This window comes from Nomascus leucogenys, chromosome 12 (genome assembly GCF_006542625.1).
Source record: "Nomascus leucogenys isolate Asia chromosome 12, Asia_NLE_v1, whole genome shotgun sequence".
Classification (NCBI taxonomy): Eukaryota; Metazoa; Chordata; class Mammalia; order Primates; family Hylobatidae; genus Nomascus; species Nomascus leucogenys.
The window spans coordinates 44,749,696-44,819,029 of record NC_044392.1 but is presented as its reverse complement, the minus strand read 5'-3'; the positions used below and the strand labels follow the sequence as shown (position 1 = coordinate 44,819,029).

Below are 69,334 nucleotides of genomic sequence, written 5' to 3'. Positions count from 1 at the left end.
TTTCCTCCTGGGAGATTCCCGATGCCTGGAAGCCCCTGCACTCTCAGGCAGGGATAAGGAGAGGAAGGGTCTTGGGTCACCCCAGGGACCCATAGGAGCTAGGAGCTCCTGCTGCTGCTGCTTCTTTTTTTTTTTTTTTTTTTTTTTGAGACTTTGAGACGGAGTCTTGCTCTGTTGCCTAGGCTGGAGTGCAGTGGTGCGATCTCAGCTCACCACAACCTCTGCCTCCTGGGTTCAAGCAATTCTCCTGCCTCATCCTCCCGAGTAGCTGGGATTACAGGCGCGTGCCACCACACCCAGCTAATTTTTTATATTTTTGGTAGAGACAGGGTTTCACCATGTTGGCCAGGCTGGTCTCGAACTCCTGACCTCAGGTGATCCACCCACCTCGGCCTCCCAAAGTGCTGGGATTACAGGCGTGAGCCACTACGCCCCGCCACCACCACCTGCTTCTAAGCATGTGCCTCCACCTTGGCTTCTGTTCCTCTATTTTCATAACTGCAGACAGAAGGCAAATCCGTATTTTTAATTTTTTTCATAGAAGGTATTGAATAGGGACTGAAGTACCTATTCCTATATGAAAGAGAGAGGCTGGCTTAGGATTGTTCAGCACTGCTGGGTCAGATTACAAAGAACCCCAGGACAGCTGAGGCCTCCTTGCCCTTTGAGACCCAGATAAGTTTGCCTTGAATTCCAAAGGCTTCCCCAAGTTTTCCAGGCGTTCCCAGGAGACTTACATTCTCAGCTGTCTGCCTCCCAGCTCCTGGATTTTAGTGTCACCCAGACAGGAATGAGGCCCCTTCCTGGATTCTCCCACAAATGCTCCACCTACAGGATGCAAATGTGAGTGTGGGAGATTTTACTCAAGATTGCCGGGCTGCTGGGAGAAGACACACCCAACAGACTACTCAGGACACAGTGGTCCCTAAGCCTCCCAACTTGCTGGCTTACACCACAGGGTCCCCAGCCTTCTCCTTCACCTTGTCCTTCGGGTCCTTCTCTCTCTCCCTCCAGGATGGACCTGGCAACCTCATGCAGGAAGGCAGGGTACATGGACTCCCAGTTCTTTCCCAAAATGCACAGGCCCAGCCCATTCAGTACTCAGCAAACAGAGGCCTCTCTCAAACACTGACGGGTCCACCCTCACTAGGAGAGATTGAGGTTATCATTGTTTTCCTGATATGTGTATCAAGTACCCAGCATAGTCCCCGACATGTAGTGGCCTTTGCCTTTTTTCCTTTCCTTTCCTTTCTTTTTCTTTTTTTTTTTTTTTTGAGATGGAGTCTTGCTCTGTCTCCCAGGCTGGAGTGCAGTGGCGTGATCTCGGCTCACTGCAACCTCCACCTTCCAGGTTCAAGCAATTCTCCTGCCTCAGCCTCCTGAGGAGCTGGGATTACAGGAGTGCGCCACCATGCCTGGCTAATTTTAGTAGAGACAGGGTTTCACCATGTTGGTTAGGCTGGTCTCGAACCCTGGACCTTGTGATCCGCCTGCCTCGAGCCTCCCAAAGTGCTGGGATTATAGGTGTGAGCCACTGTGCCCGGCCTTCTTTTCCTTTTTTGATACTTAAAAAATGCCAGTGTTCTGGCCAGATGCAGTGGCTTACACCTGTAATCTCAGCACTTTGGGAGGCTGAGGTGGGTGGATCACCTGAGGTCAGGAGTTCGAGACCAAACTGGCCAACATGGTGAAACCCCCCATCTCTACTAAAAATACAAAAATTACCTGGGTGTGGTGGTGGGCGCCTGAAGTCCCAGCTATTCGGGAGGCTGAGGCAGGAGAATCACTTGAATCTGGGAGGCGGAGGTTGCAGTGAGCTGGGATCATGCCACTGCACTCCAGCCTGGGCGGTAGAGTGAGACCTTGTCTCAAAAAAAAAAAAAAAAAAAAAAAATTCAACATTCCATGGTTTTCAACCAAGTAGTTTCTTTTAGTGCCAGTGCCCTTCAATAGCGGCCATTTGCTGGGCGTTTTGTGCCTGCTAGGCCATGGGCTATGCATTTATGTGCATTGCCTCATTTAATTGCCACTTGATGAGGTGGTGGTATTATTATTGTTATTATTATTATTGAGATAGGGTCTGGCTCTGCAGCCCAGGCTGGAATATAGTGGCACAATCTCAGCTCACTGCAACCTCTGCCTCCCAGTCTCAAGCGATCCTCTTGCCTCAGCCCCCCAAGTACCTGGAACTACAGGCATGTGCTACCATGCCCAGCTAATTCTTTTGTATTTTTGGTAGAGATGGGATTTCACTATGTTGTCCAGGTTGGTCTCAAACTCCTGAGCTCAAGTGATCTGCCTGCCTCAGCCTCCCAAAGTGCTGGGATTACAGGCATGAGCCATCGTGCCTAGCCCAAGGTGGTATTATTATCAATCCCACTGAACAGATGAGGAAACTGAGGCTGCTGAGGGTAGGTGACTTGCCTGCAGTTATACAACTTGTACCTTGCGTGGCAGCCACTTCCTTCTTCTCACTCCGCCTGCCTGTCCACCATCTAGGGACCATCTTCCTGTGGATTTTCTGGCCTAGCTTCAATGCTGCACTCACAGCGCTGGGGGCTGGGCAGCATCGGACGGCCCTCAACACATACTACTCCCTGGCTGCCAGCACCCTCGGCACCTTTGCCTTGTCAGCCCTTGTAGGGGAAGATGGGAGGCTTGACATGGTATGGGGAAGAGGACTTCAGAGAGGCAGAGGGGGTGGCCTGGGCAGGGGAGGAGAGGTCTGAGACCCTCAAGAAAGATTCTCCCGGGGAACAGATAAGGGCACAGGCATAGGAGCTCCATCTGTGCTGGTGGCTATGGGGTCAGAATGGGAGCTGATATGGTAGCAGGACCATGAGAGGTTAGATGGCAGAGGGACTTCCAGAAGCAGTAGGTGTCACTGTGGTGGGTAGGGTTGGGTTGCTGTGGGTGTGATGATCTGAAAGGGCCTCCAACACCTTGCTCTTCCCTTAGGTCCACATCCAAAATGCAGCGCTGGCCAGAGGGGTTGTGGTGGGGACCTCAAGTGAAACGATGCTGACACCCTTTGGGGCTCTGGCAGCTGGCTTCTTGGCTGGGACTGTCTCCACGCTGGGGTACAAGTTCTTCATGGTATAGATGCCTCTTGGGGCCTGGGCAGAACATGGAGTCTTCGGTCCCACCTCTCCAACAGGACGAGGTGGTCGGTAGTGGGCACAGGAGACTCATGATCTGTCCTGCCCTCCAGCCCGTCCTTGAATCGAAATTCAAAGTCCAAGACACATGTGGAGTCCACAACCTCCATGGGATGCCGGGGGTCCTGGGGGCCCTCCTGGGGGTCCTTGTGGCTGGGCTTGCCACCCATGAAGCTTATGGAGATGGGTGAGTTTCCTCCCAACCCGCATTGCAGTCATCATCCCTCTGGAATGACCTCGGTCATTCTCTTTCACTGTGTGTGACCAAGAAAAAAGAATGAATTCATTCATTCATCCATATTCTGGGAGCAAAGGAAATTGGAGTTAACAAAACCAACCCAGAAACTGCCCTCCTGGTCCTCAGTCAAGTGCAGCAGAAGGTCATGGAACAAATGACTTCAAGAGTGTTACTTGTTACTGAAGGGTCAGTAAGAGATAATGACCCTTAGAATCTATTTTTGCACATCAAGGGTGGGCAAAAGCAATCCACAAATGGAGTCTTGAAAGGTGCCTAGGTGTCTGCTGGCCTACGAGGGTGGGAAGGTGTTCCAGGCTGTGGGCCTGGCTTGAGCAGCGGCCTGGAGGTGAGACTCAGCCTGGCATGCACCCTTGAGACCCTCTTGGCCACTTCCTGTCCCCCAGTGTGAGTTCCAGTGCCATGAGCAGCCCTGGCCCCGGGCTGCATCCCTCTCTCCCCCTACCCCTGCCTTTCCGCCATCTGGTCTCCCTGCAGCCTGGAGAGTGTGTTTCCACTCATAGCCGAGGGCCAGCACAGTGCCACATCACAGGCCATGCACCAGCTCTTTGGGCTGTTTGTCACACTGATGTTTGCCTCTGTGGGTGGGGGCCTCGGAGGTGAGTAACCTTGGATTTTCTAGAGGAAGGGGCATGGGATCCTATAAGCCTGACATGAATTCATCCACTCATAGATATTTATGGAGCATCTACTTTGTGCCATAAAGTAGGGATTGGGTTGTGGGTTAAGGGGTAACCAACCTCCTGCAGTCACAGAGATGCATGCAGGTGCTTGCTCCTTTCTGGTGCTGAGGGCAGCTGGGGGGTCTGTGAGGGGTTAGCAAGGCCCTCTCTTACGGGTCTATGCTTGCCTGTGCTGCTCCCTCTGCCCACTAGAGGGAAGCCCAACCTCAGGCTGAGGCCTAGGAGGGGATGGCTGCGCCATGTGGGGCAGGGACACGGAGGGCAGGAGACGGCCTGCCACCTCCAGACCCCAGTGCGAAAACCTTCCACAGAGGCACACTGTCCATGGCCCTGGGTCAGGCAGTCGCTCTTCATGTTTGGCCTTAGTCTTTTTGGCCTTCAAAATAAAACCTGATTCAGCATCCCCTCCCTTCTGCTCTCACCTGGAGATTTCCTTTCTTCCTTCCATCCCTCTCTCCCTCCCTCCCTCCCTTCCTTCCTTCCTTCCTTTTTCTTCTTTCCTTTCTTTTTTTTTTTTTTTTTTTTTTTTTTTTGATGGAACCTTGCTCTGTAACCTAGGCTGAAGTGCAGTGGTACGATCTCGGCTCACTGCAACTTCTGTCTCCCGGGTTCAAGCCATTCTCCTGCCTCAGCCTCCGAGTAGCTGGGACTACAGGTGCCTGCCACCATACTCAGCTAATTTTTTGTATTTTTAGTAGAGACAGGGTTTCACCATGTTGGCCAGGCTGGTCTCAGACTCCTGACCTTAGGTGATCTGCCTGCCTCGGCCTCTCAAAGTGCTGGGAATAGATGTGAGCCACCGCGCCCGGCCTAGAATCTACAATCTTTTAAAAAGAGATTCCCAGGTGATTTGATTGCACGTTAACGTCTGCGAAGCACTAGGTTAGGTGTGAATACAGGCGCCTGCCACCATGCTGGGCTTATTATTTTTATTTTTGTATTTTTGGTAGAGGTGGGGATTTACTGTGTTAGCCAGGATGGTCTCGATCTCCTGACCTTGTAATCCACCCGCCTCGGCCTCCCAAAGTGCTGGGATTACAGGTGTGAGCCACTGCGCCCGGCCTTTTTTTTTGTTTTTTTTTTTTTTGAGACGGAGTTTCGCTCTTGTAGTCCAGGCTGGAGTGCAATGTGATCTCAGCTCACTTCAACCTCCGCCTCCCGGTTTCAAGCAATTCTCCTGCCTCAGCCTCCCAAGTATCTGGGATTACAGGCGCCCCCCACCACACCCAGCTAATTTTTGTATTTTTAGTAGAGATGGGGTTTCACCATGTTGGCCAGACTGGTCTCGAACTCCTGACCTCAGGTGATCCACCTGCCTTGGCCTCCCAAAGTGCTGGGATTACAGGCATGAGCCACCAAATCCTGCCTAATTTTTGTATTTTTCGTAGAGATGGGCTTGCTTTCACCATATTGGCCAGGCTGGTCTTGAACTCCTGACCTTAAGTGATCCATCTGCCTTAGCCTCCCAAAGTGCTGGGATTATAGCTGTGAGCCACTGCGCCCAGCCACAATAAGCATTTTCTGTGCCCCTCCTGTGTGGGAAGCCACAGAAAGCTCAGCAGCTGTGGTTCATGATGGAATCAGGAACTGGTCTATTACCAACTGCACACACTTGAGCAAATTATTTAACTTCTCTGAGTCTTGTTTCTTTGTTTGTAATACAGGAATAATACTGGCCTTGCACGGTTGTTGTGATTACTGAGGAAAGCAAAACTAGTCAAGCACTTTGCACAGGGCCTGGCACATAGTAGATGCTCAACAAATACCGCTGTGTTTTGCCTGCACAGGCATCATATTGGTCTTATGCCTCCTAGACCCCTGTGCCCTGTGGCACTGGGCGGCACCCTCCTCCATGGTGGGGGGCAGAGAAGCCTCACAGATCCTCCCCTACCACCACCAGGGCTCCTGCTGAAGCTACCCTTTCTGGACTGCCCCCCAGACTCCCAGTGCTATGAGGACCAAGTTCACTGGCAGGTGAGACATTGCTGGGCCCTCACAGCCTCTGAGTCTCCCTTCCCTGCCTCGCCTCCTGTGGCCCAAGTTGCCTTCTTCCTTCCTTGCTGCTCCTTCTCCTCTGGGGTACACCCCTGAGCTGTGGCTTCCAGGCTCCTGGAGCTACCCTTTCGCCTCTACCCACTCCTGCCTTCCAGGTGCCTGGTGAGCATGAGGATAAAGCCCAGAGACCTCTGAGAGTGGAGGAGGCAGACACTCAGGCCTAACCCACTGCCGGCCCCTGAGAGGACACACTCCTTTTTGAAGATGCTGACTGGCTGCTACTAGGAAGTTCTTTTTGAGCTCCCATTTCTCCAGCTGCAAGAAGGGAGCCATGAGCCAGAAGGAGGCCCCTTTCCACAGGCAGCGTCTCCACAGGGAGAGGGGCAGCAGGAGGCTGGGAGATGGTGGGGAGTGGGGCCATAACTGGGTACGGTAGGGGGAACCTCACCAGATGCCTGACCTGACTGCCCTACCAGCCTGCACATGGGTAGAAGAGGCCAAATTGAGGCACCCAAGTGATCCACTGGCCCCACGTCACACAGTTACAGTGAAGCCCAAGCCAGGCCTGGTTGAGGGTGATAAACACCACCGTCTCTAAAGGTTCTGATTCCTTATCTTTGTACCTTGGGAACATAAGAAGTTTCTCTTACCTTCTAACTCGCAATGGTAGAACCTCCTGGAGGTTCCTGGAGAGGCAGGAAAGGGCTTTAGTGCTGACAAATTCCTGATTCCTGATCTGTGGAAGTCCCTCTCGAGTGCCACGTCCTGCCAGTGCCCCGCCTAGGCTTGCCTGTCTCCAGGCACAGGGAGTTCATTCTCTCCCAGGAAACAGGATTTTTTGTTACAGGATGTCTTGGGCTGCAGGAGAGAGTTCTTCCCATTCCAGAACTGCTGCTACTCTGACCTTCAACTTGGGCAGCCTCTGAGCAGAGAAGGAAGAGGGTGCCCACAGGGCCCAAGGGAGACATAAGCTGTTTGCCACCAACCCTAATAAGCTAGAAGCAGCCAGCACCTAGTTGCCACTTATGTCCCTGTCCCGAGACTGAGGAGTGGGGAATAGCAAGGGCATCATTGTGTGGATTAGGCCTGTGGCAGAGAAGGTTGAAGACCACCCCCCGCCGCGACCCCCACCCAAAGGCCTCTGTTGTCCTGAAGTCATTTGACCACCAGAGGGCGTGCCAAACCCAGAAGAGGAAGATGCCGCCTTCATGCCCCTCCTTGGTCCTCTATGAAGAATGAAACTCCTTCCTGCAGCCTAACCCCCTTTCTGTCTGCGTCAGCTCTGGTCCTCATGCATTCATGCCACAAGCCTGTTTTGGGCTCCTATCCACCACCACATGTCAGGCGGATGCCAGGGGTTTCAGATCTCTCATCCAGCAGAAATCCATCCCTCCAAGTAGACTGGAGCACCCTTTCCAACACTGAAGGACTGGGACCCCCTCCGCCTTCTCCTGCCCTTCCCCTAGGCTGCTGACTACAGCTATCTCTCCCCTAAAACCAAGACCAATCAGACTTAGGAACCCAAGGAGGAAGTGGAAAGATTCCTGGGACCTAGCCCTGCAATGAGGACAAAAGGTGACCCCATCAGGCTCCACGCTCACCGTAGCTGGAGGGACTGAGCTGGGCTGGTTGCAGAGGCCAAGCACTGAGGTGAGGAGAAGCAGGTTGAGGGACAAGGCTTCCGTGGAGCCATCCCAGCTCATGTGGCCCAGTTGTGCCGCTGTCTCTTCAGTTCCCCTCCTTCCTCCACAGCCCTCCATGCCCATTGTTGGCTGTGGTAGGTGTATTGGGAGGAGACCCTTGTGTGGAGGGAGCAGGATGACTGCTGGGATCACAAAATGGTTCCTGGTCACTGTCAGCCCTTGCTAAGAGGAAGGGAGGAAGTTTGGGAGAGCTGAGGCTCCACCCCCTATTCTATCTACGGGGCCTCAGTTCCCAGCTCTGTTCTGCGTGGGCCCAGATACAGCCAGCTGGCCTGTTCTCCCCGAGAGTCCTCAGAGATCTGAAAGAAGACTTTCAGGAAAGGGGGATTCAAGGATAGGGTGAGACCTCTCCCTGCCCCAGCCCATTCTGGGTGAGGAAAGCTACAAATCTTCATTTATTCATGGTACCCGCTGGATGAGGTGGCTCACACCTGTAATTCCAGCACTTTGAGAGGCTGAGGCAGGAGGATTGCTTGAGCCCAGGAGTTTGAGACCATCGTGGGCAACATAGTGGGACCCCATCTCTACAAAAAATTAGCCAGGTGTGGCGGTCTGCACCTGTAGTCCCCACTAATCAGGAGGCTGAGGCAGAAGGATTGCTTGAGCCCAGCAGTTCATTGTAGTGAGCCATGATCGCTCTACTGTACTCCAGCCTAGGTGAGAGAGACCCTAGCTCAAAAAACAAACAAAAATTCATGGCACTAACATTTTACAACCGACCCTTTCCCTCTGCTGGTTGATTCCTTCCTGACTACAACCAAATCTTCTCCAGGGCTGGAAAAATGGGCAGCTCTAGCCCAGACTGGTCATTGCTGGGGGGAGCGGCCCACCTCAATCCAGAGAGGCTTCCTGGAGAAGGGACAACTGAGCCCTCTTTAGGAGAAGGCAGTTGTCCAGCCAGGTTCCACAGGACAAAAGGGTATAGGTCTCATCATAGCCTGCCAAGATGTCCTGAGAAAGGGGCAGGGAGAGAGCTAACCCATAAGAGGTGGACCTGTGTGCCCTGTAGACAGATAGTTCCAAGCTCTATCACCTCTGTGAAGCCTCCCATGGCCCAGGCAATGATGCTGATCCCTGCCTCAAGCCCCTGCACCCTGATGCCATTCTCATTCAGGGGACTGTCTGCCCAGGACTGAACTTTCCTAAACTAGGCCCTTGGTTTTTCACTCTATTTCCTCCTCTCCCTCCCACTACTTTACCTTGAGTGCTGGGATCGTCTCATCATGGGCCCTCCAGACCTTGTTCCACTTCACAGGACTGAGCCATTCTTTGTGGTCTGGGTGTGGGTGATTATCCCGCCACTGATTTCAGTCAGGGAGCGCAGAGGGCAGGAAAGACAGGTACCCTTAGCGCCCCTGCTCAAATGCGACCAAGCCCTTCCCTCCCCTGGAGTCCCTGCCTCAGCAGCATTGTCCCCCACATGGTGGCCCATCTATTCAGGCTGGGTCAACAGGGGGACAACTAGCAGGTCAAGGAGGTGGCAGGGACAGGGGCCAAGGGGGCTCCTTCCTCACCCCTTCAGGACAATGAGGCCTCTGCCCCTTAGGGACAGCCCCTCTGATCAGCACCATTATTCCTCTCAGTGCAGGACAATCGGACACTTGCCCGCACATGAACTCTGTCTATCCAACCCCAATGCCTGATCTCTGGGGACAGTGATGGGCGAGGACACGGCCCCTGCCTGCCTCCCAGAGAAGACTGTTGCGGGGAGACAGGCTGCGCTGGGGTCAGGGTGGAAGCCCCCGGGGCCAGCGGCGTTGAGGGAAGGTTCTCCGGTAGCAGCCGCTGTTCTGGCTTGGCGCAAGTGTGTGTGGACGGCAGCAGGATTTCCTGCCCGGGGACATCTGGATAGGAGGCTCAAGGTCCCCAGGAGCCCCCAGGTGCTTCTGCCTTGTGTGGCCAGAGCCCCCTCGGCCAGGAGATAGAAGCTGCTCCTCTGACCTCTGGAGGACCCGGCACTCCGAACCCCGCGCAGCCTGGGAAAGGCCTGAGATCTCCCCTATTGGGATTCACATCACGACGCGGCGGCCCCAACTCGGGGAGGAATTAGACACGGCGTGGGTGTCCCAAGTGCGGGGCGGTGGCCGTCCCGGGGCAGACGAGCGCGGCTGCCGCGTCCCCCCACCTCACCCCGATATTCCGCTCCCACCGTCGGGATCTCCCCCACCGCCGCCTCCGGCCCTGCGGCCCCTTCTCCTTTGTCTGGCCCGCCCACTCCCAGCCGGTCGGCCGCGCCGCCCCACGCGCCCCGGCCCGTGCGCCCGCCGCCGCCGCCGCTGCTGCCGCCGCCGCCGCCCAGGAACAATGCGGGCCAATGTCTCCGGGCGGGCGAGCCGGCTATGCAAATGCCCAACGGCCTGTGAGAATCCCCTTCGCCGCCGCCTGGGCTTCCACGGCCTGAAAAGGGCTGGCGGCCGGGCCTGGGTGGGGGGAGGCGGCCACTGCATAGGGATGAGCTGTTGTCCTGGAGCGCCCGGGACAGAGCGCCATTGTCTGTGCTGCCGTCGTCTGATCGCCAGTGGAGTCAGCCAGCCCGGGAGGAAGGCGGAGGGTGACCGGAACTAGGCCTTGGGGCGCAGAGAGGTGGTCATCTGTCCCCTCCACCCATACCTACTCCTCTCCCCCAAGAGCCTTGACTTTGGGACCTGGCCATGGCGGCCTCCATCTTGGCTGCCCCATCACTAGCTTGCGGGCCTGCACAGGTCTGAGCCTGAGTCTCTTGGGGTTTAAAGCTGGTCACCATTGGTGCTCCTCTTACCTTCCCTCCCTCTTAACCCCCTTCCGGCAAACTACATCCATTTATAAGCATCATATTGACCCAAAAGATTTTGACAGGTGTCTCTGAGGCCAATTCTTTCCAGAGCCCTGAGAGAAATACTTGTGGTGTCCCCAAAGCAAAAGAGATTACTGGGCAGAGATGCCCCAAGGCCCAGTCCAGGCCTTCTTTCTTTCTTTTCTCTGCCATCCACCACCAGGTAAGGAGCCCCAACTTTTTACTGGGAGAAAGGCCAGCTATGGCAGGATGAAAATAACTTCTCCAATGACGCAGAGGTGGGGGCTTGTCACACAAAGTCCCTCCCACAAGCAAAAGAAGTGCATCCCTCTACCCCAGCACAGGAGACTGTACCCATCTAACAGAAGGCACCAATCAAACGCTTGAGAATACCCGGGCAGCAGGCAGGGGAGCTCTCTGCTCAGGGCAAAGCCTGTTCCGGCTGGGAACTTGGCACTATGGACTTGAGCGCTTCCAGGCTGAGCTCCAGTGAATGGGCTGGAGTCTTTGCAAGGCACAGGACCTGAGTTCACCTTTTCTAAACCCACACTGAGACTCAGGAGCAAGGGCTTCTGCCACTCAAGTGAGATGCTGTTTTTGAGATGGTGCTTGGGCCCTTGAAGCAGTGATGTGAATCCCAATAGGGGGATCTCAGGCCTTTCCCAGGCTGCGCGGGGTTCGGAGTGCTGGGTCCTCCAGAGGTCAGAGGAGCAGCAGGGCCCCACCGCTGGGCTCAGAGGCCTGTTCTTTTGTGCTCTGGCCCAGCCTTCCACCTGAGATGCAGCTCTTCCCCTCTGTCCCCCTGCCCTCTATAAAGATCCAGGTGCAGCATGCATGCCAGCCATTCTGGGGTGAGGCAGTGGGGCCTGGCTTCTGGAATAGTATTTGGAAGACTATTAGATAAGAGGAAGGTTGGGAGCAGGGACCAGGCCTAGAAGCTGAGGCATTTCATGGTGCCGAGGAGGCAGCCAGAGCTCTGTTCACCTCTATTTGGGGTAGTGGGCCCTCCTGCAACTCCTCATCCAGCCACTCTCCTATCCAGGGCACTGCTGGTCCAACTTGGAATCCCTGCACAGCATTCTGACCTGGGTCTGCACAGCCTCATGGAAACTCCTCCAGAGCCCTCAAAAGCCACCTCTGAAAGAAGGTGACCCAGCATCCCCCACCCCTCTCCTCTGCCGACCCGAGCACCAGAGCACATGTGTCCCTTCCATTGCCCTCCCTCTCCAAGGCATTAGCAGATGGTCACTCTTGCTTTAGGCAGGCCCCAGAGCTCCCTGCCTCAAAGTGTCCCTTTCCCTTTTGCCTGGATTTCCAGGGCTCTCTGGGCTGGTCTGTGGGGCCCCAGGCAAGCACCAAGCAGGCCCATCTTGGCTCTGAGGCTGAGAGAGGAAGTGGGCTTTGTTGTGCCTGGGCATCGTCTGGATTTTCCCACCCTGCTCTTCTTGGCAGGAGAGCCCTCAGCTGGAGAAGTTGCCCCCGCCCCACACCAGCATCCCCTCCTTCCCAGCTCAGCACCATCCATCTCCGTCTCTCTAGAGCAAGGAATGTGCTCCAGGACACTGTGGGGCTTGTTCCCAATCCCCTTCTAGCTCATTTCACTCGGGCTTTTATAGATTCACCTCCATCGCATGGGCTGCTGTCTGGGTTCTGGCTCTGAAGACACAGACAGAGGTTTCCCCCTCCTCCCTGCAATTCCTCACACTTCATTTTGTCCCAACAGCATCTGAGGAGGCTGCACTGTGGGGAGTCAAGGCACCCTGGTGTGGGAGGCGATGTGGGGTGGGAGATGGAGGGTGGGTCCCCTTCCCCATCTTTCCAGCCCCTGGCCCTGCTGGCCTCGGCTCTGGCACTGCCCACAGCGGTTGCATTATTCCCCGTGCTGCAGCCATCCATCCCCTCACCCGCCCTTCCTGTCCACACCCCACAAGCCTCGATTATTGGTGAAATTAGTACCGGGCTTCTTGTTGGCAGTTGCTAATTAAGACCATTAATAAACGTGATTATTAATGCTGTAGCAGGCAGCAGCCCAGGCATCTAATCACTGCACCGCTGGCAAGCGCTGGGCCACTGGCTTCCACCCGGCTCCATCTTGGGAAGGACCTGCTCCTTTTCCCGGGCCCACTCACCTCAGGCCCTGCCAGGGGAAGATGGATGGAGCCAAAGGCACCACGGGGTGGGGGGGGGGGGGGTTCACTGAGCCTTGCAGAGAAACTGCAGAGAAACGGAGGGACAACCTGCACTCCAGGGAGCCCCCAAACTGGGCAGGCTGAGGCCAGGATGTGTGCCTGTGAAAGGCCTGTGAACCCACCTGATGCCAGCATGCGGGATGGGCCGGGTGGTGAGTTCGAAGGCTCTGGAGAGAGCGTGGGTGGGCGCCTGCACCAGCAGCCCTGCCCTCCGGCAGCCCACAGCTCACGTGCCCTCTGGAGCCCCCCTTTGCCCGCCGCCCTGCAAACCAGGCTGTGGAGTGTGGCCTCTCCTGCGGGGTTTTCACCGTGGTTAGGGGCCATCTCAGCGAGACAGTGAGGCGCTCTCTGTGAGAAGGTAGAAGACACCTCTGACCAGAATGTTCCCCTCAGTTACTGGGCGCCCACCATGCACCAGGCCCGAGGGTACTGTCATAAACAAAAGGCAGTCTCCTCCTGGGAACTGCCCCATCACCTCAGACTGCATGAGGTCTGTCCCTGAATGTCTCCCTCACCCTTTCCCTCATCCCTTTACATGGCGTCCCACCTCACACTGCCTGTAATGAGCTGTTTAACTGTTCACACCAACGGGGCTGTGCTGTGCGGGAGGACAGCGGCTGTGTGTCCCTGAGGACAGTGGAAGCCCACTCTGGCTTTGGTGATGAAGCCTTTCCTGCCCCTGTCTCCGGGCCACCCTCCTTCCACTCCCTTCCCTGCTTTGCTGTCCCCTGCCTGACCTCCAGCCTCGGGCTACCAGAGCAGGAGGGGTGGCAAGGAGCCCTCTGGTCCAGTTTGCCCCACTTGGACCCTGTCAGGGTAGGAGAGCCTGCCTGCTCTCAGCTGGGACTCAGGAGGCAGGATGTGGCCTGCCAGGCAGGGCGGGCCCTGGGGGCCTTTCCAGGAGCTGTCTGCTGCCCAGGCTTCCCCTCTAGCCCAGCCTGGCCTCTGCACCCCCTTCTGCCATCCACTTACACCCCAAGAAGTGATCCACGGCAGCTGAGGAGAGCTTGGGAAGGAACCTCCCCCATACATCTGCTTCCCCCATTCTTCTCCACCCCAACTTCAGTGTCTTGACTTTTTCCTACAGTTTTTGAAGGAAGAATCCACCAAGACTTTAGTCTCTCCCAACCCAGGGAATAAGAAGAGAAAAAAAGTCCTGAAAACAAAACCCCGACAACAACCTTAAAGTAGGAGAGATTGGTTGGAAGGCTTTTAATCCCTTAATCCCTCTCAGATGGGCCTTGAGACGCTAATGATTTTCCTAATTATTCCCTCCGATTTTCCCATCGCTCTGTAAGGACCTTCGAGAAGAGCAAAATTCCAAGTGAGCGGGTGTGGGATGAATGGCAGGCCCACCTCCCCCACATCGGGCCCAGAGTCCAGGCGGCTGGAGAGGTGGGGGAAGGGCCAGGAGTGTCCCAGCTGGGGGCTTGGGCTTCTCTGCCACTGACACCCGTGTGCAGGGCGGGCCTGGGACAATGAGGCGGTCGGGGGCTGCCTGAGAGGGCCAGGTGTGGGGCTGGGGTCCCCTCAGTGTGAATGGCCCATTATCCTGCCTTGAGGATGGGAGTTGAGGGTCTCTTTGTGTCCCCCGGGAAAGGCCTCTTTGGCGATAATCACCCTGGGAGGGAGGTGGAGGTGGTGAGGAGGATCTTTAAAGGGGGCCAAACCTCCCCAGAGAACAGTTGGCCATTCAGGCCTCCAGCCCCTCTCTTGTCTCCAGCAGCCTGGGATTCAGTGGCCCATCTATGGGGGGTGGGGCGAGGGCTAGGCCAACACACAGGGCCAAGCTTGGGCTCGGGCCCCCTCCAGACTGAGCCCAGAGGTGGCTTCTCCAGGAAACCACCCCAGCCTCCCTCTCAACCCCCACCTAATGTTGGGTGCCCTGGGGCTTTGTCTCATTTCCCCTGAGACACTGAGTTCCTCTGGGGGCCAGATCTGCCTGGGAGCAGACATTGACCTTTGACCCTGCCATGTCCTCTTTTATGAAACATGGGGATTCTCATTCCACTCCCACAAATTCCCTGTGGGATGAGGGCATTAGCCCCATTTCACAGATGACAAACTGAGCACTTAGCAGACTTGTCTAAGGTTACACATCCAGTTAGGGGCAAATTAGATTAGAGCCGGATCCTTCTTTTTTGTTTGTTTGTTTGTTTTTTGAAAGCCCTGATACTGTACCAGGTACAAGGCTTTTTTACAGGCTGTCCCTCTGACCAAAATGCTCACCTCCCAAACAACCCGAGGGCTGATTCTGCGCCTCCCTTGGTCTTTGCCTGAATCACATCCTTCATGGAAGGAGATGTCTGGGATTTGCTTCAAAATAACACAAGAAGTGGGGGAAAAGGAGGTGGGAGTGCAGATGAAACAAGATTGGCAGATGTTGAAGCTAGACGAGGGATAGGTGGGGGCTCATTATACTATTCTGTTTATATCTATTTTTAAATTTCCACAAGAAAAAGTGGAACAAAACCTGGTTTTCCCTAAGCACCTTATTTTATTTTATTTTTGAGGCAGAGTCTCGCCGTCGCCCAGGCTGTAGTGCAGTGGTGCGATCTCAGCTGACTGCAACCTCTGCCTCCTGGGTTCAAGCGACTCTTGTGCCTCAGCCTCCCGAGTAGCTGGGATTACAGGTGTCCACCACCACGCCCAGCTAATTTTTGTATTTTTACAAAAAATTTTCATCGTGTTTTACCATTTTGGCCAGGCTGGAGGCACCTTATTTTAAATTGCAATTCACCATCCCCAGCCCAGCCTTGCCTTGTACCCTTTCCTTGTTTTTCTCCAGATCATTTATTACGGTCTGACACTCTTAAGTATTTTACCCATTTGTTTTGATTCTTGCCAGTGGGCTACACTAGGTTAAAGGTCATGGGGTCAGAGGTCTTGGGGTTCATTTGTGCAGGCCAGTTGGCCAGTGCCCCAGCAAGAAGAGCAGCGCCTGGCACTGGGATGCCTTTGATCCTGTGAGTCAAGGTCTGGGTGATGCGGCATCCAGAGGCTCTTGGCCCAGTTGCCAAGGAAAGGGACGGCCTGTCAGTTGTGTTTTGGGCCTGTCGGGTCCTTCAGCACCTGGAGCCACAGCCGGAGGGTTCCTTCCCAGCACTCCCAGCCTGGGATAAGCCCCTAAGTGTCCCATTATGTACCATTCACTCTTACTTTGTCGGCCCCATCCACAGCCGCTGCGTCCTTTTGTCAGAGGGGCCTGGGAGGGCGAGGGGCTATTACCAGAAGGCCTCATTATTCCCAGCCAGAGTAGTAATGAGGAGTCCCTTTCCCAGACTAGTACATTTTGCAGGGCCCCTCCCATTTAATAACTATAATAAAGGCTACCATTTATGAGTCCTCCCCTATACCAAACACTTTACATACATTATCTCATTTAATTCCTCCGACAGCTCTGGGAAATAGCTACTATTTGTATCCCCATTTTTCAGATGAGAAAGCTAAGACAGAGACTACAGTTTCTTTCTCCTCGGCTCAGCTGTACAGGCAAGGGTAGGGCAGGGACACAACAATGTCCTAGTAGGGACAACTGAGGTTCGGAGAGGGGGTGTGGCCTGGGGAAGAGCACACTGCAGATTAGCAATGGGGCAGCGAGATCCGCTTCACTGTGTGCAGGGAAGGGCAAGTGGAAGCCCTCAGTTCTCCAGGTGACGTCTCATTCCTGTCCCCCAGCTGCAGTAGGGGAATGGCCATCACTGTCTCACCCCTCATGAGCAGGTGCTTCAGTGACTTGCTCATGTGCACACAACTAGTGAGAATCCAGGTGCTCTGTCCACGATGCCAACTGGGGGATGGCAGGTGGGAAGGGAGTCATCCTGAGAGGCTCCTGAAGGACGAGGCTGAATGTGGGCCACCATGAGTGGGCCCAGCTGGCCCAGCAGGAGGCAGGGGTAGAGTGATGGGAGGGGAAGGTGAAGAGAAGGGACTGAAATGCCACTGGTTCCTCTCTTTTTTTTTTTTTTTTTTTTGAGATGGAGTTTTGCTCTTGTCGGCCAGGCTAGAGTGCAGTGGTGCTGTCTCGGCTCACTGCAACCTCCACCTCCCAGGTTCAAGTGATCCTGCCTCAGCCTCCTGAGTACCTGGGATTACAGGCGCCCGCCACCATGCCTGGCTAATTTTTGTATTTTTAGTAGAGACGAGGTTTCACCATGTTGGCCAGGCTGGTCTAGAACTCCTGACTTTAGGTGATTCTCCCGCCTCAGCCTCTCAAAGTGTTGAGATAACAGGCATGAGCCACTGTGCCCAGCCAGAGGTTCTCTTATGCTCTGGCCTTTGGGGTCAAACACTGTCCTTCCAGCCTAAAAAAAAAAAAATTGTTTCTAAATAAATAATTTCTTCACATGTAATAAAACTTTTAAGGTGCAGCAGCTGAGCGTGGTGGCTCACGCCTGTAATCCCAGCACTTTGGGAGGCCGAGGCGAGCAGATCACGAGATCAGGAGATCGAGATCATTCTGGCTAACACGGTGAAACCCCGTCTCTACTAAAAATACAAAAAATTAGCCGGGTGTGGTGGCGGGTGCCTGTAGTCTCAGCTACTCGGGAGGCTGAGGCAGGAGAATGGTGTGAACCTGGGAAGCGGAGCTTGCAGTGAGCTGAGATCACGCCACTGCACCCAGCCTGGACAACAGAGTGAGACTCCGTCTCAAAACAACAACAACAACAAACTTTTAAGGTGCAAAACAGTATACTCTACTGAGGAGGTTTCCTGTCCGCTGGGTCTCTGCTACCCAGTTCCCATCCCAGAGACAACCCACATGCCTGGTTACTGGTTGTCCTCCCAGAGCTACCCTGTCTCAGGCCTTTCATTTATAAAGGTGAATGCCCACCCCTCACCAGGCCATTCATTCGTTTGTGTCCTGAATAAGTAGTGAGCACCCTCTTAGCCTGGCTCTGGGTTGCCAGAGATAACTGACCCTCAACTCTGAGGGGAGCCCAGGGATGGAGGAGAAAGGAAGACCCCCCAGTAGCGCCATGTGGGTGGAAGTTCACAGGTAACAGTGAGCAGAAGGGATGGCTTCCCAAGGAGAGGGAACAGCATGTGCAAAGGCTCAGTGGTACGACACCACTGTGCATCCAGGTTCACAGGGTGCTTTCTGTATGTATGTATGTATTTATTTATTTATTTATTGTGACAGAGTTTTGCTCTGTTGTCCAGGCTGAAGTGCAGTGGCCAGATCAGCTCACTGCACCCTCTGTCCCTGGGCTCAAGCGATCCTCCCACCTCAGCCTCCTGAGCAGCTGGGATTACAGCCCCATGCCACCATGCCCGGCTAATTTCTCTTTTTTTTTTTTTCTTTTTGAGATGGAATCTCACTCTATCGCCCAGGCTGGAGTGCAGTGGCATGATCTGGGTTCACTGCAAGCTCTGCCTCCCGGGATCACGCCATTCTCTTGCCTCAGCCTCCCAAATAGCTGGGACTATAGGCGCCTGCCACCACGGCCAGCTAATTTTTTTGTATTTTTAGCACAGACGGGGTTTCACCATGTTAGCCAGGCACATGGCTGGTCTAACATCACAGGTCTCCTGACCTTGTGATCCGCCCCCCTCAGCCTCCCAAAGTGCTGGGATTACAGGCGTGAGCCACCGTGCCTGGCCCATGCCTGGCTAATTTTTTAAACTTTTTTTTGTAGAGATACGGTTTCGCCATGTTTTCCAGGCTGGTCTTGAACTCCTGGGCCCCAGTGATCTGCCTGCCTCAGCTTTTCAAAGTGCTGAGATTACAGGCGTGAGCCACCACGCCTGGGCCCACAGTCTGCTTTTTGCATGAGAGGCAAGAGAGCAGCCTGCACAAACTGGGTGAGGCTGGACTCCCATAGCTGGAGGTCTTTGGGCTACAAAGCTGCATACTCTTGACCTCCAGCCTGTAGACTCTCAGAGGCTAGAGAGGGTTTGACCATCTGACCCATCCCAGGAAGAAGGAAGGGCCCGAAAAGGGCCACCCCTGGTCTTTGGGACCCTTGACATCTACTTAGGTGGGAGAGTGTGTCTCCTCCTCAGTCTTTTTTTTTTTTTTTTTTTTTTTTGAGATGGAGTCTCACTCCTGTCCCCCAGGCTGGAGGGCAAAGGTGTGATCTTGGCTCACTGCAACCTCTGCCTCCTGGGTTCAAGCAATTCTCCTGCCTCAGCCTCCCGAGTAGCTGGGATTACAGGCGCCTGCCACCATGCCTGGCTAATTTTTGTATTTTCAGTAGAGACAGGGTTTCACCATGTTAGCCAGGCTGGTCTCGAACTCCTGACCTCAGGTGATCCTCCCGCCTCAGCCTCCCAAAATGCTGGAATTATAGGCATGAGCCACTGCGCCCAGCCCTTCTCAGTCTTTACTGTGTAGTTGTGAGGGTTAAGTCAGTTTGTCAAGTGCTCAGTACAGTGCCTGACACAGACTACACTTTCAGATGTACTCTGTGTGGGATATAATAAATTCCTCTTCAAAGGTTTTAGCTTGTTAACTTCCTTTAAAATTCAAGAGGGAGAAAATTGTTACGTACAATGAGTTCTGAGTCCCTCTCCAAAGAACCAATGTATCAGTATGTTCAGCTCCCCTGTTCTTTGTTCTCCATTTTATTTATTTATATTTATTTATTTATTTTTGAGACGGAGTCTTGCTCTGTTGCCCAGGCTGGAGTGCAGTGGCGCGATCTCGGCTCACTGCAAGCTCCGCCTCCCGGGTTCACGCCATTCTCCTGCCTCAGCCTCCCGAGTAGCTGGGACTACAGGCGCCTGCCACCACGCCTGGCTAATTTTTTGTATTTTTAGTAGAGACAGGTTTTCACCATGTTAGCCAGGATGGTCTCGATCTCCTGACCTGGTGATCCGCCCGCCTCAGCCTCCCAAAGTGCTGGGATTACAGGCGTGAGCCACAGCACCCGGCCTTGTTCTCCATTTTAAAGTTTAACTTCCTCATTCTTTATGTCTCCTTGCCCCTAGTCTCAGTAAACAACTCCCTCCTAGCCTCTATCACCTGCTCTGTCCTTAGTAACCTGCTTTGTCCTTAGTCATCCTTAGTCACCTGCTCTGTCCTTAGTCATCCTTAGTCACCTGCTCTGTAACTGTCCTTCCCGCCAAAACTACTCACCCCACCACTCCGGCTCCTACCCTCGCTCTCTTTAAAATAGCCAATTGGAATTAGCTTAGACTATGCGGTCCAACCCTAGCCAATAGGGAAAAGGCATAGCAGTAGGGCCTAGCTGCATTAGGGATAAGACCCCCTTCTCCTCCCTTGTCTGGTGTGCTCTCACCATTGCTCCATCCACTAGACACACCCTGCTATAGAAGTAAATGGCCTGGTTGAGAAAACTTTTGCCTGAGTGCTATTTTCACTTTGCGGCACCGAGCATTTACTTCCAACATCTGTTATAATTATTCCAAGGATACCTCTCTTTCCCGTAACCATTCCGTGTCTCAGTGTCCTCTCTCTGTGGGGATCTGAGCATCCTCTTTGTTCACGCCCAGCTCCCAGAAGTCTTCTCCAGGCCTCCCACGACTCCGTTAGGCTGCAGGCTTCATCTTGGTTTTCCAGGGAGGCCATTAAGGGAAGGACTGGCCAGAGCATGTGAGCATGTGCACTGAGGGCTCAAAGTGGAGAAAAAGACTTCCCCTCCTGGCCCTTCAGCTCCGCCTCTCCTCTTCCACCTCCCTTAAAAAAACGCCTGACTCATTACAGGGCCCAGCAGCCAGACCCTGGCTGAAGCCCTGGTGAAGCAGCAATTAGATCATTAGCACCGGCCCCAAACCACCTGCTTGGAGCCCCGCAAACACCTTTTAATTATAATCCCTTAATCTCCCTCAGATGGTGGGGCTGGCTCTAGGGCTTTTGCCCTGCACAGCCCCTTTCCTTCTCTCTCTTTCCCCAATTAAGGGGTTCTCTTGGTAGAGAGCCCCTTTCCCAGCTAAACCTCTCAGTCCCGGGAGGAGCAAGATCTGTTGCTCTGTCTCTTTCTCCGTGGGCAGTGGCCTCAGATATCCGTGCTGGTCCACCTGGAGGCTCCCCTGCAGGCAGAGCTGAAATCCCCACAGTGTGCCTCCTGGCTTGGGGACAATTGCTGCGATGCCTGCAGACCCTTTGTCTTCTCCCTTGGTCTCCTCTTGTCCTGGTTTCTTTGTGTTCTCTGGGAAGCATCTCCCACTGGCCCTTTTACAATGACTTCTATTTCCCTGTCAGCCTTCTCGGGCCACCCTGTCTGGGTCAGTGGCCTCTTTGGCATCTCCTTCCAGGAGCCGCCAGGTTCTGTCACAGGTGGAATTGAGGCCAGAGCCCTGGCAGAATGTCTCCTGGTGACAGCCCTATTTTGACCTCCAGCTGACCTCAGTAGAGCTCAGCCTTTCCCTCCCACCCCCCCAGGCCCACTCAGGACCCTGGCACCCTCAGCCACATAGGGGCTGGCAGAACATCGGGTCGGTCTGTATCCCTGGAGCTTCGAGCAGGGCAGAGGCAGGAGGAGGGACAAGGTGACCCAGCATGTGGCCCTGTCTGAAGCTGAGCCTGGATGAACCTCTTTCCTGGGAAAGTTCTGTCACTAATTGACTTGCAAATGCCTTGTTTGTCCCCAGATTCATAATTAGTGCTAAGTATTTCTAGGGCCCCATCCTGGAGGGGCTTTTCTTGGGGGCAGCCTGTTCCTCTCCCCCTATCTGAGGTTGGCCGGGCTGGGGGTGGGCAGAGCCGGGCACCGGTGCCCAGCTGCCGTCCAGCGTTCCCACGGCTATGGTGCCAGCGTGTGAAAGGCGAGGTGCGGGGGTCGCGGGGGCTGGGGCTCCCCACCATCCTTCAGCCGGGACCACGGCCAAGCCCCGAGGCTCCAGGAAACTACAGAGCTGGGGAGTGGGCTGTGGCAGTGGGTGGGGGCTGGCTGGCACCCCCAGGAAGGAGAGCCCAGCCGGTGCCAGGGGCTGGCATCAGCCGAGCCTCCGGCACGATGAATGGGCCAACAAGGGGCCTCTCTTCCCCACAGCTTCTCCACAAAGGCCTTGGCTGCACGACTGGATGTGGGGGGCCAGGGTCCACTGGAGGAAGAGGAGAGGCTATTCTCAGAGACCCCTCCACTCCTGGCCTCTGCACTCCTAGAAAGGGGCTGGGGACCCAGGAGCCAGAGTTTAGGCCCAGCTTCTACTTGGATCCGCTGAGTGAGGAGGCAACTGTTTTAACCTCTCTGGGTCTCGGTTTCCCCCACTGGATCATCCCTGGCATCTTTCCCAGCCATGATGGTCCCCTCTTGGTTGCGGCCCACCCAAGTTCCCCCAGTAGCCTCCCCTGGAACTGCGTTGGCAATTCTCAACCCTCTGCAGGCCCTACCTTGGCTGAGACCCAACTGGACCTCCCCTCAGGATATATCAGGCCCCAGCTCCAGGCACAGCTCTCCAACCCCTAGTGCCCCTCCTCTCCCCTCAGGTAGGAAGAGCTGTTCAGTGTCTGCCAGGAAGCAGTGGGAAGGGTCTAAGCTGTGGCTGCCTGCCATAAAGTCGGACAGGCCAGAGCGGTGCCACTTGCAAACCATGTGATGTGGGTGAGTCTTTCCGCTTCTCTAGGCCTCTTCTGCAAAAGGCCTCACAGGGTTATCACCGGGATCCAGTGAGACTGAGTGGAAGGTGTTCTGTGTGGGACTCAGCAGGGACTGGCTGCTCAGTGGTGGCTCCTTTTCTCCTCTTCCCCAGCCTCCCTCTCAAAGCTTTCTGTGAGTTTGCCTGTGTTTTCCTGTGGCTGAAATGTCCTTTCATTGTGCACCCCTATCTTTTTTACCTGGCCCTCTCAGCAGCCTCTCTATATTCCCTATTTCACCTCCAGTTCCTTTCCCAGAACTAGCCATTTTTTTTGGTAAGTCCTTCCTGAAGTCTAACCTTCTATTGCAGGTTGCCTCTCCCTGGGCCTGGACTCTTCCCAGGCTGCCCTGCAGCTGGAGCCCAGAGGGAAGGGGAGGAGGTGGGCTCTATGGTAACCCTGAGAAGAGAATGCCCTCTCTCCTCATCTGCATACAGACGGGCTCATTTGCATACAGACAGGCCTCATCTGCATATGCTCAGTGGGACTCTGAGAGCACATTCCAAAGTGTCCTGCCTGGGTCCTCCCACCCCAGTCCTGACATCTCTGTCCAGGGAGGGGCCCTTCCCCGCCCCTTCTGCCCCTGTCTGGGTCTGGGTCATTCTGTTTCCAAAAGGCAGCCCACCCTCTGGGGCCCTCTCCTGCTTGCTTTTCTTTCCTGTGCTCAGAGGAGTCCTTTCCACCCACCTCCTCCTTCCTGCCTCAGCTCTCCCGCCGGGAGCCTCCCCTCCAAGCCAGAGGCCAGGAGAGGAGGCAGAGGGCTGGCCACAGTGGCCAGCTGCCTCTCCCTGCCCAGGCCCCCCAACACCATGGTAAGGGGACCACGAAGACTGATGCTCAGGTTGTGGGGTACAAACAAAAGCGGGAGAGGAGTGGGCAGACCTGGGAAGCTTCTTCCATACCGATCGACCCCAAGCCAGATCTTGCCTCCATTCACCCCACCTCCCCAGGGCCCCAGTGGGTCCTGGCAAGGCTAGGAGTGGGAGGGCCCCAAAATGAAGGCTGGAACCTCAGAAGCACTGATGAGCGCCCAGACGTGGTGAGACTGAGCTAGCCCCTTAGATACGCCAGACTGTGATGCAAAGGAAACTGCCTCCTCCTCCCAGCAGCATCCTCGGTCTCAGTCAGCCCTCCAAGTCCCAGTTTTGGGGCTCCTGGACATGCAGGTCAGGGGGAGCCTGGGATTCTTCTCCTGATGGGCCCCCACCATGCTGAGGACCCTGGACATAGCCCTTCTCCTCTCTGGCCTCAGTTTCCTCTACAAAATGAGGAACTGAGCTAGACCAGGTGGCTCATTACGTGAGCCCTCCTCCTGCAAATAGTGCCCAGGCGCCTGGCCAACATTCTGCATGCAATTTTAGTATTTGCAAGCATCCCCCGAGGTCCAGATTGACCTCGGGCTAAGAGTCTTGGTCTAGAAGAGCTGAAAAGGCTGCAGTCAGTGTTAAATGGAAAGGAGGAATTTATACACCTGTGCTTGGATGTCTATGGAGTAACCCGGGGAGGACACAGGTACCAGTTGTTGCCTCTTGGGAGAGGAGGTGGGTGGCTGAGGACAGGGGTAGGAAGGAGATGTAATTTCCCTTTTGTGCTGTTAGAATTGTGTCATGTGTGTTATCTTAAGCTTTTTCATTTAGAAAATTTCCAGGATTCAAAGTTTAGTTCCATGGAGGGATTATGGAAGGGAGGAAGGACTTTCTGGAAGGTGAAGGAGAGCTTAAATGGTGCTGCTAGTCTGGGCTCTGCTAACATCATCCAGCAAGGCTTTCTAGAGATGAGAAGGGGCCTATCTTCTTGGGGAGCATGTTGGATACAGATGTGTTATGGAGAAAATGGGGTCAAGAGCACAGTCCTAGTTTTTTGCTATGGCTTTCCTGCACCCTCAAGTTCCCCCTCAGGCCTTGTTATTGTTGGGAAGTCCTACCTGCTGTCTAATCTGAATCCCTTTTTTTTTTTTGAGACGGAGTCTCACTCTGTCACCAGGCTGGAGTGTAGTGGCGCGATCTCGGCTCGCTGCAACCTCCGCCTCTCGGGTTCAAGCAATTCTCCTGTCTCAGCCTCCTGAGTAGCTGGGACTACAGGCGCGTGCCACCACACCCGGCTAATTTTTTGTATTTTTAGTAGAGACGGGGTTTCACCGTATTAGCCAGGATGGTCTCCATCTCCTGACCTTGTAATCCGCCCACCTTGGCCTCCCAAAGTGCTGGGATTCCAGGCGTGAGCCACCGCGCTCAGCCTGAATCCCTCTTAATAATCATATTCTTTCCCTGAGGGTGGACAGAGAAGAAGCAGGAATGGAAGACCCTTTGGTGCAGGGGTGCTCCCTCTACGTGGTCTGTTCAAACTCAGGGGGACATTTATGAGAGTCCTTTTGTGGAGGAGACAGAAGGCTACCCAGTGACCTCCTACACAGGCACTCTAGGGGAGCGTCACCACCCTCTCCCATTCTGTTGGTCCCTAGTAGGGCACCTAGGTGCTTCCTTGGATGGAAGCATTAGCCCATGACTTGGACTTGGGGCTGACCGGATCATGAATGGAGTTCCGGCCTTGGGGTGGCTCAGGGCGTGGCTGAGGGCGGCTGGGGTGGCTGAGGGTGGTGGAAGCAGCCAAGATGTTCACTCACCGCCCCACCCCCTACCAGGTAGGAGTTCTGGTATTAGAGGCTCCCTTGCTTCTGTTGCAAAGTTGGCTTCTGTATCACAGATCTCTGTTGGAGGGAGCCCAGTATTGCCCCCTCTCTTGCAGACCCTCCCCTTCCAACCCTGTCCAGGTATATCCACTACCACTATTAATGTGATTCAATATCCAAGAGTCTTTATTGAAGACTTGAGATGGGACTTCCATCTCAGAGGATGTGGGAATCCCAGCTCAAATAATACAGGATAAAGTGGGATGGGCCAGGATGGACAGGTTGTGGATATGGGAGTCATGGGTCAAAGTCTTATCCCAGATGGCTCCAGGTACAGTGGGCTTCCTGGGCTGGAAGCTGGGTTCTTCCCACTTCATTCTGCTCAAAGCTTCTTGAAGGAGCTTGTTCCACTTCAACTTGCTAGAGCCTAGCCTCATCTTTCAGTCAACTGGGAAGGCTTATCAGAGGGAATCCAGCCCAACCGGATGAAGTACATTCTTCTTTTTGGTCTGAAAAGAAAAATTGTCAAGCGTAAATAAAAATACTTTTTTTTTTTTTTTTGAGATGGAATCTCACTCTGTCACCCAGGCTGGAGTGCAGTGGCATGACCTCGGCTCACTGCAACCCCTGCCTCCTAAGTTCAAGCAATTCTCATACCTCAGCCTCTGAGTAGCTGGGATTACGGGCGCACACCATCATACCCGGCTAAATTTTGTATTTTTAGAAGACACGGGGTTTCGCCATGTTGGCCAGGCTGGTCTCGAACTACTGACCTCAAGTGACCCACCTGCCTTGGCCTCCCAGAGTGTTGGAATTACAGGCGTGAGACACCACGCCCAGCCAAAAAATACACTTCGGATGCAGACTTCAGGAGGAGGCAGAGGACAAACTTCCAGTGGTCTTGGAAGGAGCTCACTTCCATCAGGCAAGGTGAGGAGCTAGGGAAGGGGTCATCACAAAGGGATCTGCCATGACAGTGGCTTGAGTCTAGGCACCTCTTCCACCTCTTCCAGGTGCTTCATCCAGGGCAGTGGGGGGTGAGAGAAATGCTTAAGTTGTAAACTCAGATCCCAAGAACGGGAGAGATTAGGCAGGGAGCCCAGGGGACTTGCTTCAGGAAGGCAGGGAGCAGGATGCACTTGGGCTAAGGACCAGCCTGGAAGACTTTTGGTCACTTCCACAGCTCCCATGGCCTCTTCCCCAATCCTGTCTTCAACCTGCAAGATATTTATCATCCCTCAGACTTTACCCCTACACTGGAGAACATGCCAAGAATTCCACCTGCCTATCTGGTCCTCTCTTCTCTCAGTCCCTCCATTTGTGTTTCAGAAGTCAGCACAGGGGAGGAAGGGGACATATGCTTTGGGGTCTACGAAGCCCCACTTGAAGCCCAGCCCAACTTACCAGTCCTGTGACTCTGGGAAAGTGTCTTAGCCTTCCTGAGGCTTTGATTCCTCCTTCATAAAGCGGGGACAATATCACCCGGTTTTCAGGGCTGTTGGGAAGATTAGCTGAGATAATGGCTACGAAAGGGCTTGCACAACCAAATGGGCACAAATCAGGGTCAGCTCCTTCCTTCCTGGGGTGGGGAAGCTATGTCCAGGAAAGGCAAATAAACCCAGTAGGGGCTGCACAGGAATCAGGTGTCAGGCACAGCTGTGGGCACAGCCTTCCTTTCCTGTCCCATCCAGGGTTGGGAGCCAGCAGCTTTGGAAACCCCCAAAGTTCACCTCCCTTGACTTCTCCAAGAGCCTTAAGATCTGAGAAGAGAGTTTCAGAAAGAGGAGGGGATCTCAGCCATGGCCCTGCATGGCCCAGCTCCACTCCAACCAGTGTGGCCTTTCTTATTCCTAGACTCTCTTCAGCCTCTCCCAGCTCACCTCCCTCCTCCCTTCCCCAGCTCCTCCTCCCCCTACCTTTGCCAGCTCTCCAACCTGGATCTTGAGAGTATGGAGGAGTGGGGATTAGAGGTCTGCCTTGCCCATCATATCAGGAGCTCCTCAAATGTAAGGACTCTGTCTTCTTCAAACCTGGGCTCTGCCAGGCCTATTTCCCTGACCCCCTCTGGCCCTCTTCCTGACCCAGGCTGGCTCCCAGGTCTCGAGGTGGGCTGGCTGTTCCTCAGTGCCCCTCTAAGTCTGCCAGTGTGTCTCCTTCCATACTCTCTTGCCCATTCCTTGCTCTAGATCCTCAGCCCACCTGGGAGTCCTGCTGTCCCTTGAGTGTCTAGATTTGGGGGAACGACAGAAGAGACTGGTGTCTGTCAGGGCCTGGGAAGGGGTGGTGGATGCAGCTCCATGCGATGCCCTCCCCTAGGTGGGGGAGGAGGAGTGCAGATGGAACAGCCTCCTGCCTGTTACACCCTCCCAGCCCCAGAGCCAGGCTCTCCTAGCAACGGTAAGTGGGGCGGGGGAGCAATGATATCATAAATTATCTCTGGCCCTTCCCTCCCAGCCCACCCTTCCTCAGTTGAGAATGGCCTCCTTTTTCTCTCTACCTGCTCCTCATTCAGGATTTCCTCAGCAAATCTGGCCTCTGCTTAGTGCCCCTTATAGATGCCCCTCGAGGTCAAAGTGACCATTCTCTGCCTTCCAGTTGGGCTCCAGAAGGAGGGGACCCTCATTATCCCAGGATGTCTCTGAGACCCTGTTGGAACGTTCCCCCCAAGGCAGGAGCTGGGAGACTGGCTTCCAAAGGTCACTATCACTATTCCCTGGTCTCCGGCTCCTCTTTCTGGGGTGCTGATGGGGCACAGAGGGGGAATTTCAAAGCATTCTGTGGCATTTACTCCTCTTCTGTAAACAAAAGGTTTGGGTGGGGGCTCCCAAGTCTTTAAGGGGCTCTCAGACCTCTCACCAAGCTAGGCAAGTCTCAGTTTTCCTATTCTAATAGTTGGAGTCCAGGAACCTTTATGAAGTCACTAAAGCTAGGTGGCATTCCTTCCTTACCTCTCAACTCAGCCATGCCAAGCCAAGAGCCAAAGAGCTGGTGCTATAGCCACATAGATCTTGGTTAGACATGGAGAAGGACTTCCCAAGACAGGAATAAGCAAGATCATGGAATTTCCTGGTTGGAGAGAGGAAAAGTCTGTCGTAGTAGCAGGAAACTGGATGGGAACCTCTTTAATTCTATCTCATTAATTCTTTTTTAGCCACATTAAATAACATGCAGAGAGTGTCTGGCACACAGCCTGACACATAGTAATCCTCCACTTAGGTATTTTAAAAAATCATATGTTATTATGAATTTTTATTGGATAGATATCAGGAGAAAGGGATAAATCCCTGGAGACCCATCTCCCACCCTCTAGGAACCCCACGGGAAAATCCAGATAGGAGCTAGTGCTCTGAGGTACAATATGGCAGCCAATTGTCATGGCAACAGCAGAAGAAGGAGTCTGGTTGGTTGTGGGGGCGGTGCTGGGAAGCCAGCTGGTGCCAGATGGACAAACCCAGCAGAAGGCATCCCCAGCCGGGTGAAGCTGATGCCCCGTGCCCAGGGCTCAACCTCCATATGCCAGCCTCAGCCTGGTCCTTCCTTCCAGGCCTAAAGGCCCCATTGCTGTCTGTGGGGGATGATGCCAAAACCATTCCTCCTCCTGACTCTTGCTTGTATAACAAGGAATGACTGCTTGGAGACAAAAGACTGTCCTGCTCAAGGTCCCCCTGGCCCGTGGGCTGACGGATCTAAATAGGTCTGAATTACGCTCACTCCTGATGATGCTGAGGAGCCATCACATCAGGGACTTGAGAGGTCCTGAGCGGCAGGACGCAGAGGCACCGTTCTGTACACCTGGTGGAGATTCCACAATGGCTTGTGCTGCCTGGAGGACGAGGAGATGAAGGCTGCAGGGAGGGAGCAGGGCAGGTTAGGGGCAATGTGGCAGAGCTGCACCCTACCTGTCCCCTCCTCCTGGTATGCTGGGCAGCATTCGCACCTGGCCAGTGGATAAAAGAAGCTGCCGTCGTGGAGTTCACCACCTAATTGTTAACAACGGGTCCCTCTCGAAACAGCCTCAGCAAGATGCTCACCTCCTTCAGATCACGAAAGCCCCAGCCATGGAGCCCAGCCCCATTTCTCAGTCAGGCCTCCATTGTGGACTGCACCCGGTGATCCACGGCCCTCACAACCCAGGAGGCCTCCTTGATTGCCCCCACCTACCTCAGTGGCCCCATAACTATGTCCCTTTGCACTTAGCATTTAACACTAAACGTCTGCACACAGCCTTAGAAAACACTCATTCCCATCACCCCATTTGGTCTTCAGGATAACCAAGGAAGGCAGTTAGGGTCCAAGGACATGAAGGGACTTGCCTAAGGTCACCCAGCTAGTAAGTGGGGGAAGCCAGAATTTGTATCCTGACCAGCCCATCTAATTCCAGAGTCAAAAACCAAAAGTTCCTTCTTTCGCTGTCCTTCCTGTGGACAAAGCCCCACTGACTATCAAACCCGGAGCAGCCTGCAAGCTGAGGTGGTGTCCACCAGCATTCTGCTGCTTCATGCACGCTGAACCCAAATATTCACTAGAGGGGCCAGTGCAGTCCACGCACAGTGGCTCACACCCGTAATCCCAGCACTTTGGGAGGCCAAGGTGGGCAGATCACTTGAGGTCAGGAGTTCGAGACCAGCCTGACCAACATGGCAAAACCCTGTCTCTACTAAAATTACAAAAATTAGCCGGGCATGGTGGCAGGCACCTGTAATTCCAGCTACTCTGGAGGCTGAGGCAGGAGAATCTCTTGAACCTGGGAGGTAGAGATTGCAGTGAGCTGAGATCGCGCCACTGCACTCCAGCCTGGGTGACAGAGCAAGACTACATCTCCAAAAAAAAAAAAAAAAAAAAGCCAGTGTGCAGTGTGCCCAACAAGGGCTTGGAAGTGGGGGGATGGGAGAAAGGTCTCTACACATTGCTGATTAGCAGTAAGTGACACTGAGGCCAGGCCAGGAGAGGAGCCTCTCCTGGGGAAGGCAAGAGTGGGTGTGGGGACTGGGGTGGCCTTGGGACTCCTTTTTCGTTCTGGTTAATTTTGTCTCTCTACTGTCTCAACACAGCCCTCCCTGGAAGGAGACCCCATGCTGGGAAGATGAGAGAAGCTCAAGCAGGGTCAGTCCCAAGAGTGGGGTCAGTCCCAAGAGTGTCAGGAGATAGCATGTATGAGCAGGGGAGGGAAGGCTGGAGAGGGCTGGCAGGATCAGGAGTTATAGCCGGGAAGACATGGGGAGAAGTCAGGGGCAGGTCAGGGCCTTGGTGCTGGGGCCCTGGGGCCCTGGTTGGATGATGGAGAGGAGCCCATCATGGGGACAGCTGGACCAGACCATGAACGGCCTCACCGTGAGACCCTGGCCTGGTTTCAGCTTCTCTCTCCTTCCTGCCCAGACCTGGTTAAAGCCTGAGGCCACCTCTCAGCCCTCCCTTCCTCCGGCCCCATTCCACCCCACTCCCTGGGAGCTAAGCCCCCTCACCTGACAGGGCCACTTCCATGGCCACTCACAGAGAAGTCTTTGTGCACAGGCCGGGCCTGGGGGATGGGCGGTGGTGGGCACCCCCACTTACATTCCGCCCAGCAGCCATCAGCAGCCTCACCATCTTCCCATCTGCCTCTCCAGCCTCTCATCCCCTTTCTTGAGGAAGAATTCCCTCAGAGCCTTGGCCCTGGCTACTACCTCACCCCCAACTCCCTCCCTCAGGAGGGTTCCAGGACTGAGCCCCTTCTTTGCTGCTTTGCTCTAGCCCCCTGAGTCACACAGCCCTGACCACTGAACCTTTCTTTTTTCTTTTTCTGTCTTCCTTTTATTTTTTGAGACAGAGTCTTGCTCTGCTGCCCAGACTGGAGGGCAGTGGCCTGATTTCAGCTCACTGCAACCTCTGCCTCCTAGGTTCAAGTGATTCTCCTGCCTCAGCCTCCTGAATAGCTGGGATTACAAGCATGGGCCACCATGCCTGGCTATTTTTTGTGTTTTTAGTAGAGACAGGGTTTCACCATGCTGGCCAGGCTGGTCTCGAACTCCTGACCTCAGGTGATCCACCTGCCTTGGCCTCCCAAAGTGCTGAGATTACAGGCTTGGGCCACTGCGCCCAGCCGGCCCTCCCTCCCTCCGTTCCTTTTTTTTTTTCATAAGAGAGCTCAGAGACTAGCTTGTTGCCCCACAAAGTCAGAGCTAGTATTCCTGTCCCCCAACCCCCAGCAGCCCATCCCCCTGCCCTGACCTCAGGGTGCTCATTGTGCTGAGGGACACCAACTTCTGCTTCTCCACATCTCTCCCCAGAAAGCTCCCATAAGCTTGCTGCCCCCCCATGTCACGGGGGAAGGAGGGATTCTGAAGGTGGGTGGTAGAGACATCCCTTCCTCAAGTGGCTTCCGGGTCTTTCATATGTCCTTCATTTGTTTGGAACTAGCTGAGAGCGCGTTAAACGTCTGGCTGGGCTTAGTGGACAGCCAGATGCAGGAGTCCCCATCCCTCCTAGGAGTGGTTATGTGTTGCTTTCCAGCCATGCCCTACACCTGGCACCTCTGAGGCTGTCAGCTAACTGCCCCAGTCTCCCTGGTATAGCACATAAGGCGCTTTACAGGGAAACTCCTACCTCTGTTTCCCTTCTCCTCCCAGCAGGCTCCCTGCGATGGCCATGCTAGTCCCCAGACATACCCTGCTCTTCCTTACCTCCTTGCCTTCTCGAGTGCTGTGGACTGTCCACCACCCACCTCCCCAGACTCTGTAGACTGCCAAATGCCTGTTTATCTTGTATGGCTTATCTCTTGGTGTCCTCCAGGAAGCCTTCCTGAGCTCTCCGAGGTGGCCCCCTGCTCCCTTCCCTATGCCTCCACAGCACTTTGTGCAGCTCTGCAGGACAATGCTTTCCAGACTGTCTTCTAATCATTCATGTGTCTGCCTCACCTAGTAGACTGCCAGATCCTCAGAGCAGCGTTGTATTCCATGCTTCCCTTGAGCATAGCTCCTGGCACACAGGAGACCCTCAGTGCCTGCTGAATGAATGCGCTGACATGGAGGCAGGGGTACCGGAGGGAAGGGAATGGATGAGAGAGGTGCTACACAGGAAGAAGTGATGGGTTTTGATGTGGCTGATTTGGATGTGGGGGCAAGTCCAGGAAAATGTTCAGGCATTGAACCTGGGGACCTAGGAGTTTAATGAGGCCACGGATAGAGGTAAGGCAGCAGAAACACAATGCGGAGGGAGCATCCGAACTGCCTGGGGACTGGACCACCTCCTGGGTTTTGGTGGGAGGTTGTACTTCTATGCCACTACAGAAGCTAAAAACACAGGTACTTTCTGGGATCTCCTTGCAGCTAGAGCCTAGGCATGTGATCCAGGCCTGGCCAAGCAGATGTACCGTTCCAATCCCTGATCTGGGGACAAACGGCAGGACCACAGGTGGTAGTTGGCAGTTGGGGGTGCAAATTTGGAGTTTAAAAGAGGTCAAGACTAGGCCTGGCACGGTGGCTCACGCCTGTAATCCCAGTACTTTGGGAGGCCGAGGCGGGTGGATCACAAGGTCAAGAGATTGAGACCATCCTGGCTAACACTGTGAAACCCCATCTCTACTAAAAATACAAAAAATTAGCTGGGCGTGGTGGCAGGTGCCTGTAGTCCCAGCTACTCAGGAGGCTGAGGCAGAAGAATCACTTGAACCCGGGCAGCAGAGGTTGCAGTGAGCTGAGATTGCGCCGTTGCGCTCCAGCCTGGGTGACAGAGCAAGACTCTGTCAAAAAAAAAAAAAAAAAAGAAAGAAAGAAGAAAGAGAGAGAGAAAGAAAGAGAGAGAGAAAGAAAGAGAGAGAGAAAGAAGAAAAGAAAAGAAAAGAAAAACAAAACGAGGGAGAATTTATAACTTCAGGTGATGGCTGAAGTGATAAAAGTGGAGTGAGAAGAGTGAGAAGGAAGAGAAAACAAGCTACCAGCAGAACCTGGGGACCACTTCTAGTTAAGGAACTGGTCCATCCGGAGGACTGAATGAATGGAACCAAGAACAGGTGATCATGGTTGTAACAGAAGAACAGAAGGCCAAAGGAAAAGACTGAGAAAATTGCATAAAATTTTCCATACAGGTTAAAGAGGACTGGGCTTGGGAAGGGCCAGTGGTCTTTGTTGAGGAGGCTGTGAGTGGCCTCTGAGAGGGTGCAGTTTTACCAGAGTTACAAAGATGGAAACCAGAGTGCTGGGCTGAGGAGAGAAGGTGGAGCATCACCTCAAGTACACAGTCACCTTTCACAGGCCCCAGAAAGACCCTCAAACTAGCAGATGATACTGCCTGGCCACATCTTACTCTCTCTCTCCTCATGCTGATATTCCCCCATTCTGATTTCTCCAGTACTTTTCTTATTACCCACAGTCCTCTAAGTAGTCTGGGAACTAAGCCCAGTGCTGAGGCCTCTCTACCACCCGTGCTCCTGTGCTCAACCTTACATCTCATCTGGGGGCCGCCATTCCTGGTTTCTCCCTCCTTCCTTCTCTCTCCATCCTCACTTCCTAATTCTATTAACAGGAAGATTCAACAGTATTTCTGGTCAGCCAGGAAGTCCTTCTTATGGCCTCAGTCTCTTCCATGTTCACTAAACAGGGGAGGCTTTCAGTGCACACCTAGTCGGGCAGCCATCTTACAGGCGCCAGTTACCTAAGATGGCGGCCTCCCTCACCCTCCGCTTCCGTTCCCACAGCCTTGCCTCCTACCCCTGCCTCTTTCTTTCTGAAGCCTCAGCCCAACAAGGTGGGGGGCCAGGCTGGGGAGCCAAGGCCGGAGGAAGCAAGACAAAAAAGGACAGAAAAGCTGGCCCCTTGGCATCTCTCTTTGGCATTTGAGTCCAGCTCAGGGAGGGAGGGCAGAAAGGAAGAAAGAAAGTAGTGTAAGTTTTTATTTCTGTCCTCTTCCTGCCACCTCCCCCTAGTCCCTCCCCCAACACTTTGATGAAAACAAAATCTCTCCCCCTTTTTCTCTTCTCCAGCCCCCCTCCCCTTTTTTCCTGGCTTCTACCATGAGCCTCCTGGAATGCAAATGAACTATATTATGCAAATGTATGCAAATCAGGCTTAACGAGCGGAAGGAGGGGGCAGAATGCCTAATGAGTAATGGCGGAGGGTGCAGATGGAGGGTGGCAGGAATGGCCCCCTCCTCTTCTCTGTTCCCACAGCCTGGAGGTTTGCTGGAGGTAGCTGGGTGTCCCTCACTTCTGGGAAAGAGTAGAAGGTCAAGGCCCCATCGCTTCAGCTGAGAAGGCCTGGGGTGTCCTTGGCTGTGGTAGATGAGGGGCAGGCGAGCTTGGGAAGAGAGGGGGTTAAATATAAGGGGCTGGTACTCACTTGCATAACCTTGCCCAGAGACACTGCATGCACCAGCTTCCTTGCCTATGTGGCCTGCTGCTGTCAGAACCCTCAGCTTCCAATGCTGAAAAGAGGGTGACGCTTATGCATGCCATGGCTTGTGCATCAGAAAGGAGGATTCTCAAGGGAAGATTCCCAGCCAGACCCAGGTTCTTCCTGGGGGTGGGGGTGAAAGCTGTCTCTCTTTGTACTTTGGGGGGGGGGGCGGTTGCCATGGCAACATAGCATAGAACACCCACCTCCCCAACATCCAGCCTCAGAGGACCTAGGAGTTGGGGGGGATAATGGATTGACACCCCCGATGCCCCCACCACCTGGCACTGCCAGCCGGAGATGGCAGCATCAAATCCTAGAGAGAATGGCCCCTTTGTTTCTAGGCTCACGGTGTTGGGGAAGCAGGCCTGGGCACACAGAAGGGCCTTTCCCAGGCCCCGTTCCAGTTTGCATGACTCCCATTGGCCTCTGGAGACTCCTTGTGGCCATCCACTGGCCTCTGTGCCCTGGCAGATGGTTGCCCCCTTGCCTTTTCTCCCATGGGCTTGCCAGCTACTGCTAGGTATGCCTTGTCCCTGAGGCCTTCCCTCCAAACCACTTCAGACAGAGGTAGCAGTCTGTTCCACCTTTTCCTGGCTTTCCTGAACACCTCACATGCCCAGTCATGCATCCTGTCCTTTTTTGCATAGGGGCAACCTGCAAACTCCCCCAACCAGCAGCAGGCCCGCTCCAACCAACCCAGGCAGAGAGACTCCTAAAGGAGGTATCAGACAGATAGAAAGGGCCAGGCTGAAATTCAGGAGCCTGGATCTTGGCATTTCCGCTAACCAGCTGGGCAACCTGATCACACCTCTTCTACTCCCATGGGATGTGTAAAATGAGGAATATAGGAATGATGATATCTAAGGCTCATTTCAGCTCTACCTGATCTATACCCTCCGTATCTTACATGACCTAGGTTAAATCATTCTTGAAATATAACCTTTGGCCGGGCGCGGTGGCTCAAGCCTGTAATCCCAGCACTTTGGGAGGCCGAGGTGGGCGGATCACGAGGTCAGGAGATCGAGACCACCCTGGCTAACACGGTGAAACCCCGTCTCTACTAAAAATACAAAAAATTAGCCAGGCGTGTTGGCAGGCGCCTGTAGTCCCAGCTACTCGGGAGGCTGAGGCAGGAGAATGGCGTGAACCCGGGAGGCGGAGCTTGCAGTGAGCCGAGATCGCACCACTGCACTCCAGCCTGGGGGACAGAGCAAGACTCCGTCTCAAAAAAAAAAAAAAAAAAAAAAGAAATATAACCTTCATTCTTCCTACTACTGGAGCAGCCCTTCTCATTCAGACTCCCCAACATGAAGACAAACCCAATTGCCTGGAGACAGGAATGCCAACTTCCCTCAGCCTTTGCCTCTCCCTGAGACTCCAAAGCTGACTGCAAACAATTCCGACAGATGCAAAAATTTAGAGTCTTTGAGAGCTGACTGTACAGACAGGAGGGTCCCTCCTAACTCTCTCAAAGGGGGTCAGCACAGCCATTTCACTCACCGCCCAGGAGCTGTCCGTGGTGCTGGATGTGGCTCTGTCGTCCACACGGAGGAAGGAGGGTGGGAGGGTGGTGCAGCACCCACCCGCCCCAGGTGAGAAGCTAAAGGGAAGAGAAGAAGCAAAAACATTTGGAAACAGTAAGAAAAGGGAAAGATGATACCTGAAAAAAGTTTCTCCTCTCTGAAAGTTTCTCCTCTCTGAAGACCTCCAAATCACCAATATTACTTTGAGGAAGGAAAAGCACAAAAGTCATTGAATCTCTGATAATTTAGCTCAGTCTTCCTCTAGATCCTATTTGGACATCCACATGGAGATGGAATCATAGTCCCTCCTCTTGGGGAAGAGCTTAGATTGAGGTGGGAGATAAAGTACAGACCTCTAAATTCCATTCTAAATGCTAAGGCTCCTACAAGGAATTTAGTAATAATAATTAAAAAGACATACAACCTGTCTGATAGTATTATAGATATCAGGAGTTTCGGAGGAAAGGCAGGGGAAGGCCGGGGTGTGTTTGTGTGTGCACGTGTACACATACACAGGCATGTGGGTACATGCCTACGTGTGTGTATGTGTTTCCCAGGTGGAGAGGTGAGCCTACATCAGTGGTTCATAACCTCAGGTGCACATTAAATAATAATGATGTCTAGGCATCATTTCCACATACTCTGATTTCATGGGTCTGGGGCTGGGCCCAAACATCAACATTTTTTAAAAAGCTCCCCGGGTGATTCAGTGCATAACCAAGTTGAGAATCACTGACCTAGAAGAAAGCAGGTCAGAAAAGGTGCAGGGGTGAAGCCTGATTAGCTGGAGGAAGAGGCAAAGCAAAGATCCCTAAAGAAGAAGGGAATGAGTAAGAAGGAGAAAGACAAGCATGTAACTCCTCTTTCCTGGGAGCTCCTGGATGGCCCCTGGCCTGGAGATGAGACTGGCTCAGGTGTTGGCTTGTCTCCTCTGTGCTGTAGAAGCTCAAACCACTCCAACGCAATGAGACAAGCTGTCTCCCCACCGCAGTCCCTTGTGCAGGAAATGGGTGCAATGACCCTAAGGGGGTGCTGCTGCTCCCCTTTACCCAGAGGGTCCCCAGAGAGGCGGCTGTAGAAGGTAAACAGCAACAATAGTCCCTTTCAGTGTCCAGACTCCAACCCTTCAGTCCAATTAGCAGACACAGCAAACAGCAATTCAGCAGCCTTCAGCCGCTGTCATAACAAACTCAGAGCTGCCTTAATGGGGGGATTAGGGCAGGAGGAGGAGGGGGTGTCACTTCGGCCCTGGGAGAGCCTGGGTGGCAAGGAGGGGGTTCCCTTTTTCCCCTTCTCTCTCCTATCTAAATATGCACCCACCCACCCTTCCTTCCATAACTCTGCTCCTCATTCTCCTCAAAGCCCCAAGAATGTTTTTATAGTTTTGTCTGCTCCTTCCCTCTAGTGATTTTAAAGCATTAACCTAAACTCATGATCTCCTAGGGAAGTCAGCACACCCTGTCGCTGGATGAGACATACTCACCCCTCAAGATCTCTGAGGTCCCAATAGCAAAGGAAGGGAGGTGGGAAGGTCAATCCATTCCCAGAACATTGGAGTGAAGGAAGGTGAAAAAATCAACAACCAGATTCCAACTTTCAAACCTTGAACGTGCAGACTTCAAGAAAGACTTTCAGACATAGGGGCCCGTGCGTCTCCGGTGGGTTACCAACCTTAGGAATTGCACTGGGGACTGGGGGGATGTTGGTTTGTGAGGCGAAGGGAGAGAAGACATCCCTTCTTAAAGTCAGTCAATTATGAAGACAAGTCTGCATGCTGATAGGCAGGTCTCTATAGGATTTGTTAATTAAAGCCACTACCTAACTTGTCCTTTAATTTAATAAACTGTGGTTTTAGTTACTTAGAATCCAGGAGCTTAATGGCATAAACTTGAAATTATCATTTACACATGCTGTATTTATCTATGTAAGTCAGTTTACCCATCCTAAGTGCTCTTACCAGTAAGTCTTAATATCCATTAAGGAGAAAGAAAACAATGGCCATTCTGCCACGTGGACTCCAACCTCTTCCCTTTATCAGGCTTCCCAAGGACTGTGCCTCCTCTCCCAAGTCTTCAGATACTTCCTACCTAGGTTCCCATGATTCTCACCTTGACTCCCAAAGCTGGAAAAGGAGGAAGTTCCTCAAGTTAAATGTTATGAGATCCTGAGTCAGGAACATGCCAGAGAGCTGCCCTTTTTACATTCTGAAACCAATCATATGCTATCAGTCTTTCCAAACTGTAGCCTTTAACCTTTCTGCAATCTAAGAATTACCCTTTAGCCATGAGTGTCATAACATAGTATACGATCTTTTATGTAGAATTCTTCATTTTCTGCACACAATAATCCTAAGGGTTTCTTATCCTGATTATACAAATATCTGAATTGAGGCTCAGAGATTTGTGTGCTTGATAAATGAAAACACCCAAACATGGACCTTGGTTTGGTCAAATTTGCTGTTTCTATTTCTGTCTCTCCCACGGCTTGCTGACTGGGATGATTCTTGTGACTGTAAGAACTTATCAACAAAACCCTTTCCATGCCTGGAATTGGGTGGAAGGAGAATTTGTCCAAGAGTGAGGGTGTGGCTGATAATGCAACACTTGGGTCAAATATTTGAGAGAAAATTGCCTTTGGCTTCCTGGACCTAGAATTCAATAGGAGGGTATTAAAATCAGGGGCTGAGGAGAGAAATGAATAAAGAAACCAGCTTAGAATTTGGTTTCCAGTAAAAATAGTAGATGTAGCAGTATCTAAAGAATAGAACTGAAAATTCTTAGACACAGGCAGAGGTGTGATTATACAAGAGAGGAAATTTCCTAACTGGTAACTCTGGTGAGGCCTTTCTGAGCCCCTTTTAACACGGCTTCCCTGCACCCCAGTCCCACAGTTCTCCTGTGGGGTTCAGTTGGAGGAGATGCGATCTGGTACAGAGGGGGTGGGGAGAACTCAGCAGTGTCACCGTGATGTCTGCATTTGGTAACCTCCTTCCAAATCCAAGAGTGTCTGTTCCTAGAGTGGATTTATACTTATACATAGCCATACGTACATGTCCCTAATGTCACGACCGAGCTTCCCACCCACCATGGAAGCACATACATCCAACCTCACACCAGGTCACACACCACTCAGTTTCTCACCCTCATAAAGCAGACACACACAGTCACCCATCACTCTCCTGACAACCCCACCCACACACCCACATGCACACGCCATATGCTCACATAAGGCAGACACAAACCCTCACCCCCACATCCCTCCTGGGCTCTATTCCTCCTTTGCACTGAGGTGCTGGTTTTGTAGGGTGTCAGTTCTCAAACCCCCACTTCCCTCTGTTCTCCTTTGGATATCCTGAGGTAGGTCAAACGCACTAATAGGAGACAACAATAATAATTTAAACCCATTGTGGTTACTGATACAGGTTCTAAGTCTCAGGTGAATGAGCCTCAGTGGATCCCAAATACACATTTCCAACAAGCTACATGAAAGGCTTTTGTTGTTGTTGTTTGTTTGTTTTTAAAGGAATCTTATCTTTCTTGGTGCTTCTTCTCTCATCCCAGCTCCCAGCCGCTGCTCATAGGCAGGGCTTTTCTCTTGGTGTGCCTTCCCCCTCCTGTGCCCCATGCCTTCCCTTCTCAGCTCAACCCCGTCTTACCCTCCCTGCCTCACTCTCTCTCCAGTTGTTCCCATAGGCAAGTTCAGTAGAAAAAGCACTGGGTTGAGTTAGGCCGGCCAGGGTGGCTCATGCCTGTAAACCCAGCATTTTGGGAGGACGAGGCGGGCAGATCAAGGGATCAAGGGATCAAGAGTTCAAGACCATACTGGCCAACATGGTGAAACCCCGTCTCTACTAAAAAAAAAATACAAAAATTAGCTGGGCATGGTGGTACGCGCTTGTAGTCCCAGCTACTCGGGAGGCTGAGGCAGGAGAATCGCTTGAACCCAGGAGGGGGAGGTTGCAGTGAGCCGAGATGGCATCACTGCACTCCAGCCTGGCAACAGAGTGAGACTAAATCTCAAAAAAAAAAAAAAAAAAAAAAAAAAAGAAAAAGAAAAAAAGAAAAAGCACTGGATTGGAAACCACTGAGTAACATTAGCAACTCATTTGAGTCTGTGGTTCCTCATCAGTAAAATGGGGTTAATAATGACTATCTCACAATGTTAAAAGAGTAAAGAAAGGGATGCAAGCCCAGTGCCTAGAAAGTAGTGTTAGGAATTATTAGTCCTCGTGTAAAACCTGCTCCCTTTCTCCCTAATCCAGTCTCCACCTGCCTCTCCCCCAGAAAACCCAAATTCCAAATGGCTGAGAAAGTAAGAGGCTACTAATCTCGCCTTCCTCTAAATATCTAAAGGAAGAAGACATATGTATTCTAGGCTCCCCAAAGCACAATTTTTTTGAGTTTGGATCCTCCAATATTTCTCCCACATAATATATAATTGAATCATTATCTTCTAGCTATAAAATCAGGTCCTGGGAGGAAATGTTAAATTTACACAGGAAACTGGAGTCAGTCAAGGTCATTTTGTCCAGTTCTTCCACCCCCTTATTACTCCTTCCTGCCCCGTGTCCGGGAAGGCCAGGTGCCGGTGTATGGGATGCAGACCTGTAGTAAATGCAGAGAGAGCTACTTCTAGCTTTGGCTACATTGGCTTCTATTCCACAAAGTGACTCTAGACTATACTTCTTTCAACTGCACCTAAACACTCTTTCGCTTAAAATATTTAGGTCAAGCCAGATAAATGGATTCTTTTAGGAAAGGCCCTGATTAATCTCTCTAATTCTTTGCTTTCTCTGGGCAGCATAGATACTAAGCTACAAATTCCTTTGTGTTTGAGATCCTCAGAGCTTCTCGAGGCCATTTTTTCTTGGAGATGATTTCCAAGAGTGAAGATGGGTTGGGAAGGTTGGGTGTCCTAAAAGGCCCCAACTCAGCCCCTCTGGTCAGTAATGACAAAGCAGCATAAGGATCTTTTAAAGAGATTGGCCTCAGGTCCTGAGTCGGAAGGAGGAAGGCCAACGGAAATGGAACCGAGATTGCCCTGCACTCCACTGCCCCAGAACCCAGACTGGGCAAAAGGTTCTTCTGCCACCCTGTTTACATTTTCGAGCAACCCTCCCACTCTCAGCACCTTCAGTTGTAGCTCCTATTTTCACGTAGACGCCCTCATCTTCCAACCAAACTGGATAGCCCTACATGGCTTTAAGGAGCCGACTTAAGCAAAGACCAGTGTTCTCAGGTGACTTCCTCCAAACTCCCCCACCCAACCATAGCTGTGGACAGCCTGTGGGAAACCGTTCACCAGCTCCCGCTGGAGAGAGAGGACTGGGCCGGGAGGCGGAATAACCCTGCAGCTAGATTTCAACTGATTTCTCCCTTGGATCAGCTTCCCAAGCAGTGACCCAGACTGCCAGAAAAGGCCTCATCCTGAGCAGGGACCACCAGAGGGCACCACAATGAGGCTTCCTTGCTACCCCCACAACTCTGCTGGGGGGAAAATATGGCACCTGGTTGAAGTGAAATGGGACTGTGACTCCTACCTGTGCCGACTGGGGTGCTGAGGGGGTGAAATGTCGCCCGAACCAGTGAGGTCTCTCTCCTCCTCTTGTATCCTCGGGTGCTGGTCAGTCCTCGCGGCTCTAGCCCCTCGCTCAAGCCTCCCCCTCCCGCCTGTGAGACCGGCTTTCCCCGGGCCCCTCTGCGCCGTGTATGGGGTTATTTTTACTTTCGGTTATCTAGCTTTATGAAGACTCCACACCACTCATACAGCTAGATAACCAAAGATAACAACCAACCCCGCCTCCTGGCTGCTGTTGCCGCCTCTTCCACGCAGCCTCCCGGCCGCCGCCGCCGCCAGCACCTCCGCAGCTTCCCGGTCGCCCGTCAGCGGGAGTAGGAGGGAAGGGACACGAGTGGAGTTAAGGGGAAGAGTGAAGACAGAAATGAAGTCCAAGACAAAACAACAAAAACCTCAGACACGGAGATACAGACACGACAGAGACCGAAAAAGGCTTGGAAAGGACGCAATGACCGGTGGCGTCGAAGTCGGGGAGTTGACCCCGACCCAGACCCAAAAAGCTTCTGGTGCCCCATTTCCCGCTCTCCCATTCGGGCCAGGAGCAGGAGTTCCGCTGGTCCCAGGTGGAAGGGACGCGCGGGCTTTTCGTGCCACCCGGGAAGACCGCAGCGACCCAGGCAGAGGCCTCCCCAGCCTCGCCGGGTCTCCACTGCCCTCCTCTGGAAGATCGAGGGCGCATCCGACAGCCAGAGCCCTGCCTTCGGCGGAGCCCGAGCCTGGCGCGGGATGGAAATGGGGAGCCGCGGGGCCGGCCCGGCCACGTCGCCAACTCAGAAGGGCGTTGGAAGCGAAGCGGAGCCCTTGTGGGGGAAAGAGCTGGATCCGAGAGGCCGACTAAAAGGGGAAATGGGCAGCCAAACCCTGGAGGTAAAAACCCCAGAGGTGTCCTAATAGGAAGCAGGGAAATCCCGGCAACCCAAAGAGAGAGGAAAGGCTGTGGGGGGCGGGTGGGGGCGACCCAGAGACTCCCAAGCGAGTCTCTCGAGGAGAGAAGGAAACAGCAGAGACCCCACCCGGGAAGAGATCCGGGAAAGTACCCATGAGAGGGGCGGAGGGGAGGAAAGCAGAGGGTGACAGGGCAGGTGACCAGAGTCCCAGGCCCTGCAGAGCCCCGGATAAACGGCTTTGTGCAAAGAGGACCAGAGATCACCCAGGGTTGTGAAAATGGCCGGGGGTTCGAGGCGAGCGGTGCCCTACGGGTGGGAAGGGGGTGCGATCAGGAATGGGAAACCGCAGCCCCGAAGAGGGTGGGGGCTCGGCCGGCCCCTCGTGGCGGACGCGCGGGCACGCCGGATTCCGAGGCGCTCGCCCACCTCGTGCGCCACGCTGGCCAGGCCACTTACATCGAGCCCAGGGTGCCCATCCGTGCTCTCCCTCGCGGTCCTCCCGGCCAGTTCCCGCCCGTGGAGCGCCAGGGCCCTGAGTTCCAGATGCCGGGGCTCAGCGGGCGCCGGACAGAGGAGACTGCCCTGCTGTTAGCCTCCGCCGAGCCTAGGCGAGCAAGGTGGAGCGGGTCTCACCTCCTCGCTCCCTCCTCTGCCTCTGCCGCGGCTCTGGCCCCGGCGCGCTCCGGCTCCGGACTTTTCATTCATCCTTTCACACTCCCTCCCCAGGCCATCCTCTGATTGGCTCTACCGCTTCTGACGTCACCGGCTCGTTCCCCGCCGGCCCCGCCCCTCCCCCTTCCCCGGCCGGCCGGGGAGCGCAATTGGGGCGCCCCTCCCCCCTGGAGAATGGGGATCGGAGGACTACTACGTCTCTGTGCTGATTCTCAGCCTCTTGCTGCCTCACTCACCCTCGAGACCCGCCTGCCACCTCCAATCCATTGCCATTGTGGTTTTGATCTCCAACCTCACTCATTTTGTAGGTTCTACATTTTCTATTTTGGCCCTAGGTATGCTGCACCAACACCAGGGCACAAAGGTGGAAAAGAGGTCAGGTGAAAGCCCCTCAGAAAGAACCAGATGACTGCAGACGCTACTCCTACAGCCTTCTCCCATCAGAATATTCTTTGTGCTTCTCGGGTTCTGATCCTTAGCAGACTGATCCGAACCTTTTAGAAAGGGCAGGAACCTGTCTGGCTGGTTTTCAACCCAAAACAATGAGGGAAAGATCCTGGAAATTTGGGATTCCTACAGGGAGATGCAGGGGTTGAGCAGTGCTGAGCATCCTTTTCTGCCTTGCAGAAACTGGAATATCTCTTGAATGTGTTCGCAGCTCCAAAGTTACAGGTAGGGGAGGCTGGGGTGAGGATTCCAGCTGGTATCAGCCGGGACAAGACCCACAGATTTTCATCCAGCCATGGAGGCCCTTGCTAGCGCCTTCTTGCCCTTCCCCGACATGGTGAGACTCTGACCTCTAGTCCGTGGTCCAGCTCCAGGTGTCTGGAGAGCTGGGGTTATGGGAGGAGGATCGCCCTCCAGCAAGGTTCCGTCTGGGACTTTGCCGACCTGGCTCCTTATCTGGCCCAGCACGACATTCCTGGCTCGGCCTCTGCCTAGTCTCAACCTTGAGAGGTATATACTCGGAGGCAGGCAGGATCCGAATCTCGCTGCCCAGTAGAGCTGGAAGAACGAGCTGTGGGCCCTTACCTGAGCTCTGCCAGGGAGCTGTTCGAATTCCTGGTCCCAAGCCACCCCACCCTTCTACCCACTCTACTCTCCACTGCCTTACTAAAAAAAAAAAAACGATAACTCACATACCTGGAGCCTGTCAGCCAGGTTAACCTGGGCCAGCTCCTATAACCAGGGATCCTTGAACACTAGGCCACCAGGAGCGTGCTCCAGGGGATGACCAGTTTTGTCATCAGGCCCCATCAGATTGTTTTATCTGCCTGTCTGCACAGCCCAGGACAAAGCCAAGCCTGAAAGCTGTTCTTGGCTAGATGCAAGCCTGTGGGCAGTGGGTTTAATTCGGTGCTTCCCCCAAAGATTGGAGAATGTCTGAATAATCGCTTCCACTGATGTTGGCAACATGACTGCAGGGTGGGGGGCAGTTTGGAATAAGATAAAGCCTGTGAGCCAGGTGTTGCTCTACCAGGATGATAATATGGGGCTGAAGAAAACAATCTAATTTCCCAGGTCTCAGGATGCTCACAAGGCTGGGCTTGGCATAGCTTTTTCCTTCTGTCAGTCGCTAGGGTCTCAAGGCCCTTACCCAAGGGAAGGGCTTTCTAGACGCTTCCACAATGTCAATTTTTTCACCCTCCAGAACAGGGAACACACCAGCCAATGAGGAGGGGGGAAGGAAAGAGACAGAGATGGTGTCCACTCCCTATTTTGTTTCCTCCTGCCCCCTCCCAGGTGCTCCTACAGCTTAGAATGAAGCACTCAGGGAGCAGAGCATTGGGGTCCCTGTCTCTGCAGTACAGTTGCGAGAAAACCCAGAACCCCTCTCAAATATTCTCACAGATAGACCTGCCTCCTGGTGTGCTGCTAAAGGCATTCGCTAAATGCACACCCCATCCGCCCCGGAAAAGCTATAGGTTTTCCAGCCATTCCCCTCTGTGACTATAAATCCCCTCAAAGATTTCTCATGAAATCACACCATACCCATTTCTAGGATCCCCAATACCCTCCAGACATTCCAGCAATTCTAGCTAGGGCCTATACTTCTCCAAACATACTACCAACTGCCCCTACAAATATCTCCCCATTTGCCCTCCCACAAGATCTCTCAAAAGCACCTTAAGCAAACCTTCCTCCCTATCCATCCTCCCCTCACCAGCACCTGGGAGGCTGGGGCCAGTGAGGAAGAGTGGGCTGTTCTGCTAGCTAAAACTCTCCCTTTTCTCCTCTGTTACCAATTTCCAACCAAGTCCTCTGCCCTCTGTGGGGCCCAAGCTTATCACCACAACCCCTTATCCTGGCCTGGGCTGACCAAACAGTGCCGCAAGAGGCAACTGGAATCAGCATGAACCTCCCTTCTCTTTCGGCCACTGCTGTATTTTTATTGGAGTGGGGAGATAACAGAAAGGTGTTTTTTTTTTGGCCATTGGAGGCTCCCCCTCTCCACCTCTATTGGTCAAATTCAGACTCAGCTGGACTTCCTAAAAAACCAAGGTCAAGAGGGAAATTGGTGTATTTAGATGTCTTCTGAAAATATATCTAAATTTCTCCAAATAGCTTGATAAAGAGCAATATCCCTCTGCCTCTTAATGAGGCTTTGGGTTCTTCATAGGTAATTCAGCCTAAACAGAATGTCCAAATACAAGGAGGAGAGACCCCCAACAAAGGAAAATGGAGATTAGTCTAAATTGTCCTGGCACTACCCACATAGAATCCCCATTTCTGTCAAGGTTGCTGATGAAGTAATTTTTTGTTTGGTTTTGTCTGGGTGTGGTTGACAACCTAGTCTCCCACCACCCCTGCTCAAGGATAAAGGTGAGTAGGGCATCTGTCTTTATTCCAATGGAGAAAGAGCTATCAGCCATGAAAGAAGCAGAAAACTCCCCACCATCATGTTAACTGGAATTGGTTTGTATACCATTGTTCCAGTTTCAAAAAAGATACTACTTGGAGGGTGGAAAATGAGACAGTCTCTCCAGAGCAGGGGCAATTTCACACATACCCTTGTCCATGGTAGCTAACACTATGCTTAAAGCATAGTGGGTGCCCAGTAATTGATCAATTAATAGAGATCTGTGTACCGTGAGTATGTCTGCAAGTCTGCATTTGCCATCAGGTAGATTAAGGGCATTACGGATGGGGAGTGAGGGTCTTGGTAAGTTGTGTGTTCTGTGGGATCTGTGGGGGAGGTGGAGGGGAGAGTTGTGTCTATTGTGTTGTGGGTTCGTGACTATTTGATCACTCCTTTGACCAGAGGACACCCTTCTACTAATTAGATACAGCAGGCCTATAAGATTATAACAGCTGGAGTAAAATGGGTGCATTAGGTGCCCTTTGGGCTTGGCCCACCAGCTTCAGTATCCCTGAGAAGGTCTCAGTTGGAGTAGTCCCCTGATTCCAGCATACCGCACAGTCAGCTGGAGTGTTCTGTAGAGCGATGGACTGCAGACCCCACCCTGAGTTCTTCCAGAGAATTTCTAGGGGGCTGTGGGGAGAGCACATCGATTCCCTGGTGCTGATGTGAGTCTGTAAGTGTCTTGATTAGTCTAGGAGCCCGTATTTTTTGCCAGTGCCCGTCCCCACCCCCATCCCTTATAGCCCTGATGCCCACCTATTGTCTGTGTGCCTGAAGAGGCCCATGTAGAGAAAAACGTGGCCCGAATTATGCTCTTTGGATGCAGCTCTTGGATGGATCTTTATAATTCAGGTTCCAGAATACATTTTGGCAGTCAAGCACTTTCTTGAAATAATCAGGTAATTAAATAAAAAGCATATATTTTTTCTATGTTCCAATTACCAGGTTAATTTGTCTTGAAGACACAGATGAAAGCTGCATTGGGGAGAGGGTGGATTCAGATATTTATTTCTTATAAGTGCATCATTATGAACAATATCATACATTTTTTTGCTATAGATATCTGCATTGTCTATGGGATAGTCACAAATAAAAGCAAGAATTAGCAATAAAAAATACTGAGGCTGTGTGAAAAATATATATATATATATATATATATATAAAATATCTATTCATGTGGGCAGAAAAGGTAGGAGGTATGGAGAAATAATCTGGAGGATATCGTCCCTAAGGATGTCACACTTCTTCCCCATGAGAGTGGTATGTTCCTCCTATTGAGGGGCCAGCTTGAGAATTCCTTGGGCCTGTGTAAGTACTGCCTTCCTTGCCTGCTCCCAGTTCTATTCTTGAGCCCACACGTTACTCGCTTGCCTGAGAATCTTATGTGTCCGGGAGGTAAGAACAAGGTGGTAGAGATGGTAGAGGGTTGGCTGGTTCATCCAGACTGAGTCCTTTCTACAAGACCCTCAACCATCAGCAAATGGCCTCCTTAAGGGGCATAAGCATGAGTATGCAAGGGTGCTGCGCATCACACACACACACACACACGCACACACATACACATACATACATGCACACACACACACGCACATGTGCACACACACACACATGCACACATACTCAGACTTATCAACTCAGACCAATGCAATGACAAATCCACAGATACTCCCAGCAGTACCACCTCCCAATGCTTGTAGCTGTATACCCTGGCATACATACCCACTCAGAGTTATTTAAGCTCCTTGGGTCCCCATTTACCATAACCCATGCTCCTCTTCTTTCTCACCTCTGTCACCCAGGTACAAGTATCTCTGTTCCCTTCTCCAACCAATCATCTCCCCCAAGGTCAATTGGCCTCCAATTCTGCCCTCAGGAGCCTATGGGAGAAGGGGAAAGAGTTCCCTGTATCCCCAGTGCCTTTCCTCTCTATCACAGAACTGGAAGCAGGGTGGCCTATCATTGACTTATGTAGGTCTTTCTACAATTGGAGTAGACCAAAATCAGGGGCCGAAAGCTGGAAAAGACAGGGAGAGGGGTAGAGGGGTACAGAGAACAGGAGAAAACATAAGTGAGAGAGGGCCAGTTTTCCTTTTCTTCCCCCACCCACTCCACCATCAGAAACAATAAATAAGAAAATAAATACCCCAAAAGCCATAGGTGGCCACCTACGATGACACCAGAAAACAAATGAGGCTGCTTCTTCTTGGATGCCCAGCTCCTGTCAAGGAGGAGAATGCAAAGGTTAAAGTCCTTTGAGAAGAAGTCCAGCCTTCTTTCCCTGATGACCCCCAGCCTTCCTATCACTCTCTCTGCCACTCCTCTTCTCCTAGTCCTGCATCTTCAGGACCTGGATAGACTATGTTCCCCTCTTCAATCGCCAGGCTTGAGGCTGCACAGGGGGATAATGAGAAAAGCCTAGACATGCAGGCATGGCCTCCGGCCTGGGCCTCTCAGCTCCATCTCGCCTGGGCAACCCTAACCCAGCCTTATCCTCACAACCTCTCTCATCTCCATCCAAAACCTTTGGGCCCAGGGGTTTGGCCCTGTTCAAACAGCCTGTGGAGATCTTAGACTTAAATCTAAGGAAGTATTCTCCTGCCCAATGGACATTATCTCCTTACAGATTCCTGCTGCCTGGGATCTATGGGACAGCATGCTTAGGATAGAATGAAAGAGCTAGGGTTAGGGATATATTTTTGTCTGTCTACATCTAGTGCAGTGTAAACTGTAAAGTGTTATGCACATTTATGATATTCTCAATCATGTTATCTCTCTAGCTTTCTCCACTCATCTCTGTCATGACCTATCTACTTATCACCTATCCAAGTATATCTCTCAGGATCTTGTAGTGATCAATTTTCTCCCTCTCTTTTTCATACACGCAAAAGGTGTGAAGACAAAGCATTTATTTTTTATTAGTGTTGGGTATGAACCCAGTCTCAGTACTTTATAGTCTTATCTTCCCAGAATTTGGCTTTCAGGTTAAATTATGATTTGGGGGAGTGGCTTGTATACCGCAGGTGACCTAGCTCCTAAAATACTGTGATGAGTATTTTTACACTTATATGTGTGTGTGTGTTTGTGTGTGGGTTGGGGTAAGCTGGTGAATTCTTCCATCTCAAACTCAATTCCACAACTAATTTTTTTAAGTCAGGAAGATAACCTACCTAAACTTAGGAAATCAGAAAAAAGGGGAGCTGGGGAGCAAGAACAAGCCTTACATCCAAGCCTCATTTCTAGGAGGGGTGCTTTGAATGCCCCCTCCCCACTTCTAACACTCACAGATACTCACTTGACTCCCAGCCTCAGCTCTGCCAGCCCATCCATTTCATAAAGGGATGTCTCAGTCTGAAATTATCTTCATACCAAAGAAGGGGCTACCCCCACCCCACACCAATTTGCTGACATGCTAGAAAGCAGACATAAGGACAGTTAGGGGGCCTCTGGCTCCTTCCTCCACCCTAATCAATGAGAGTTCTGGGGTCCCTGGGGCAGTTATTCCCCTCATCACTGATCTCTGCCCTGCCACCCGCCGACAAAGCATGCACAATGCCTAAGGGAGCAGGGTGATGAAGAACACAGCCCAGCAGGCATGGAACATGTGTGTGCACGTATGATGGCTGGCAGCCTTAGCCTCGCCCAACAATCTGGCCTCTGGGGTTCCAGGAATAGTCTGCTCCGCTCCAGCCTCCACTCACTACCCCACAATGGCCCCAATCTTGTCTCCCAGAAAGCACAGTGTGGGTGGGGGACTAGGGGCAGGAAAAATGCCTTCTTTCTATATCTCCTGGCCTTCCGTAGGAAAACACACACACACACACACACACACATGCACAAAAACAAACAAACAAACAAACAAAAAACCCTCCATTAGATGGGTGTGAAGAGGGCTGGGGTAGGGTTCTCTCCCCTTCTAGAACCTAAGCATTTTCCCTGATACCTCACTTGCCTTTAGGTTCCACTCAGCCCCTTTCCCACCTGCCAGCTCATAGAAAAGGGGGGAAAGGGGGAGGGATTAAATTAATCTAAATCCTATAAAATGTTTTTGGATTTTTTCCAATTCTAGTCTCCACCTTTCTTTCATCGGGGGACATCTGGCTCCTTTCCCCCCATACCCAAGTCCCTCAGACTTTGTCCTCCCCTAAAAGCTGAAGTCTCTAGGTCAGAAAGGAGTAAGAGCCAGATCGAGGAAACAAGGTCAGGAGTCCAAATACAGAAGCATTTTTTCACTTCCTTCCCATCTCCACTACAGTTTCCTTCCTGCCTCTCCTCTGGTACAAGCATTAAGATGTTGGCCATGTCTGGTGGAGAGAAGGGAGGGGCAGATTAATAGGATCAGTAGCACCGTGACCCTAAAGCCCCCCCACAATCCCATTGACAAACTTAGTGAGCTGTCTCCAGCCTGCATGGGCTGGGGGAAGGTGGGGAACCAGGAGCCACTCTGGGGCGGGCGGGCAGAGCCACTGTCTTGGGCTCAGCGATAGGTGCCCAGGAGGATGGAGGTGAGAGCCCTGCTGCCAACTCCACCTCTACACACATGCCTCATCCATTTGGGGACCCCCCTAAATCTTTTATCAGCCTTTTCTTTCTGTGATGATTTTGCACTAGCCTCCATTAGCCAGTAGGTAAAGTAGGAAGGTTAGGGCGTCCTGACTGATTTTAGGGGATCTCTTCCCACTCCCAGCCTAGATGTCTGAGGGGGCTGGGATCCTCCCTGGACCCGAATGGGCACTTACCAGGCTTCTGTGAGGAGGAGAGACTGTTCGGGTGGCCCCTGCGGCTGGACTGCCTCTCTCCCCCCAGCTCCTAGCCTCTTGTGGAGTGGAGGATGCAGCTCCGATGACGTAGCATCTATCTATCCATTCAGGAATTTCGCTTGCCTCTCTCTTTCTTTCTCTTGCTGCTCTCCCTGGAAAGGCAGCAAAAAGGGGGTACTGCCCCTCTCTGGAGACACTACCACCACCACCACCAAAATAACAGCCTACTCTGACGAAGCCCCTCCTTCTTCCTTCCAATGCCTGTGTGGGCAGGGGTCTTTGTCACCTCCACTCTGCTTGCCACCTCCCCTACTGCCTTTTCTAACCTGAGGCAGGAAGAAGGGGCTAAGGGAAGCTATTGTTCCTCCAGGCCACCCTCCTCCCCAAGGCAAGCAAGAGAAAGGGTGTGACGGAAAGACTCGGTCCCTAGTCTCTGAGTTTTAATTCGCTTTGGAACTTGAGAGAGTGATTAAGTGGTGTGTGGAGGGTGAGGCGCTGAGCTGATGAAGAGTCATGGGAAGGTGACACAGTTTGCCATTTGAAGGCTCAGGGCATTCCAGGCCCCCCTTCCCAGGCCTCCCCTCAACTCCTATCCCGGTCAGCTTAACTAATCACAAATCCAGACCTTACTTGTGAAGGAGACAGTGACAGTAGGAAGATGAAGGCTGAGAGCTGGAGGGGGGCGCATCTTGCGGGGAGATGAAGGCCAGCACTTGGAAGTCTAGACAAGAGAAGAGAAGGGGTGGGACCACAGAGTCAAAGTGGGAGATAAATTGTCTTTTTCCTAGAGGAGGGAGAGCAATTTGGGGGTTGGTTTCCAGGGCTGGGGTCCCAATATTTGGTGGAAGCTGAGGCCCAGAATGGTACAATGGTTGGGTCTCTTTTCTCTCTCTAACCCCCACCCTCAGCCCCTCCCTTTTTCTCCCTCCCACTCTTCCTGGTCTGCATGGGAACTCGGTCTGAGCTCGACGTGACAGACAGCAGGCCTGCATGCTAATGAAGTTTGTCTCAAGTTCATTGTCAAAGCCCCCCCTTCCCCACAGCCCCCTCCCCTCCTCTCTCATACACAAATCTCCCTCCAACTTTTGTCCCACAGACCTGGAGGCCACTTGAGTCTCTGCTGGCTCCCCTCTCTCACCCTCCCCCACTGCTTTCAGTCTCCTCTCTCCTCACCACCTCCCTCAACTGGGGGCGGGAGGCTCTCTTCTCCCTGGTGCCTTCCCAGCCACCTTCTGGCCTGGCGATCCCTAAGCTCTGAATGAGGGATTCTGAGGGCTAAGGTCAGAGTCTATAGACCGGGTCCTTCTTTCCCCACCTCAAAGCAGGGAGACTTTAGAGGGGTGAGAGAAGGCAACAGACTCTCCCCACTCAATGTTCTCTGCCCCCCAATTCTCAGTCCTGTCCTGGCCCAGTCCCCCAATTCCAGCCCCGCTTCCCCTCCCCCATTCCTCCCATTATGATTATTTTGCTCTCCCCTTGATTACATCTGCTTCACTAGCTCAGAAATAAAGATCCTTTGAGACTAATTTTGCACCCCCCCCATCTCCCCACCCCTTCCCTCCCCCTTCTCTCTAGACCAGGGCTCCCGTTAGCTCCTTTCTCACCGGCTGGAAGACATTGAGTTCCTTGTCTAGGGAGCTGGGGGGTTGATGGGAGGGGGTGCCAGTGGAATGGGGGGGGGTCTCTCCAACTCTGGGACGTGTCCAGCAATCCAAACCTGTCCTTCTTTTGTTCCTACAAATCTCTTCATACTGTCACCACCCTCTGGAGCCTGCCTTTCTACCAGTAACCAGGGGATAAGGGAGGAAGGGGAGGAGGATCCTGAACTCACCCCACCCCTCAATTCCAGGGAAAGGAGGGAGGGGGAGAAAAGGGAGAAAAAAATTTAAATCCCCCCCCTCATTAGCCAGAAAGGAAGCGAAAGGGGATAATTATAATTAAAAGCAGACAGCTGTGGATTGCATCTTTTATGTTCCTCCAAGCTTCCTCCCCACTTCTGCCACCATCACCCAAAAATTTGCACAGCCCCCTGTGTATCTTCCCCCTGGTTTCCTTCGAGTGGTGAGTGTGCCAGGAGACTGAGGCATGAGGAGCAGGTTTGGGGAAGAGGACTCCACTTCCTCTCCCGTAGGCAGCGCCTTCTGAAACATCTCAGTAGGCCTAAGAGATGGGGGCTTCCTGTTCCTACCCACCAGCCTGTACCCCAAGGTGTAGGATTGTAGGAGGTGGGGGAATCCAGGTGATAATAACTAATTCAATAATTTGGGGAAGTCTGATATTCCTAAAAATAGCCATAATATTCATAATGAAATTAATACTAAGAATTAAGTAAAACCTAGAATGTTTTCTCATTCAGGCATGTCTTCCCTCCTCCAAAGTAGCTTCAAAACACAAGAGGGGTAGCTGAACGTCTGAAGAGCTGGGATCTGTAAGGGAGTGTGTTCTAACAAAGAGAGGCTCATAGGTTTAGAGTGTACATAAAATGCGCATATATACATACATATACTCCATGATTTTGGGGGTAGTGTTGCTAGGCCTAGCTCTGCTATCCTATGTATTTATAGAACTTGATCATAGGCCAGAACAGCAGGGTAATTATAGCATTATTAGCATATATGCAAATCAGGTAACCTATATACGCTGAATGGAGACAGATTATTATTTATTTCTCTCCCCCTTTCTCCTTCCCTGGTATCAGCTCTGGCTCCTCAGAGCTGCACACCAGCAATTATCTGACATTATAAGAGGGGGTTGTAGCCCTGGAGGAGGGGGCTGAGGGGAGTAGGACAGAAAAAAAAACCTAGGGGCGGGAGGGTTTTATCTCACTTTACTCAATGTTATTCTGGGAAGAGTGGGGAGGAGCTCAGTGAGAAGCCTTTGAATTCACAAAGGCTAATTCCAGCCGGGGGCGGGGGGGCGGGCAGGAGGGGAGAGACAGAGACCTGAAAACAGAGACAGATGAAGCCAGAAAAGCTTCGAAGCAATGACAGAGACAAGAGGGACAGAACTGCAGCTCACAGAGAGTGGGGGAGCCAGGGATAGAGTCACAAACTCACATAGAGCACATAGAGTGAGGCACAGAGAATTCAGATCTGGCAAGAAAACAAGGAGCTGTTTATTTGGAGTTGGAAGGGATGAGCTCTCCAGGTTTATTCGGCACGGGGCCAGGATGGGGGCCACCCCATGTTGGTTTAGAGGCTGAGTCTGAGTCTTAATCCAGAGCCCATTCCATATTATCAAATCCTTTCTCCTTTTCCCACCACCTAGTAAATGGCCATGGGACCCGAAGCAGTGGCTTTTGGTGCGTTCACGCATTCATTCCAACCAACACATGATGAGCAGAAACCACATGGACATGGTCCGACTCTGGACCCTCCTTTCTCCCACCAGGATTGAGCCGCAAGCCCCTCCTCTTCCTTCCAGGTTAAGCTACCTTCCGTAGGTTCATTCTTAGGCTCCGCAGCCGGATCGCCACAGGGTGCCTCGGTATCTAAGGAGTCGCTTCACTGCCTACCTTTTCGTACTCCATCCCTCTCTTACTTAGACGTTATTTATACCAGGTCCGTGGTTGGGAAGCGAAGACCTTCACAGTTTTCCCTCTATATTGTCCTAGGGACTTGCCTCCACTGAGTTGGATACCTTTTCCTCTGCCTGGCTGGGTGGGATTCTGCTGGCCCTTGGCACCAATGAGGCACTGGGGTTCCAGCACTCCACCATATCCTTCTGTCACTCCACTCCCCAGGTGGATTAACGGTGTATGGCTGTTTGACTGACCCCAAAACTAGATAGATACTGGAGATACCAGCATCTCCATCAAGTTTCAAATGTCTCTCTCCACATCCCTGCTTGCAACGCAGCTATCTAGCTACCTCTTTCTCAAAAAAGCCTTCGCCCATCTGAGCCAAACTTCAAAGAAGGCAATATTGGGGGGAGGTAGGATTACTGAAACTGTGGCAGTGTCCAGGGACTCTGAGTGGCATAATGAAGAAGGGTCCCAGAAAGAAATAAAGAGATAGACACCCAAAGAGTCAGTGGCTAAAAGACTAAAAGGAAACAAGCTTCAAGTCTATACTTGGATTTTTATGCAAAAATGGAAATTTGCTGTCATGTATATCTATATAGACCAGCAAGATGGATGGGCTTTATCACTAATGACCTCTGCATCTATGACATGCTTTTGTATTTATATTTGCTCCTAGGTCTGACTGCTTCTTGTTCTTTCTGGCCATGTCTTACGGAATAGTAAAAGAGCTGAAGAGATAGGGAGAGAAAGACAAATTGAGCACAGAAAGAAACTGAGAGGAGCAGAGACTTAGAGACGGAGACCTGTAAGAGTGAAAGAGAAAGGTGCTGAGAGTCACCAGAAACCTGGTCAAGGATAGGGCAGACACAGAGACTGAAAGCCAACCCCAGGGGCCAAGCCTTCCATTCTCCATCCCATGTTAGAGACCTGGTATATGGCCCTCCCTCCTGCCTGCTTCTCCCCCAGGCTCCGCCAAGAAATTGGCAAATATATTTGCAACTTCACCAGGCACATTTCTCTGCAAGTGTCATAGTATAATACTCTGGAGTCATTTGGACAATGGATGGGCTTCTCCCTGGGCTGCCCTATAGAGACCTCTCTCCACTCATCCTGGCCTTCTAGGATGAGGCTCACCCAGCATTTCTCTTTTGACCTATGTACTTTCCTACTTCTGCAGCTCTCCTGTAGAAAAATTAAGCTCCAATCCTATGGAACTCTGTGTGTGCACAAAAATATCTCTTACCCTGATATTTTCTCCTACAAAATTCATCTCCCTGGCAATCCAGTTGGACATCTGTGGCCACACATTGTCTGCGTCTTGCCGGGCTTGGTTGTTGGGACCTATCTGTGTGTACCACAAACAGGTTAATGTTTTTACCAAGCATAGTCTGTGCACACAAATACCTGCCTGCAGACAGGCTCCATCATCCACCATGCAGGCCTGGCCACCACTTTTACTGCTGCTGTGGCTGACAGCATCTTCCAGAAATTCTGAGGACATAGCCCAGACAGCCCTTTACCACGGGGTTCCCCTTTAAAACTACCCAAATCCCCCTTTTTGGTGGCTTGATTACATTTCAGGTACATATAGTTCTCCCATAATCCAGCCTCACCACAATGCTCTCATAGCACCAAATGACCCCCTCTGCCCTGGAAGGGAGACCAGACTTCACCACAGACACATAGGCTAGTGTTCCAGCTTGATAACGGTACCCATGAGCTGGAAAGAGATTTTCAACTTTACATCTCCTTAGGTGCAGATTGGTATCTGTATTTGTACACACGTGACATTTATTCCTAGAACCATATACATCTCTTCTGCTTGTTTTCACATAAATAACGGTCTCTATGTGGGTACTGGCCAAATCCTAGCACCGCGTATGATGCATGTGGCACGGAACACATACTGGCACATGTATGGCATGTCTGCTTCATACTCTGTACCGTGGTGCCATTTCTTGGTGCAGTACTGGTATCTGCTTCAAATAGGGTTCTCTAGGTCTGATGCTCATTTCTGGGGCTCAGGCTCTTAGATTTTGGCTGCATCCCTCAGCTAAACAAGCAGCCAGTGTGGGAGCCCTGGCAACCTCAGTCCAGGCAGAGGTACTGAACTCTGGGGGGCTGTATTTATAGTTGCTAGGTTACTGCTGTGCCCGCTGGTGAGACTAGGCAGGTCCCCTTCCAGCTGCCCAACACTGGCCAGGAGTCACCACCTTGATAGGCTGAGTTAGGGTTAAAACATCCCGGGGTGGCAGAGAGTTGGCAAGTAGGCTTATGTGTCTGTGTGTAGTGTCTACCTGCAATGTGCAGTCATATGTGTGCTGTTCTCGTGTATGTGTCCCGTGATCATGTGTATGTCCACAGTCTGTGTTTTGTATGTGTGTGGTTTGGGGCTGCGTGTGTGTCTGTGTGTGTGATATTTGTTATGCGTGTTTGTCAGTGTGTGCAGGGTGTGCCTGCGCCCTTGAGTTGGCGGTGAGGCTCACGGGTAACTCGGTGGGTGTCTGTGTGGTTCTTGCACGATGGCCTGCAGGCCCCTGAGTCTCAGTGAGCGTGGGCCTGAGGCCTCCGTGTGAACTGCAGGTCTGGGCCCTCTGGTGTGCCCCAGGGCCAGGCCAAAACCAGGCTGGAACCCGCAGGCAGGGCCCCTGCGGCTCCTCTGCCTGCTCTCTGCGCTCTTGCCGGCGGCAGCGATTCGGACTCCCGCTTTCGACAAAGTCTCAGCTCCGCAGCGGCACCGGGCGCGGACTCGCTGGGCGCGCGGACCGAACTCCGGGTGGAACCAGGACCCTCGCGCCCTCGCCCGGGCTGGACCACTGCGGGCACCGCTGACGCCAGCCGCAGGGCCGTGGGTGCGCGGGGAAGAGGAAGCGAAAGCGCGGGCTCCGGAGCTGAGGCGAGAAGTGAGCAGAAAGAGAAAAGAGAATCCATCGGAAACAGATAAAGGAAAAACAAAACCCACTTGAAAAGAAATAAAACGTTACAACAAAAAGGATAAAGTAACGCTAAATGAAATAAAAAGGAGACATACTAAAGACGTTAAAGTTGTTAAACTAAGTGATAGAAAAGGCGAAGAAACAACAGGGCTAGGAAAGGGCTCCGAGGCGCCCGCAGGGAAGGGGGCCCTAGACGGGGCGACGCGGCTTTTGGGAGCCTCCGGCCGCGGGCGCGGCGGGGTCGGGCGGGTGCGCAGCGCCCGGGCCTCCTCCGCGCGCTGCCGGCCGCCGGCACCCGGCTCGGGCGAAGAACCGGCTGGACGGTCAGCCAGCCCCACCCACCGAGAGCCGCGGGAGCCCGAGGGCCGGGAGCTGCGGGACTTCTTCGCTCCCACCTCTGCCGCCCGCCGAACCCGGCCCCAGGAAATCCTCCTAGCCGCCGCCTCTCAGCGCCGGGTCTCCCCAAGCGTGCGCTCTCGGCTGCGAGGCCCTGCATGCGCAGTGTCTGGGTTCGCGGCGTCAAGCGGAGCCTCGGTCCAGCCTGGGCAGCCGAGAGCGCGGGTACTGCTGAATGCGGTCCGCTCCCAGCTCGCCGTTCGGGACCCCAGCCTGAGGGAAAGCGGACAGCGTCCCTCTCTGCGCAAACTCCACGCGGCAGCCTGGTCTGGGATGTGGGGCCAGGGGGCTGAATAATTAACAACCAGGAGAAGCCGGGGCGAGGGGGAAGCCTGGCAAGCCAGGGAGAGGGAAGATGAGGCAGAGACTTAGAGAGACAGGGACAGAGAGAGACAGAGAGGGGGCTAAGAGCGAGACGGGCGAGAGAGGAAGAAGGGCTGGGGAGAAGGAAAAATGAGATAAATAAAGGAAAAAAGAGAAGCGAAGGGCGGTGGGAGAGGCAGCCGGGCCTCTCTGGGAGCTTAGCCAGAGGCGCCCGTACCCCCCTCCCCTGCGCGGCTGCTGGGAGCCGCTCCGCTTCCCTTTTCTTTCCAAGCTGCGGAATTCTGTCCCTAGACGCTACGTTCCCAGTAGAGGGTACGGCCAGGATCCAAAGATGCCGACCGTGGCCGTGGCTCTCTGGGAAGCAGGCAAAGGGGATGGAGAATCTGTGGGCTATAGAGAAGCTGTGACATTGTAGGGCACAGAAAAAGGGCCCCCGAGAAGGGTCCAGCCAGCAGACCCCCAACCCCCAACCCCCGGATCCAGGGCTGCTTCTGGGATCACATTAGGGAGAGGCTGGCCCGGTTCAGAGCTCGCCCATCCTAAACAAGATAAATAAATAATTCCCCGCTGGCCTCAGTGTGGGAGAAATCAAACAACCAGAACAAATACCTCCCACAGCCTCCCTGCCCACCCCCCCGCCCTCATCCCCGGACAGGTGGAGAAAGGGCTGCTATGACCAGCTTTGTGGCCTTGGTCAAGTCACTTCTTCCATCCCTTTTTGCCTTTATAAACGGAGACCCTGGGGCTGGAAGCCATGGAAGTCCCTCCAGTGGAAAGATGGTCAGAGCTAGGAATGAATGGGAAGTAGGAGTCACTCCAAATGAGACCAACCCAGATTTGGTGGGTCAGTTGAGCTCATCCCAGGACATTTTGGACCTCGTAGGTAAACATATTGTGTATTAATGCGTGACTGGGTGTAGGCCAATCGGAAAGAAAGCAATCGGCTGAGTGGGTGGGAGCCGAGGAGTGGGCTGCTTCTGTGAGAGAAGCCCAGGAGAACAGGCAGCAAGAGGGCTTCCCAGGAGAGTCCCTGACATGAGATCAATGACCAGACAGGGTGCTGCGGCAGAAGAGGATGGCATAAAAGCCAGACAGCTTGGTGGAGGGTGCTGGTGCTGGGAAGAGCACAGTTTGAGGCTGGCCGTGTGACTCCAACTCAATTAAACTCTCCGACCTCCTTCTGAACAGGCAAAATGGAGGAGCGGAAACCAACTTCCCTGGGTTGTGGTAATAAGAACTGAATAAATTAATATACCTGCTTGGCTCTTCATGGATAAGAAATCGGTGTGTGTGTGTGTGTGTGTGTGTGCGTGTGTGTATGTGTGTGTGTGTGTTTCCAGTTCAGGAATGTCATGTTCATATTGTTATATCTTCTTGTTTGGGGTGGTGCTGAGCGGAGGACGTGTGAGGAATGGCTGTATTTTGCTGCCTGTCACTCTTGCCTTCCTGTTTTAACCAGTCTCTGAATCCCTGTGTCAGACTCAAATTATTGCAGATAATTAAATATATAAGATAAAGCGTTGCTCTTTTTAAAAAGACACTGAAATAAAATAAAACATCCCTCAATTCATTGAAATAGCCTGCAGTAAAACACTGTGGAAGTCAAATTTTTCCTGGAGCCTCCACCAGTTACCTGCTGCGTCTTTTACAGTTAAAGTTAACACACTCAAAAGGGATGGTATTTCCATCTGGAATTGAGTAATTTGTACTGCCTTTCTGTCTGTCCAACCCCATCCCCACTTTCCTTATTTCTGTGCTTTATTTTCAGAGAATTAAGGAAATTCTATGTATGGAAAATGCATATTTTGACTGTTTTGGTTTTAATAGCCCAAGTTAAACCTACAAATTTAATACAATTCCAATAAAATGCCTGTTCAAGGATAGATATGTAACAATGAAGTTTTGGAAGTGACTTGAATGCTGAAAAGAATAAACAAGATGTTGCGCAGGAAAGGAAAAATGTAGACATTTATGAACATGAATAGATGTCACAGTGTAATGTTGAGTGAAAAAGTTAGAAGTTAATGAGAGAAGTAGCACTATTCTATTTATGCAGATAAAACAACACATGAAATACACATATAGTATTCGTAGTATGTTTGCATATTTGGGAGAGACAGTCAAAGAAAGAAAATGCGTGTGTGACCACAGGAAATGAAAGCGTAGGCAAGAGGAAACATAAGTCTCTGTGATGGAAGATGATAGACTGAAGAAAGGAAAAAGCTGTGAACTAAGAGTCAAAAATAGTCAAGTTTCAGTCCTGGCTCTGTCACTTACTGAACTGGGTGACCTTAGGCATGTCACTGACCCCGTTTTCCCGTCTTTCGAATGCCCTTCTCATTCAGTTGTTGTGAGATCCAAATGAAATTCTATACGTCAAAGTTTCTTTATAATCTACAAGTGCTCTATGAATGCACGATATCATACGTACTGCAAATAACTTATGTGACCCAAACTACATCAATGCGTCCTACCACACCACGCCTCATACTGAATGGGCCTCCCATATGCCCCATCTCTGCTGCTGGGATCTCCATATGGAGGGGATCCGAGGCCTGGAGGCGCTTGGGCTCTGGGGGATGGAGGTGAGGGGAGAGTGTGGAGGGTTGGGCAGCATGGTTCATTATCACCTTATCTCCCTTTTCACATTTTTCAGCCCTCACCCACCAGCAGTTTGCCGCTTCCCCCTACTTGGCGCTTTCTCTGCCTGGACTTGACATACATGGTGAGTGGAAGAGTCCTCCTGGGCTGTGGGCTGTAGCATTGGAGGACAGGGGTTGAGAAATGGACTGAGATTACAAGGGAAGGGATATTATTGGGATTCTAAGAAGAATTTTGACCTTCCAAGGCAAGAGACCCAGTAACATTCTCTCCCCAGAGAAAAGTCCCCTAACACCCTGGGAATGCAAAGGCCTAGGGCGGGAGGTGGTAGAGAAGACACCCCAGCACACCCGAAAGGGAGGGGGGAAGGAGAAAAAAGAGGCTCAAGAGGGCACAGGGAGAATTCTTATTTCTGTGCTCTCTCAAGAGGAGAGGGGCTTGCATTGCGAAGCTAACGAACTTCTTCCCAAATTCTCTGTGCGGGATTTGGCTGCTCCCAGAGGGGGGTCCTTTCTAACAAGGTGCCCCCGGGCCCTGCCCCTCCCTCCCCAGGAGCTGAAGCCGCCAAAGGTTCGTGGAATATAATGGATCATTTTCCAATTTACCAGGGTCTTAGAGATTACGTCGCTAATCCCATCAAAGACCATCTGCTTACATTGTCCCTCCTGAGCCAAAATAAATAGATCCTTTACTCCCTCCACTTCAACTCCTCTGGGGTATTGTAGCTGGAGAAAGTTCGACAAGGCCCATCCCATTTCCCCCTCCCTCCCGCTGAGGGCTGGACAGAAAAGGAGAAAACAAACTTAGCTTGTCTGAGGTGTGAAAGGTCACTTACGATCCTGACCTGCATTCTTCTCGGGAGCCTGCGACGATGGGAATTGGGGAGAGGGGCGGGCCCCGGGGCTCTGGAGGTCTCTCAGGATCAGCCCCCTGCGGAGGTGTGGGACAGGCTGTTCTGTGCCCCACAGTCCTGCTGTCTCTGCTCTGAGGCCACCTTAGCCCCAGCCCATTTTTGGTCCCTTTCGAGTCTTTTTGAGTTTCTTCCACCTATGAGTGTTGGGAAATAATTATTAAACTCTAACTTTCATCCCTCCCTTGGCAGAACTGTGGGAAAAAGGACACGAAAATCCACATAAACGCTAATTTGATTCCATCTAAGAGTCAATTGTTCTATAGGCTTTTCACATTTATTCTCGTATTTGTTATTACTCTGTTGCAGAAAGGGGCTTCGTAAATGGGGAAGAGAGGGGCTCGGGGGAGTGCCTTCTAGCCCAAGGTCTCGGGGAAGTTGAGGACTAGAACCAGGAGTGTGTATGTGCAAACTGGGCTTCGGAAATTAGATTATGCACTTTATATATTAAAAGGTGATAACCGCTATGGACGATAAATGCAATGTAAAACAGCATAAGGGGACGGGGTGGGGCCTCATTGAGAAGTCGGCATAGGAGCAAAGACTTAGAGGAGATAAGAGAGTTATTCACGAGGAAATCAGGAAAAAGTTCCACACACAAGGAACATCCAGTCTCTTCTCACAGTTTCCTTCCGTCTTGGCTGCCTCTACCCCATTTTGTTCTTCAGTCATCATTGTTAGCAGCCGTTTTCTAACCTGTTCAGGAATGAAAGGGGCTTCCAGCAACCGTCTTATCCTTTGCAGGACAATCTGCAGAGGCAGGTCTCCCAAACTCTGGCAAACAGCTGCCTGTTGGGGATGACTCTGCCCTAGACGCATCTGGTCTCCCGTAAAGACACGTTTTACTTTAGAAAAGCAGCATAGGGTGACAGAAACAACATAGGCATTGGAGTCAGGAAGATCTCATTTTGAATGAAGCCCAGCTCTGCTACTTATGAGCTATGTGATCCTGGGTATGGCTCCTGGACTCTCTGGCTCTCCATTTCCTCATTGTCAAACAAAGATCATGCCTACCTCATCAGGCTGCTGGGGAAATGTACAGTTCCTGGTGGGGGTGCTCTGCACAGAGCACTGTGTGAGATAGAGCAGAGAATGGGCCCCAAACCATAGAGAAGTTAGAATTTGCTTAAGAAATTCAACAGGGATATGTAAAGCACTGCATTTAGAGACAAAATATAAATTTTCTAGTTACAAGATTTGTTCATTTGACAAGTGTTTGCTGGATGACTCTATGGACCAGGCACTAAGGGACATAAGGGGAAGGAGACATCTGCCCTAATTAAAGATCAAAAGCAAAGCCACAAATTATTGCTCAGAAAATATAGATAGAAATTCTATGGAGAGGAAAGAGATCCTGTTCAACGGGGGTAATGTAGAATCAGGAAAGTTTTCACTAAAGAGGTGGGCATGAGCTGGGTGGTCTTTGAAGGAAGGATAGGACCTGAACATGCAGAGCGTAGGACAAAGCAGTGCATGTGAGAGACCAGGCTTGACAATGATGCATATCGGAAAGACCTGAACATTTAGGTAACCATAAGCTCAGTATGAGCCAGTAACGTGATGGAACTGCTAAGAGCCAATGTGGTCTTTGGCTCTGGGAAGAAGAATCACATTCCAATCAAGAAAGCTGAAGAGTGTTACTGTACTTGTAACTGACTCCATCTGAAGCAAGATACTGACATGTAAGAGAGCATTGAGAAGAGGATTAACCAAATGTCGAAGGGGCTTTGCCATATATAAGGGATGTGGCCATGAGCAGGTTACTTCATCTCTCTCACCTTCATTTCCCTTATCAATAAAATCAGAATGAAGTTTATTGCACAGGGTTCATAGTGAGGGTTAAATGAGATTGTATGAGAATACCTACTAAAGTGCCTGGCACATGGGAAATACTTCAAATGATTCTTGAAAAAGAAGTCTTCATTAAGTGAAGAATTATGAACAAACTGATCCTGGAGCTATGGTACCTGTCTTTAACTATTTAATGGGCAATCCGCATAGAAGAGGGGCAGACTTACTGAATCATACAGGAAAAGAATCAGTGAGTGGAAATGAGAAGGAACCACACTAGGGCTTGGCATAAAGAAAAATGTATAAAAGGTCAGAAAAGACCAAATACAGAGTATGTTTAGTTAAGAACGGCCACCAATTCTTGGTGATTTTAGACCAAGATATAGAAGAATGAATTTCTGTTTTGAGTAAGTGATTGAACTACCTGATTTCTTAGCGGTACGCGCCGGTAGTCCCAGCTACGCTGGAGGCTGAGGTGAGAGGGTCGCTTGAGCTTGGGTGGTTAAGGCTGCAATGAGCTGAGATCACACCACTGCACCCTAGCCTGGATGACAGAGCAAGACGCTATCTCTAAATAAATAAATAAATAAAATAAAAAATAAAATTTGAACTAGCTGATTTCTAACATTCTTTCCAATGTCAAAGTTCTAATACAAAGCAGTGAATATGTCAACTTACATTAAAAATTTTAAGCTTCCTCAAAGTTTCACGAAGGCAGGGATCATGCCCATTTGGTCCATTTCTCCATCAATGGTTCAGAAGAGTACTGGGCATATAACATGCATTTGATAAATATTTGTTTAATGAATAAATGAATGGAATAAATAATGCATGTCAAAGTTCTTGTACACTGGAAAATACTGCAGATAGTTATAAGTAGCCATGATAATCACAGGCTTTTTTTCTTTCTCTTTTTTTTTTTTTTTCTTGAAACAAAGTCTGGCTCTGTCACCCAGGCTGGAGTGCAGTGGCGCGATCTCGGCTCACTGCAACCCCCACCTCCCGGGTCTAACCGATTCTTCTGCCTCAGCCTCCCAAGTAGCTGGGATTACAGGCGTGTGCCACCGCATCCGGCTAATTTTTGTATTTTTAGTAGAGATGGGGTTTCACCAGGTTGGCCAGGCTGGTCTCGAACTCCTGACCTCAGGTGATCTGCCTGCCTCAACCTCCCAAAGTGCTGGGATTACAGGTGTGAGCCACTGCACCTGGATGATAATCACTGACTTTTTTAAGTGTTCTGTTACAAGTGCTTTATATGCATTATTATAAAGACAGTGTTACAGGAGCTCGGTGTAAAAAGCACAATGCTCACTACTTCTCCTCCCCTACCATGGGAAGAAGGGAGGCCTGGAGGAAACAGGAAAGACCAGGAAATTACCATCCACAGAAGAGAGGACAGAGGGTAAGATGGTGGTCTTGGTTCCATTGTGCTAAAGGCAATTGGGAGGTGCATGGCTGGGCTGCATATCCACTGATGCCTGCTAAAATAGGACGCTGAACAGAACAACATTAGGAATGGAGATGATACAGAGAGGCGGTTTTGTCTTAGAGTTACAGACCCAAGCAGAGTGAAGCTAAGAAGGTGGCATCTTTCCACTGGTGCTATGTTCATGACTCAGAAGGCTTGCATTATGGTGGCGAAGGCATGATCAACTCCCTGTAGCCGTCTACTACCTCAGTAACTTGTTAGGGTTTCCTGACTGAGACAGAATTTATTCAAAGGCCCTTGGCTTTTGGCAGTGCTTTCTCTCCTGTATCAAAGGACCAATACTTGGTCAAAAAATACAATGAAGAGTTTCCAGTAGTTACACAGCCTGATTTCTGCTTTGCTTTTGCTTTGCTGAGAAGGGCTATAGTCACAGTCTCTCTCTCTCTCTCTCTCTCTCTCTCTCTCTCTCTCTCTCAATAAATGAGAGGAGAGGGGTCTGTGGTGTCCTGAGGAAGAAATGGGTGAGGCAGTAACTTCCCCAGGGTACTTTTACTCGATTAAAAAAAAAAATTCTAGGCCAGGCGTGGTGGCTCACTCCTGTAATCTCGGCACTTTGGGAGGCTGAGGTGGGAGAATCACCTGAGGTCAGGAGTTTGAGACTGGCCTTGCCAACATGGTGAAGCCCCGTCTCTACTAAAAATACAAAAATTAGCGGGGAGTGGTGGTGTGCACCTATAATCCCAGCTGCTCAGAAGGCTGAGGCAGGAGAATCGCTTGAATCCAGGAGGCAGAGGTGGCAGTGAGCCGAGTTCGCGCGACTGCACTCCAGCAGCCTGGGTGATAGAGCAAGACTCCGTCTCAGAAACAAAACAAAACCAAACAAAAACAAAAACAAAGCAAAAAAATGAAAAAAAGAAAAAAGAAAAGAAAAAAAGAAAAAAAAATTCTGTCACCACATCTTTCCCCAATCAGTGTAGATTGGGTAATCCTATCTAAATGCCTTCTCACCCTAATCCAGATTTCTCATGCAATGTTCCCAGTTTTTTTCCTTTCTTATGCCCTTTTTGGAGCCGGAGAACTCTAATTCCACGGGCTATCTGAAAAGAAGAAACCCTAGGTAGTATGTATTTGGCTTCCCCAGGTTTTCTCTTCCTTGCCTGCTTCAATGTCTTTATCACTGAAGAGAGTGCATCATTTGAAAAGACAGATATAGAAGGGGAAAGGGTGCTTAAAGTCTGGGGAATACAGAGGAGGTGCCCCTCCTGGGCAGCCCCCGGATTGGAAGAAGTGCTGGTCTCTTGGTTTGTTGCCTTGTGCTGCCACCTAGTGTCCCAAGACCTTAAAATATCATACCTATATTTCATTCATTCAGATTCATTTATTCACTGATTCCATCTTTCAGCAAAATATATTAAACCTTCCCTCTAGCCAACTATGGAGGCAAGTTGCTCTGCCCCTCCACTTGTTTCTAGGAATTCCTGTTGTCATTCTGTTCTAGACAGTTCCCTTGCTGTCCTTTGCTTTCTGTGAAAAGAGACTTTAACCTTTCTCTGAATATTCCAGGTAAATTTAATTCTAGTACTTCTTGCTATGGTTCAGACTCATTCCCTTCTGTTAGTGTAAGTGGAGACGAGGCGCTCTGTAATTCCTTCCTAACAATCCATTTCCAGTCAAGGCTCTGGGTGGATGAGAGTGTCCACTGAAGGCAGCAGGAGGGAGAAATGATACAGTGTGAGGTTAGACAATGCTGTCACCTATTTGACACTTTATAAAGAGGGTCTGTATATGTCAGGATATTTCATTTTTACAGCACCCTACTGAGGTTCACAGGGCATGTATTAGCATTCCCATTTCACAGGGGAGGAAACAGGCTAAAGAAAATCAATAGCTGGGCGTGGTGGCATGTGCTTGTGGTCCCAGCTACTCGGGAGGCTGCGGTGGCAGGATCACCTGAGCCCAGGAGGTTGAGGCTGTGGTGAGCTGAGATCGGGCCACGGCACTCCAGCCTGGACAACTACAGTGAGACCCTGTGTCAAAAGAAAAAAAAAAAGAAAAGAAAAGAAAAGAAAAAGTCAAGCAGTTGATTGACAGGGATGTAATGGAAAAGCTGAGTAAGTAACAGGTCTCCTGGCTCTCATTCAGGGTATATGTCTTTTTTTTTTTTTTTTGATGGAGTCTCGCTCTGTCACCCAGGCTGCAGTGTGGTGGCATGATCTTGGCTCACTGCAACCTCCGCCTCCCCGGTTCGAGCGATTCTCCTGCCTCAGCCTCCCGAGTAGCAGGGATTACAGGCGCGCACCACCATACCCAGTTAACTTTTCGTATTTTTAGTAGAGACGGGGTTTCACCACGATGGATGGCCAAGCTGGTTTCGAACTCCTGACCTCAAGTGATCTGCCTGCCTCGGCCTCCCACAATGCTAGGATTACAGGCGTGAGCCACCGCGCCCGGCCGAAGGTATATGTCTTTACATCAGGCTGTCCAAAATAAGAGAATGGAACCCTAGAATAGAGAGCTTCTCCCAGGCCGGGAGGAGAAGACAGGCAGAGGGCAGCGGCGTCACAACAAGCCGTGCTCCAGAAGGGAGTGGATATGGCCTGGAGAGTGAGGAGGGCTTTTTCCTGCCTGAGAGGTGAGTGAGACTCCTTCTGTGGCACAAATGCTCCTCCTGGTGGCCGCACCGGGCTATGGCAGGGAAGAGGAAAGGAAGGAGGCGGGCTGGAGGGGCTGAGCTGGGTTGGGAAGAAAGTCCCGGAAGTAGCATCATTTAATCGACATTGATGTGAATTTCCAGAAAGGCAGACATATTCATACTCAAGTGTAAACAGATAAAATCCAGTTTGAATGTATTTTATTTATTCCCATGATTACTATATCTAACATTTATTAAGCTCTTAATCTTTACTAGGCACCGTTCTAAGTGTTTTACTTGCATCGTATTTAATCCTCACAACTCCATGAGGAGGTTAAGCAATGGGCATTGAATCACACAAGCAGAAAGTGGTGGAGGCAGGACTTGAACCCAGCTCTGCATGACTTCAAAGCCCGGAACACGGCTTCCCTTTTCCCAACATTCAGGACAGAACTGTCAAAGTAGGCAAAATTTATTTATGTCAGAATCCAATGGAAAAAAATAGTCTCTCGTTTTAGGGGTATCCCTGATGTATCCCAGCTTTCAAGTACTGATTCCCTCCTAAAAGGCAATTCAGGTCAGAAATACAGCACAACAGCTCACCTGACAGAACCTGGAATGCAGAAGTGGAAGGATTAGCAAGAGTGGACCAAATGTTTGATTAATTCGAATCAGTCAAACTAAAATTGGTACATTGTGCATGCCTACTCTGGACACTGCTTAGTGGGGGAGATAATGTTCGAGATACAAAGATGGCTAAGAAAGAGTCCATATCCTCTGAGAACATAAAAGGCTACACGAGGAGACAAACGTTTACAAAAGTATCTCTGAGATGAGGAAAAATATGGTTTAAAAAAAGGCAAAAATACTAAGAGTGGGAGTTGGAAGAGGTAGACCTAAATGACTCCTTGGAAGATTTGAAAGGGTTTTCTGGCAAGGTGTGGTGGTTCAAGCCTATAATCCCAGTACTTTTGAAGGCTGAGGAGGGAGGATCACTTGGGCCCAGGAGTTCGAGGTTGCAATGAGCTATGATTGCACCAGTGCATTCCAGCCTTGGTGACCGAGTGAGACCCTGTCTCAAAATTTAACTAATTTATTATTATTATTATTATTTGATGTGGAGTTTCACTCTTGTTGCCCAGGCTGGAGTGCAGTGGTGCGATCTTGGCTCACCGCAACCTCCGCCTCCCGGGTTCAAGCGATCCTCCTGCCTCAGCCTCCCGAGTAGCTGGGATTACAGGTATGTGCCACCACACTCAGCTAATTTTCTATTTTTAGTAGAGATGGAGTTTCTCCATGTTGGTCAGGCTGGTCTCGAACTCCCAACCTCAGGTGATCCATCCACCTCGGCTTCCCAAAGTGCTGGGATTACAGGTGTGAGCCACCGTACCCGGCAATTAATTTTTAAAAAGAAAGGGTTTTCTGTGGAGGTGGCAGCTGAACTGGGCTTTAATTATTGGTAGGATTTCAACAGACACATATGAGGGGGCGGTTAGATAGGGAAGAAAGGGAATTACAGAGAGAAGCAATAGCAAGAACAAAGACTTGGGTCGTGGGGGGAAGTGCAGGGCATGCTGAAAACTTGTGTTCTTGGCTAGATGGAATATAAGGTTCACCAAGGGCATAGGCAGGAGATAAGGCTGGCATTACAGGGTAGAGAGCCTTGGACACCAGGCTAACGGGTTAGAACCCCACTCAGCAATAGGAATCATTTAGGATTTTCACTTGCAAGGAGTAATGTTTAAAAGTATGCTTTATAATGACATCTGTCAGTGATAGTTGAAGGTTTGCTAATTTCCAGGCAAAAGAACATTGAGGCCAGGTGCAGTGGTCTCATGCCTGTAATCCCAACACTTTGGGAGGCCAAGCGGGAGAATGGCTTAAGGCCAGGAGTTTGAGACCAGCCTGGTCAACAGAGAAAGATGCTGTCTCTACAAAAAAAAAAAAAAAAGAGAGAGAGAGAAAAAGGAACAGTGAGGCTGGCCTAAGGAGCTGGTGGTGGGCAGATAAAGAGAGGGCAGGTGTACCATACAGTGAACATGGGGGACCTGGAAACTGGCTGGGTATGGTACTGAGGAGCAGGGAGAGATTATGTGGTGAAACTCCACGCAGAGGCGTGGGCACTAACTAGACTTACGGAATATCACCACTTTCTTGTAGTTTCCTTATCTATAAAAATGGACATAGTAAATCAGCTTTACATGGTTATTGTGGGAAG

The 69,334-nt window shown here is 51.7% G+C and overlaps 2 protein-coding genes across 24 annotated transcripts in view; one reads left to right on the top strand and one right to left on the bottom strand.

The window, feature by feature from the left end:
* RHBG (Rh family B glycoprotein) overlaps positions 1 to 6,691 on the top strand; it is an 18,250-nt gene extending 11,559 nt beyond the window's left edge. For 3 of the 5 annotated variants that reach the window (XM_030824214.1, XM_030824213.1, XM_003259451.4), the window contains 6 exons: positions 2,500 to 2,666; positions 2,959 to 3,096; positions 3,212 to 3,345; positions 3,892 to 4,013; positions 5,998 to 6,071; positions 6,248 to 6,691. In XM_030824214.1, the coding sequence (XP_030680074.1) occupies positions 2,500 to 2,666; positions 2,959 to 3,096; positions 3,212 to 3,345; positions 3,892 to 4,013; positions 5,998 to 6,071; positions 6,248 to 6,316 (704 nt within the window). In that variant the 3' untranslated portion in view covers positions 6,317 to 6,691. Of the gene's footprint in view, positions 1 to 2,499; positions 2,667 to 2,958; positions 3,097 to 3,211; positions 3,346 to 3,891; positions 4,014 to 5,884; positions 6,072 to 6,247 lie in introns of all 5 variants that reach the window. The other 2 variants (XR_004032633.1, XM_030824212.1) reach the window with 2 other exon arrangements.
* An 18,399-nt stretch (positions 6,692 to 25,090) lies between these two features.
* C12H1orf61 (chromosome 12 C1orf61 homolog) lies at positions 25,091 to 57,450 on the bottom strand. 19 transcript variants are annotated; one of them, XM_030824197.1, is made up of 10 exons: positions 57,376 to 57,450; positions 55,341 to 56,988; positions 51,205 to 51,295; positions 50,554 to 50,726; positions 47,961 to 48,035; positions 35,796 to 35,895; positions 34,239 to 34,323; positions 28,639 to 28,772; positions 27,876 to 27,993; positions 25,091 to 25,436 (listed from the first exon to the last, which is right to left on the bottom strand). In XM_030824197.1, the coding sequence occupies exons 2-8, from the start codon at positions 55,596 to 55,598 to the stop codon at positions 28,661 to 28,663; spliced, it is 894 nt and encodes a 297-aa protein (XP_030680057.1). In that variant the 5' UTR covers positions 55,599 to 56,988; positions 57,376 to 57,450; the 3' UTR covers positions 25,091 to 25,436; positions 27,876 to 27,993; positions 28,639 to 28,660. The 19 variants fall into 19 exon arrangements, 15 of the variants coding, with proteins under 15 accessions (XP_030680057.1, XP_030680060.1, XP_030680059.1 ...); XM_030824200.1 differs by lacking the exons at positions 34,239 to 34,323; positions 57,376 to 57,450 and having other exon boundaries at positions 55,341 to 57,075; XM_030824199.1 differs by lacking the exons at positions 47,961 to 48,035; positions 57,376 to 57,450 and having other exon boundaries at positions 55,341 to 57,075.
* Between the last annotated feature and the right edge of the window lie 11,884 nt (positions 57,451 to 69,334).

Excerpts from the sequence above, each read along its gene's own strand:
- C12H1orf61 (XM_030824197.1), bottom strand. The coding sequence starts at position 55,598 with ATGTCCTCAGAATTTCTGGAAGATGCTGTCAGCCACAGCAGCAGTAAA. Across the intron at positions 50,727-51,204 it reads TGTCACTGTCTCCTTCACAA|GGAGAGCAGCAAGAGAAAGA; the intron begins GTAAGGTCTGGA and ends CTGCCTTTCCAG. Across the intron at positions 35,896-47,960 it reads GGCCACCTATGGCTTTTGGG|CTTCTCACCTGGGGCGGGTG; the intron begins GTATTTATTTTC and ends TCTTCCCTTTAG.